Source organism: Hypomesus transpacificus, unplaced genomic scaffold (genome assembly GCF_021917145.1).
Source record: "Hypomesus transpacificus isolate Combined female unplaced genomic scaffold, fHypTra1 scaffold_269, whole genome shotgun sequence".
NCBI classification, from domain to species: domain Eukaryota; kingdom Metazoa; phylum Chordata; class Actinopteri; order Osmeriformes; family Osmeridae; genus Hypomesus; species Hypomesus transpacificus.
The window spans coordinates 1-69,471 of record NW_025813795.1 but is presented as its reverse complement, the minus strand read 5'-3'; the positions used below and the strand labels follow the sequence as shown (position 1 = coordinate 69,471).

Here is a 69,471-nt window from a genome sequence, read left to right as displayed (position 1 = left end):
TGAATGCGGAGGACGTCAGGGACAGTTTGTCGATTGAGGCCTAGATAGGAAGAGGGGCCAGATGCGTAGTGAAACGCATCAATGACGGTATGTTTTGCCCACGACAGGAAGTGCTGTCTCCCTCCCAGAAGTCTCGTCATCGGCACAGAGTGGCTCGGTGATGTCCTGCCCCGGGGTAGGCATGGCACCGGGGGGAGCGTGGCCTCGTTCACACCCATGGATCCAGAGAAGGCCGTCTGGGGGCGGGGTAAGGACACGTCCACGGCCGGTCCAGTAGACACAGGAAAGAAAAGAGGGTTAGGGTTAGGGGTTAGGGGTTAGGGTTAGGGGTTAGGGTTTAGGGTTAGGGTTAGGGTTAGGTGTGGTAGTAATAACGAGGAAACAGGGTTAGGGTTAGGGTTAGGTGTGGTAGTAATAACGAGGAAACACCCTGTGGGACCCCGACGGGACCACAGTACTGGTGAGACCCCATTTAGGCACGCGCACCTGAAACCCAACTCACTCCGTCCCCCTGGAATGAATAAATGAGCAAGAGTCTGTTTTATAGGCTCCTCCTTCTCTACTGCCAGTCACATTGGCCAATAGAAGTAGTATAAACATCCCACAGGGATACAGTTGTCCGAAGACTTTCCAAAATGTAATAAAAAAATGTAATTAAAACCGTTCTCAGACTCAGAATCCCCGTAAAGGTTAAGACCAACGTCATCCAGAAGCCCAGGGCCAGCAGTCTCACAGAGAAATCATGTAACACAAGCACATCCCTACTCTGAACAATAATACAACCCAGACCACCAAAGCCTGCAAAGTGGTTGAGGTCACATCCGATCTTCCCCAGCACCAACAATGCCGACCGTGATGCCCAATCAATGCCCTGACAGATGACCGCCGGCTAGCCTGACACCAGGATCACATCCGATATACCCGATGCCCACCGCCACTCCAGGCAGTCACCCGAGACCACGTCCCATGACAAGGCCCAAGATCGGGATCACTGTAGAGCGCTGAGAGCCCAGCAGTGAGTCCAGGTGGTTCAGAGATTATGGTTTTAGCCCATGAGACAAAACAAACTCAAGAGACACCGGCCCAGGCCTCAATGGACCGAAGGTCATGATTCAATGAGTACAGAGTCGGCCCAAATCCGGATCCCGTTGGTCTTCATCCAACATCCCGTCTCCAGGTCCTCTTCAACTGCTGTTGTTTCCTTGTTGTCAAACCTGACCTTTTTAATAAATGGGAGCCCATCAGTCTTCATCCAACCTCCTGTGTCCAAGTCTTCTCCAACTGCTGTTGTTTCCTTGTTGTCAAACCTGACCTTTTTAATAAATGGGAGCCCATCAGTCTTCATCCAACATCCTGTGTCCAAGTCTTCTTCAATTGTTGTTTCCTTGTTGTCAAACCTGACCTTTTTAGCAAATAGGAGCCCATCGGCATAAACATCCCTCTGGATGATATACCACTCTAACACTGCCTATTGCTAAAATAAATATAGCTGTCACAGCGTCTGTCAGTCAAGAAGAAGTGAGAATTAAAGCCAAATGTGAGTCTAAATTGTGGAATCACATCATCAGTAGTATACCCAGGATCATTGGGTGTTTCGGCCTTCGAAACACTAGACACCCTCACCATAGGCAGGCCCACCAGGGTTGATCAAATCCCCAGTGTGTGATTCCAGTCCAATTGGTACGTCAACACCTGAATTTTGTAAAAAAGTCCAGTCCACAGAGAAACCGTCCCACCCAATGCTGTTCTGAGAAGAAATGGGAAAAACTAACAGAATGCCCAGACGCCTCAACTCAAAGCGACTTTCCAATAAATTAGCGACTTTAACATTAAAAAGCAATTTTACTAATAAAAACCTAGCAAACAATCAAATATTCATGTCAATAATAATACCTACCTGAGCTGCTTCACAATAAGACAATATGAATGTCAATAATAATAATAATAATACTTACCTGTCCTAGGAATAAAAGAGGGTTAGGATAGAAAGCAGGGTTAGGTTTAGGAGAGAAAGAGAGACCCACCAGGGGTCTAGGGTTGGGGTTAGGATAGGGTGCAGGTGGGGTTAGGGTAGGGAGAGAGGGGGGGTTTGGAGAGAGGGGGGGTTGGGTTTAGGCAAGAGAAGGAGAAGGAAAATAGAGCAGTGACTCGTACAGTGCAGACACCCACAGGGCGAATGACACTGCTGCCCACAGGGCTCGAGTCGAAATCTCCCGCCCTCCCCAAAGGAATCAATCCCAAGGGGCGGAAGGCAGAGACAGACTAGGAAGAGTAGAAAACAGTGAGCAAAACACATTCCCCCTCCCAAAATAACCTCTTGAGTGAACAAATCCTGCAGAAAGCTTGATTGATTGAGGAAGTCTTGTGCCGTCCCGTTCAGAGTGATGTGAAAAATCTAAACTTAGAAGAGCAAAGCCACAGGCCTTCTCACAAAAATTGTCTTCATCTTCTTGAGGCAATATAAGAATTAATATAAGAATTAAGAGTGGAGAGGGGACGATAGGAGCAAGTCGGGCCAAGGCCCCGGCAAGGTTAGGTGTGGTAGTAATAACGAGGAAACACCCTGTGGGACCCCGACGGGACCACAGTACTGGTGAGACCCCATTTAGGCACGCGCACCTGAAACCCAACTCACTCCGTCCCCCTGGAATGAATAAATGAGCAAGAGTCTGTTTTATAGGCTCCTCCTTCTCTACTGCCAGTCACATTGGCCAATAGAAGTAGTATAAACATCCCACAGGGATACAGTTGTCCGAAGACTTTCCAAAATGTAATAAAAAAATGTAATTAAAACCGTTCTCAGACTCAGAATCCCCGTAAAGGTTAAGACCAACGTCATCCAGAAGCCCAGGGCCAGCAGTCTCACAGAGAAATCATGTAACACAAGCACATCCCTACTCTGAACAATAATACAACCCAGACCACCAAAGCCTGCAAAGTGGTTGAGGTCACATCCGATCTTCCCCAGCACCAACAATGCCGACCGTGATGCCCAATCAATGCCCTGACAGATGACCGCCGGCTAGCCTGACACCAGGATCACATCCGATATACCCGATGCCCACCGCCACTCCAGGCAGTCACCCGAGACCACGTCCCATGACAAGGCCCAAGATCGGGATCACTGTAGAGCGCTGAGAGCCCAGCAGTGAGTCCAGGTGGTTCAGAGATTATGGTTTTAGCCCATGAGACAAAACAAACTCAAGAGACACCGGCCCAGGCCTCAATGGACCGAAGGTCATGATTCAATGAGTACAGAGTCGGCCCAAATCCGGATCCCGTTGGTCTTCATCCAACATCCCGTCTCCAGGTCCTCTTCAACTGCTGTTGTTTCCTTGTTGTCAAACCTGACCTTTTTAATAAATGGGAGCCCATCAGTCTTCATCCAACCTCCTGTGTCCAAGTCTTCTCCAACTGCTGTTGTTTCCTTGTTGTCAAACCTGACCTTTTTAATAAATGGGAGCCCATCAGTCTTCATCCAACATCCTGTGTCCAAGTCTTCTTCAATTGTTGTTTCCTTGTTGTCAAACCTGACCTTTTTAGCAAATAGGAGCCCATCGGCATAAACATCCCTCTGGATGATATACCACTCTAACACTGCCTATTGCTAAAATAAATATAGCTGTCACAGCGTCTGTCAGTCAAGAAGAAGTGAGAATTAAAGCCAAATGTGAGTCTAAATTGTGGAATCACATCATCAGTAGTATACCCAGGATCATTGGGTGTTTCGGCCTTCGAAACACTAGACACCCTCACCATAGGCAGGCCCACCAGGGTTGATCAAATCCCCAGTGTGTGATTCCAGTCCAATTGGTACGTCAACACCTGAATTTTGTAAAAAAGTCCAGTCCACAGAGAAACCGTCCCACCCAATGCTGTTCTGAGAAGAAATGGGAAAAACTAACAGAATGCCCAGACGCCTCAACTCAAAGCGACTTTCCAATAAATTAGCGACTTTAACATTAAAAAGCAATTTTACTAATAAAAACCTAGCAAACAATCAAATATTCATGTCAATAATAATACCTACCTGAGCTGCTTCACAATAAGACAATATGAATGTCAATAATAATAATAATAATACTTACCTGTCCTAGGAATAAAAGAGGGTTAGGATAGAAAGCAGGGTTAGGTTTAGGAGAGAAAGAGAGACCCACCAGGGGTCTAGGGTTGGGGTTAGGATAGGGTGCAGGTGGGGTTAGGGTAGGGAGAGAGGGGGGGTTTGGAGAGAGGGGGGGTTGGGTTTAGGCAAGAGAAGGAGAAGGAAAATAGAGCAGTGACTCGTACAGTGCAGACACCCACAGGGCGAATGACACTGCTGCCCACAGGGCTCGAGTCGAAATCTCCCGCCCTCCCCAAAGGAATCAATCCCAAGGGGCGGAAGGCAGAGACAGACTAGGAAGAGTAGAAAACAGTGAGCAAAACACATTCCCCCTCCCAAAATAACCTCTTGAGTGAACAAATCCTGCAGAAAGCTTGATTGATTGAGGAAGTCTTGTGCCGTCCCGTTCAGAGTGATGTGAAAAATCTAAACTTAGAAGAGCAAAGCCACAGGCCTTCTCACAAAAATTGTCTTCATCTTCTTGAGGCAATATAAGAATTAATATAAGAATTAAGAGTGGAGAGGGGACGATAGGAGCAAGTCGGGCCAAGGCCCCGGCAAGGTTAGGTGTGGTAGTAATAACGAGGAAACACCCTGTGGGACCCCGACGGGACCACAGTACTGGTGAGACCCCATTTAGGCACGCGCACCTGAAACCCAACTCACTCCGTCCCCCTGGAATGAATAAATGAGCAAGAGTCTGTTTTATAGGCTCCTCCTTCTCTACTGCCAGTCACATTGGCCAATAGAAGTAGTATAAACATCCCACAGGGATACAGTTGTCCGAAGACTTTCCAAAATGTAATAAAAAAATGTAATTAAAACCGTTCTCAGACTCAGAATCCCCGTAAAGGTTAAGACCAACGTCATCCAGAAGCCCAGGGCCAGCAGTCTCACAGAGAAATCATGTAACACAAGCACATCCCTACTCTGAACAATAATACAACCCAGACCACCAAAGCCTGCAAAGTGGTTGAGGTCACATCCGATCTTCCCCAGCACCAACAATGCCGACCGTGATGCCCAATCAATGCCCTGACAGATGACCGCCGGCTAGCCTGACACCAGGATCACATCCGATATACCCGATGCCCACCGCCACTCCAGGCAGTCACCCGAGACCACGTCCCATGACAAGGCCCAAGATCGGGATCACTGTAGAGCGCTGAGAGCCCAGCAGTGAGTCCAGGTGGTTCAGAGATTATGGTTTTAGCCCATGAGACAAAACAAACTCAAGAGACACCGGCCCAGGCCTCAATGGACCGAAGGTCATGATTCAATGAGTACAGAGTCGGCCCAAATCCGGATCCCGTTGGTCTTCATCCAACATCCCGTCTCCAGGTCCTCTTCAACTGCTGTTGTTTCCTTGTTGTCAAACCTGACCTTTTTAATAAATGGGAGCCCATCAGTCTTCATCCAACCTCCTGTGTCCAAGTCTTCTCCAACTGCTGTTGTTTCCTTGTTGTCAAACCTGACCTTTTTAATAAATGGGAGCCCATCAGTCTTCATCCAACATCCTGTGTCCAAGTCTTCTTCAATTGTTGTTTCCTTGTTGTCAAACCTGACCTTTTTAGCAAATAGGAGCCCATCGGCATAAACATCCCTCTGGATGATATACCACTCTAACACTGCCTATTGCTAAAATAAATATAGCTGTCACAGCGTCTGTCAGTCAAGAAGAAGTGAGAATTAAAGCCAAATGTGAGTCTAAATTGTGGAATCACATCATCAGTAGTATACCCAGGATCATTGGGTGTTTCGGCCTTCGAAACACTAGACACCCTCACCATAGGCAGGCCCACCAGGGTTGATCAAATCCCCAGTGTGTGATTCCAGTCCAATTGGTACGTCAACACCTGAATTTTGTAAAAAAGTCCAGTCCACAGAGAAACCGTCCCACCCAATGCTGTTCTGAGAAGAAATGGGAAAAACTAACAGAATGCCCAGACGCCTCAACTCAAAGCGACTTTCCAATAAATTAGCGACTTTAACATTAAAAAGCAATTTTACTAATAAAAACCTAGCAAACAATCAAATATTCATGTCAATAATAATACCTACCTGAGCTGCTTCACAATAAGACAATATGAATGTCAATAATAATAATAATAATACTTACCTGTCCTAGGAATAAAAGAGGGTTAGGATAGAAAGCAGGGTTAGGTTTAGGAGAGAAAGAGAGACCCACCAGGGGTCTAGGGTTGGGGTTAGGATAGGGTGCAGGTGGGGTTAGGGTAGGGAGAGAGGGGGGGTTTGGAGAGAGGGGGGGTTGGGTTTAGGCAAGAGAAGGAGAAGGAAAATAGAGCAGTGACTCGTACAGTGCAGACACCCACAGGGCGAATGACACTGCTGCCCACAGGGCTCGAGTCGAAATCTCCCGCCCTCCCCAAAGGAATCAATCCCAAGGGGCGGAAGGCAGAGACAGACTAGGAAGAGTAGAAAACAGTGAGCAAAACACATTCCCCCTCCCAAAATAACCTCTTGAGTGAACAAATCCTGCAGAAAGCTTGATTGATTGAGGAAGTCTTGTGCCGTCCCGTTCAGAGTGATGTGAAAAATCTAAACTTAGAAGAGCAAAGCCACAGGCCTTCTCACAAAAATTGTCTTCATCTTCTTGAGGCAATATAAGAATTAATATAAGAATTAAGAGTGGAGAGGGGACGATAGGAGCAAGTCGGGCCAAGGCCCCGGCAAGGTTAGGTGTGGTAGTAATAACGAGGAAACACCCTGTGGGACCCCGACGGGACCACAGTACTGGTGAGACCCCATTTAGGCACGCGCACCTGAAACCCAACTCACTCCGTCCCCCTGGAATGAATAAATGAGCAAGAGTCTGTTTTATAGGCTCCTCCTTCTCTACTGCCAGTCACATTGGCCAATAGAAGTAGTATAAACATCCCACAGGGATACAGTTGTCCGAAGACTTTCCAAAATGTAATAAAAAAATGTAATTAAAACCGTTCTCAGACTCAGAATCCCCGTAAAGGTTAAGACCAACGTCATCCAGAAGCCCAGGGCCAGCAGTCTCACAGAGAAATCATGTAACACAAGCACATCCCTACTCTGAACAATAATACAACCCAGACCACCAAAGCCTGCAAAGTGGTTGAGGTCACATCCGATCTTCCCCAGCACCAACAATGCCGACCGTGATGCCCAATCAATGCCCTGACAGATGACCGCCGGCTAGCCTGACACCAGGATCACATCCGATATACCCGATGCCCACCGCCACTCCAGGCAGTCACCCGAGACCACGTCCCATGACAAGGCCCAAGATCGGGATCACTGTAGAGCGCTGAGAGCCCAGCAGTGAGTCCAGGTGGTTCAGAGATTATGGTTTTAGCCCATGAGACAAAACAAACTCAAGAGACACCGGCCCAGGCCTCAATGGACCGAAGGTCATGATTCAATGAGTACAGAGTCGGCCCAAATCCGGATCCCGTTGGTCTTCATCCAACATCCCGTCTCCAGGTCCTCTTCAACTGCTGTTGTTTCCTTGTTGTCAAACCTGACCTTTTTAATAAATGGGAGCCCATCAGTCTTCATCCAACCTCCTGTGTCCAAGTCTTCTCCAACTGCTGTTGTTTCCTTGTTGTCAAACCTGACCTTTTTAATAAATGGGAGCCCATCAGTCTTCATCCAACATCCTGTGTCCAAGTCTTCTTCAATTGTTGTTTCCTTGTTGTCAAACCTGACCTTTTTAGCAAATAGGAGCCCATCGGCATAAACATCCCTCTGGATGATATACCACTCTAACACTGCCTATTGCTAAAATAAATATAGCTGTCACAGCGTCTGTCAGTCAAGAAGAAGTGAGAATTAAAGCCAAATGTGAGTCTAAATTGTGGAATCACATCATCAGTAGTATACCCAGGATCATTGGGTGTTTCGGCCTTCGAAACACTAGACACCCTCACCATAGGCAGGCCCACCAGGGTTGATCAAATCCCCAGTGTGTGATTCCAGTCCAATTGGTACGTCAACACCTGAATTTTGTAAAAAAGTCCAGTCCACAGAGAAACCGTCCCACCCAATGCTGTTCTGAGAAGAAATGGGAAAAACTAACAGAATGCCCAGACGCCTCAACTCAAAGCGACTTTCCAATAAATTAGCGACTTTAACATTAAAAAGCAATTTTACTAATAAAAACCTAGCAAACAATCAAATATTCATGTCAATAATAATACCTACCTGAGCTGCTTCACAATAAGACAATATGAATGTCAATAATAATAATAATAATACTTACCTGTCCTAGGAATAAAAGAGGGTTAGGATAGAAAGCAGGGTTAGGTTTAGGAGAGAAAGAGAGACCCACCAGGGGTCTAGGGTTGGGGTTAGGATAGGGTGCAGGTGGGGTTAGGGTAGGGAGAGAGGGGGGGTTTGGAGAGAGGGGGGGTTGGGTTTAGGCAAGAGAAGGAGAAGGAAAATAGAGCAGTGACTCGTACAGTGCAGACACCCACAGGGCGAATGACACTGCTGCCCACAGGGCTCGAGTCGAAATCTCCCGCCCTCCCCAAAGGAATCAATCCCAAGGGGCGGAAGGCAGAGACAGACTAGGAAGAGTAGAAAACAGTGAGCAAAACACATTCCCCCTCCCAAAATAACCTCTTGAGTGAACAAATCCTGCAGAAAGCTTGATTGATTGAGGAAGTCTTGTGCCGTCCCGTTCAGAGTGATGTGAAAAATCTAAACTTAGAAGAGCAAAGCCACAGGCCTTCTCACAAAAATTGTCTTCATCTTCTTGAGGCAATATAAGAATTAATATAAGAATTAAGAGTGGAGAGGGGACGATAGGAGCAAGTCGGGCCAAGGCCCCGGCAAGGTTAGGTGTGGTAGTAATAACGAGGAAACACCCTGTGGGACCCCGACGGGACCACAGTACTGGTGAGACCCCATTTAGGCACGCGCACCTGAAACCCAACTCACTCCGTCCCCCTGGAATGAATAAATGAGCAAGAGTCTGTTTTATAGGCTCCTCCTTCTCTACTGCCAGTCACATTGGCCAATAGAAGTAGTATAAACATCCCACAGGGATACAGTTGTCCGAAGACTTTCCAAAATGTAATAAAAAAATGTAATTAAAACCGTTCTCAGACTCAGAATCCCCGTAAAGGTTAAGACCAACGTCATCCAGAAGCCCAGGGCCAGCAGTCTCACAGAGAAATCATGTAACACAAGCACATCCCTACTCTGAACAATAATACAACCCAGACCACCAAAGCCTGCAAAGTGGTTGAGGTCACATCCGATCTTCCCCAGCACCAACAATGCCGACCGTGATGCCCAATCAATGCCCTGACAGATGACCGCCGGCTAGCCTGACACCAGGATCACATCCGATATACCCGATGCCCACCGCCACTCCAGGCAGTCACCCGAGACCACGTCCCATGACAAGGCCCAAGATCGGGATCACTGTAGAGCGCTGAGAGCCCAGCAGTGAGTCCAGGTGGTTCAGAGATTATGGTTTTAGCCCATGAGACAAAACAAACTCAAGAGACACCGGCCCAGGCCTCAATGGACCGAAGGTCATGATTCAATGAGTACAGAGTCGGCCCAAATCCGGATCCCGTTGGTCTTCATCCAACATCCCGTCTCCAGGTCCTCTTCAACTGCTGTTGTTTCCTTGTTGTCAAACCTGACCTTTTTAATAAATGGGAGCCCATCAGTCTTCATCCAACCTCCTGTGTCCAAGTCTTCTCCAACTGCTGTTGTTTCCTTGTTGTCAAACCTGACCTTTTTAATAAATGGGAGCCCATCAGTCTTCATCCAACATCCTGTGTCCAAGTCTTCTTCAATTGTTGTTTCCTTGTTGTCAAACCTGACCTTTTTAGCAAATAGGAGCCCATCGGCATAAACATCCCTCTGGATGATATACCACTCTAACACTGCCTATTGCTAAAATAAATATAGCTGTCACAGCGTCTGTCAGTCAAGAAGAAGTGAGAATTAAAGCCAAATGTGAGTCTAAATTGTGGAATCACATCATCAGTAGTATACCCAGGATCATTGGGTGTTTCGGCCTTCGAAACACTAGACACCCTCACCATAGGCAGGCCCACCAGGGTTGATCAAATCCCCAGTGTGTGATTCCAGTCCAATTGGTACGTCAACACCTGAATTTTGTAAAAAAGTCCAGTCCACAGAGAAACCGTCCCACCCAATGCTGTTCTGAGAAGAAATGGGAAAAACTAACAGAATGCCCAGACGCCTCAACTCAAAGCGACTTTCCAATAAATTAGCGACTTTAACATTAAAAAGCAATTTTACTAATAAAAACCTAGCAAACAATCAAATATTCATGTCAATAATAATACCTACCTGAGCTGCTTCACAATAAGACAATATGAATGTCAATAATAATAATAATAATACTTACCTGTCCTAGGAATAAAAGAGGGTTAGGATAGAAAGCAGGGTTAGGTTTAGGAGAGAAAGAGAGACCCACCAGGGGTCTAGGGTTGGGGTTAGGATAGGGTGCAGGTGGGGTTAGGGTTAGGGTTAGGGTTAGGGTTAGGTTTGGGAAGGTCTTAGCCCAATCAAGGGCTAGAGTTGCACTGGCACAAGTCTTATGCTTATATTTTATGGTTTTTTTCATCCCCAGGAAAAAGGTGAAGAGGAGGATTATATTCCCATCAAGGTAGGTATCCTAGTAGGTAAGTATCCCAGGTAAGTAAAAGACTAAATACCCTATACTGTAGATCTGTGTTGATCTTCTTTCTTTTTTTTGTCCTACAGGAACCTTTCTGCCCCCCACTGGTCACCACAGGTAAGTATCCCAGGTAAGAAGGTATGTGCATATATACACTTTTTTCTGATTCCTGATATTGTTAAATCACTTTTTCTCCTTCCACAGGAATCCCTCACCTCCCACCTGGAAGACAGCAGGGGGTATACAACCTTTAGATGTTCATATTAATAAATCACCAATCCATAATTTTAACATTGTCTCTGCGGTTTCAGTGGTCCAGAGAACCGGATCCCGTCCCGTTACCTGGAATTGGCGTTGATCCATCTCAGGTAACGTTATAAAAGGAGATTCATTATCAATGTATGCATTAAAAGCAATGTATGCGTTAAAAGCTTCAAATAATTTTTGCTGGTCCTTAGCCAACCTGTCTGAAAAATTAATGAGTGGCACGTAGATCACGGCTTTGGGAAATTTCCTTTGACAGGTTTTCCCAAGCTGCTGCAGCTGTTTCACTGTGGTCCTGGGTTTCTGTCTATCCAGACAGTTCACCATCCCCACTGACAGAATCACATGTTCTGTGTTTGGGTTCGGCGTCAGCTTCTCCAGTATCCCCCTTAAATGATGGCAGTTTGCCCCTGGGAAACTGTCAACCTGGATATGTTCATCCTTAAAAGTAGGGATAGCCGAAAGATTCTTGTCCCCCAGTACCACTATGGGTTTCACTACGTCTAGATTCCAATCATGTATTTTCCTCCAACAGGTCGGATGGATAACGGGCTCCTCTCTGAGGAGGACCTTTGGCTGTGACTGGCTGAGAGCGTGACGGTAAGTAGGGTCAAGGGGAAGGGAAAGGGGGAGGGGGGAGGAGGGAGGGTTGGGGTGAGGTATGGGGAAGGAGGGGTTGGGGTTAGGATAAGGGGTCAGGGAGGGGTTAAGTCCCCTTTCCTCCGCCATGGGGTTTGGGGAGGGGGGAGGGTTAAGTATAGGGAAGGGAGGGTTGGGGTTAGGGTTCAGGGTCAGGGTGGGATTAGGACCCCTTAGATCCAGGGTTAGGGTTAGGGTTAGGGTTAGGGTTTAGGGTTAGGGTTAGGGTTAGGGGTTAGGGTTAGGGTTAGGGTCAGGGTCAGGGTCAGGGTCAGGGGTAGGGTTAGGGTTAGGGTTAGGGTTAGGTAAGGGGAATAACTAGGTAAAAAAATAATAATTTCACCCAGGGTGCACGGGCACAGGGACTAAACCAATGTAGAAACCCATAGTGAAAAATTAGAAAATTAAGGAAGAAAAAAAAGGGGGGAGGGAAAAGAGAAAACATACAAGAAGATAAGGGTAGGGGAAAAAAATAAAATTCACAGTAGAAAAAAGTGCTCCAGATAAGAATATTAAAAAGTGCTTAATTAATGAGGGGTACCAGGTGGGGAAAGGTTATGGTTAGGGTTGGGGGGATGGGGAAGAGCAGAAAGAAGGAGGGGTCAAGGGAGGGAGGGGGAGGGGGAGAGAAGGGGAGGGGGAAGAAAGGCAGGAAAGGAAAAGGGAAGGGGAGGTTGAGTTTAGGCAAAGAAAAGGGGAAAAAGGGGGGTAGGTTGGGTTGTGGTTAGGGTCAGGGAAGTGGGGAAGGAAATACTAACAAAAGGGGGAGGGGAAAAGGGGGAAGTGGAAGGTTGGGTTTAGGCAGGAGGGAGAAGAAGGGAAAGGAGAGAGAGAGAAAAACCAAAGAGAGAAGGAAAGCAGGTATGGTTAAGGGGGAGGAATAAGAGGGAGGGTGGGAGGTGTGTGGGGTGTGTTGGTGTGTTGGTGTAAGAGGAATACAGGCCCTGCAGGGATAAATCCTGGGACAAGGAAGGAACAGAGAAGGCCCGACTGTAAGTCTTTCGTATGCCTCACTCATAAATAACAAAGTTAATACATCAATAAATAAATAAATATAAATACAAACCAAATCATAAGATAAATGAGAAATAAGACCTAGTGAAGTGCCACAAAAACATTTTTTCACACAAGAAACACACAAAAAATTATATATATAAAAAAAAGTGCTTGATAGGTCTGTTTCCCAATATCAGTTATTGTAAATAAATTCATAAAAGTGAATGCATAATTTCTAAGACAAACTTTAAGTCATTCCGTTCCCTCTTTTTTTTCCTTTTTCATTACAGGATTTCATGAAGGCCCAGGAGGAGTAACTCGTATTACCCCATCCCTACCGGTACCCAGGAACCCAGGTAAGTAGAAAACATTTTCAATTTAATATAATATATTAGAATACCTTTTGTTATTGATAATTGTTTTCATGTTCTTACTTGTTTTGTATGTCCCTTTTTTCCTTTTTAGACACCCCACCCCCCTGGAGGATCCTATTCAAGAGGTAAGAAGTGCATTTTTTTACATTCATGTTTTCCATATACACACACATACACATGTAAACACGCCCATAAATATATATATATATGTATATACACATATATATATACCTACACATACCCATACACACAAATACAGTCATTTCTTAATGGCATTTTAACTTCAACCAAAGGAGGCACACTTAAAGGTCTGAGGTTGTCTGAACCATCCCCAATTCCAATATGAAGAGTGACTACAATAAAGATTCATGTATGAACAATTTAAAGGTACACATCTAAGAGAGATAGTATGTCAAAAAACCTTAAACCTATCTCTAGACATAAGTAAATTACATCACACACAAAAAAAGTACCACACACATTCCTACAATAGTTTTTAATTTTCACTCCATGCAGTCTATTTTCTCTTTGGAATAGGGAGTTCCACAGAGAACCCTGTTGGTAATGACCTTGTTTGGCCACCAGATGGAGACTAACAGCCAGACAGAGAAGAGAGAAAAGAAGGGACATTTACCTCTCATTAAGACCTAATGGAGTCATGGAATTCAAGGTTTGAATCCATTTCTTTTCAATTCTCATTCGCTGAGGTCTGGTCCATTGGTTATTAGTTTCCAGGCCAATAATCTGTAAGCTATCTGTTGAGTGCGTCTGAAAGTGTATATATAGTAGAGTGGTTCTGCTGCCTCTTCCAATATGGTAAAGGTGTTGTTTTAACCGAGCCCCCAATGAGTTTTTAGTTTCTCCCACATATATTCTCTGACACACTGTACATCTAATAGCATAGACCACATTAATGCTCTCCGGTCCCACTCTCTGCCAAATAGGAGCTCCTAAGCCTGAAGAGGTGTTAGAGATATGCTTAAGGTAAGAAAAATGCTGGTTATTAGGAGACACAGATTGTTTATTTTTCTTACTACTGTTGGAGTGAACCAGTATGTCTTTAAGGTTCTTATTCCTCCTAAACGCTGATATCACTCTAAAGTCTCCCAGTTCTGGGTTCCCTGCCTGTGCTACGACAAAGTTAGACCTCAGCTTAGAGTTCAGGCTCAGCAGTGTCCGGGAGTAGGTGGAGACAAAGGGTATTGCATGGCGGTTGTCAGTGGCCTTGACCCATTTGTCTCCCATCAGGAATCTATTCTTAACCTCCGTTTTAATTTCTCTTAGGAAGCGTTTCGAATAGCCCCGAGGGCCCAGAGCCTGGAAAAGGACCCGGGTAGCCACCTCCACATCCTCCGCAAAGGTGCATATTCTATGAAATCTAATCAGTTGAGATTTTATCAATCCCCCATATGTATGTTTAGGATGAAAGCTAGCCTTATGGAGGAGGGCATGTCTATCAGTGTCCTTGAAAAAGACTCTAGTCCCTAGTTTCTTAGTCTCTCCCTCTCCCCCAATAAAAAACACTTGTGTATCCAGAAATTCCAGTCTCTCACACTGTATGTTATGGGTTATTGTAATAGCAGGGTGATGAGTATTCAAGAGGTCCAAGAATGCCTGAAATTCTAATTGGGAGCCACTCCAAATGCCAAAAATATCATCCAAATACCTAAGGTACAACAGTGGTGTGGTTTCACTTTTAGCAAGAGCAGTTTCCTCCCACATTCTCATATAGAGATTAGCAAATGCTGGAGCAAATTTCTTTCCCATTGCAGTCCCATGGATCTGGAGGTAAAATTTGTCATTAAATTCAAAGTCATTTCTCAGCAGGCTCAGTTCCAATAATTGAAGAATGGCTGCATCTGGACGGGCTGAATTTGGATACATCTCAAAGGTTTCCCTAACTGCCTGTAAACCCAATTGTGTATCTATATTAGTGTACAGGGAATTAATATCCACCGAGAATAAAAAGGCATCCTTAGGGGCCTGGATGGTTTTTAATTTACTTACAAAATCATAGGTATCCCTTACATAACTAGAATGTCTCTGTGATAAAGGATTAATATAAAAGTCTATGTATTCTGCTATCCCATAGGATTCCGAACTACAGTCACTAACTATGGGTCGACCGCTAGGGACCTGGAAAGGAATAGACCATTTCTCTGGAGGTTTATGTATCTTAGGTAGTAAGTAGAATTGCCTGGGTCTAGGTGTATCAGGACCAGACAGGTAATCTAACTGTTTCTTTGTAATATACTTCCCTTGATATAGGTCTCTTAAGATCTCCCGTAGTAATACTTGTGTTTCTCCCTGAATAGAATGAGTTAAAGGAACATAATGCATGGTATTGGAGAGTTGTTTTTCCGCCTCCAAGATATATTGTACTCTATCCAGGATAACCACCTGTGAGCCCTTATCGGCTGGTTTAATAACAATACTGTCATTATTTTTCAGGTCCTTCAGAGCTCTAAGCTGTTCCTTGGTAAGATTAGTCTGATTGGATGGTTTTGGTCTAAACCCAGCCAATGCTCTTACATCCTTCCGGATAAGGTTCTGTATACTTGGGGAGATGGTTTCCATTGCCGGGACCCATGTAGAGGCTTTAGTGAACGGTATGTGGGGAAAGTCCTTCTCATACTGAAAGTAATCCAATAATTTCAGTCTTCTATGATATGTAAATAAATCTCTGCGTATCTCATCCCTATCTAATTTACCCGGGGTGGGGATAAAAGACAAGCCTTTTTCTAAAACCTCTCTTTCCTCCACAGAAAGCCTGTAAGAGGAGGAGAGGTTGGTGATGTTGGAATGGAGGGGAGTTGTATCTGGACCCTGCTCCCCCCTTACATGTTTAACTGATCCAACCAATGGTCCAGGATCTCTGAAGCGGTCTCCTTGGTCCAGTGGACTGGATCCCTTGGGTCGGTCTTGAAACGGAGTCTACTGATATCAGGTAAGTATGAACATTTATTCATTATGGTAAGGTTTAGAGTTTTCAAAAGATGCTGTTGTTCCCTATCCAGACGATCTGAATAGCTAATGATAGGTACAAACACCTCTGCATTGGGGAATACTACTTCACAGGTCTTTAACAACTGTTGTAGCTGTTTCCAGGTGGTAGAAGTAACCTGTTTCCTAAGGCAGTTGTTAAGGCCAAAGGATAACACTAACTTCTCTGTAGTGGGGTTGGGTTCCATTACTTTTAGGACCTCCCGAATATGATGGAAAGTAGCTCCAGGGAAGCTGTCAACCTGAACTCGGGGATCTCGAAAGGTAGGTATGCGTGACAGATTTGAATCCCCCAACACCGCTATTGGTTTGTCTACTCTGAGGGTCCAATCTATCGTCTTCCTATTTGTATTAGGATGCCTAGTAGGTTCCGGGCGTGTGTCAGGAGCAGACTCTACAGGTAAGTTTAAAGTTTTAAAATGTGGGGACTCAGATTGGGTGTCACTCTGATTAGAGAAATCTTTTGGAGTGTGACCCATCATCATATTTGTGTCTCCACCTTTCGTTGTTAATTTTGGCAGAGTCTGCTCTTCCACTGCGGGTTAGGGTTAGGGTTAGGGTTAGGGTTAGGGTTAGGGTTAGGTTTTTGTGTCTGAAAATCCCCCGGGTCCAGCAGTTCAGTACTTCGACCCGCTTAGACCCAGGACTTTGGCGCTCGCTATGCCAATGCTGAGTCATCCAACACATCCGAATAGGGGCTAGGCCCCTCCAGGAACCCCGAAGGGAACCCAGGCCGGGTTACCCCTGAAAAGCTCGCCACTCGACACAAGGTGAGTGATGAGCACTCAGAGGGATAATGATAATATAAATATATAAATAAGACACAAAACATAACATATAAGTATAGGTCGAGCACATGGATAGCCGTCTCCGAATCCACCAGACAAGTTCATTGAGCAGGGTCAGAGCTGGAACGACTTCAACTTAAACTGTGTTAACCCCGGCGCTGACCCGAGGGTCGTGCAGCCAGATAGCCATGGTGGGGAAACCGAGATGCAAGGGAGTCACCCTTGTTGTATAGCGATCTTCACATCTGGACATCCCAAAAGATCCCACGATAACCTAAAATTAGACTAAACCGTTGTACGAGGGGGGCGTGTGTATCAGTTAAGTGACACCATGATCGGAGCGTCTTTTCTTATTAATCACATTCTTCTTTGACCTCAGGTAAGAACTCTAATAGGTTGAGATTAGAGCAGGTAACTCAGTGAGGTGGCCCAATAACAAGAGCCACATCCAGTAGGGGAAGGCGAGGGTTGTGTTCAGGCATGATCTCCCACTGGTTGAGGTTAGAATAGGTGACTCAGTGAGGTGGCCCAGTGACCAGAGCCACATCCAGTAGGGGAAGGCGAGGGTTACGTTGAGGCGTAGACTCTCACTGGTTGAGGTTAGAATAGGTGACTCAATGTGGTGGCCTAATAACAAGAGCTAAACCCACAGGAGGGAAGCGACGGTTGTGTTCAGGCATGATCTCCCACTGGTTGAGGTTAGAATAGGTGACTCAGTGAGGTGGCCCAGTAACCAGAGCCACATCCAGTAGGGGAAGGCGAGGGTTACGTAAAGGCGTAGACTCTCACTGGTTAAGGTTAGAATAGGTGACTCAATGTGGTGGCCTAATAACAAGAGCTAAACCCACAGGAGGGAAGCGACGGTTGTGTTCAGGCATGATCTCCCACTGGTTGAGGTTAGAATAGGTGACTCAGTGAGGTGGCCCAGTAACCAGAGCCACATCCAGTAGGGGAAGGCAAGGGTTATGTTAAGGCATAGACTCTCACTGGTTGAGGTTAGAATAGGTGACTCAATGAGGTGGCCTGATAACCAGAGCTAAACCCACAAGAGGGAAGCGACGGTTGTGTTCAGGCATGATCTCCCACTGGTTGAGGTTAGAATAGGTGACTCAGTGAGGTGGCCCAGTAACCAGAGCCACATCCAGTAGGGGAAGGCAAGGGTTATGTTAAGGCATAGACTCTCACTGGTTGAGGTTAGAATAGGTGACTCAATGAGGTGGCCTGATAACCAGAGCTAAACCCACAAGAGGGAAGCGACGGTTGTGTTCAGGCATAATCTCCCACTGGTTGAGGTTAGAATAGGTGACTCAGTGAGGTGGCCCAATAACCAGAGCAAAGTAGACTGGAGGGCAGCCACGGTTAGGTTTTAGGCTTTAACTCTCACTTGGTTGTGGTTAGGGTAGGTGACCAGAAGGCTGTCCTATCCCAATGAACCACGGTAGGTAAGCCTATTAATAACGGTTGGGTTTAGGTAAGCGGAGCCCGAGGAACGCAGGAGAGATAGAAAAGAACAGGCCTGTGTGGACATGTATGGTGCAACTGAGTGTGTGAGTGCGTGTCATACCTGGATCGGGCAGCTAACTTAATCTGGAAAGCTAAAAAGGGCCTGCCTGTAAAGTTAAGAAGCTATACCAATCCCGAGTGCAGATGTAGGGAGGGGCCCCAGGGAAATGCAGGGCTGTGGAAGGAAGGGGTTAACAGACAAGACACATGAGTGTCATAGCCCTATCCTCATCGCACGTGAGTGCAGTGAAAATAAAGCCATACAGATAATTATGATGGGAGACAGGTGATGCACGTGTGAGAGAGTGGGGTGAGAGAGAGACACAGAGAGGCGCTTCCGTAGAAGCAAATGAAAGTTGTAGTCAAAAACGCAGGACTCCATTCCCCGGGCGGTGCCTCCTGCTGGCCCATGCCAAAAGTTAAACAGGGATATACGGGGTCCTAACTGGCCACGACCGGTTTCGTCCTCTCGCAGGACTCGTCAGGTGACGATGTTAAGAGATGAGCAGGAACCAGGGCCCTCCTAGGCTACGAACTCTCAGAGGACCTCGAGGCTGCACCAAAGAAGGAGGATGGTGGTCACCCCGGTGCCCGACTGACAGCCCACCAGAAGCGGTATTTAGAATTATTGTCTAGGGAAAAGATGACAGCAAGAGAGAGAGAGATAGGGAGGGCGTGCGTGCGTGTGTGTGTGTGTGTGTGTGTGTGTGTGTGTGAGGCCTGTGTGTGCACCAAGAGTGAGCAAAATCTGTGAAAGAAGAAGTGTGGGTTAGGATTAGTGAAAGGGGGTCCAGAAAAACCTGTGGAAGGAGGGGGGCGGGGGGAGGGAATGTGTGTGTGTTGAATGCACAGAGAAGCCTAAAATCTGTATGTGCACAGAGTAGGAGAGAGAGAGAAATAGACCAGTAGAGAATGGTAGAGAGAGGGAGACACTGTGTGTGTGCGCGCGCGTGTATGTGTGAGAGAGTGTGCGTGTGTTAATGCACGGAGGTATACAAAATGTGTGTGTGCGTGTGGAGGATGAAGGACGGTTGTGCCTGAAATTATGTGTGTGTGCTTGTGCACAATAAGGATTGTGTATGTGTCAGCATGGAATGGAAGGGGAAGATGGGAGAGATCAAAAGAGGGAGACAGTACATCATATGCATGCATACTTATGAATACCAAGACATGCAGTATCGTCATGCATACACACTATCAGCAGTTCATGCAAACACGTGGGGTATGAGCATGAGGTGGTAGGCCTGAGTTAATAATAGACGTGCCCTATTTAATCAATATATTAAACTAAACTCAAAGAGAAAAACTTACATATGGCCCCAGAAGATGGAGGAGTGAAGATGAGATGGGAAATCCTAAGATGGATGCTGGCAGCGCGTGGTAGCAGCAGGTGCAGACATGTGCAAAAGGCTAGCAGGCTAGTTAGCAACAGGTCAGCTAGCACACATGTGTCCCAAGCATGGTACTAAATATGACCAAGAAACAGGTTATTAGTTAGATAAAAAACTAGATAAACCGTTTATAAGCAGCAACAACAGGTTGGAAAAATTATTATTATTATTATTATTATTGAAGGGTTGGAAATGGTCTTACGGTCACGCAGCTCCGGTCGGCAGTCACAGTAGCACACGAACACCCAGGCTTATTACTGAAGCAGTAGTGACGGTGAAGAAAAAAGTTTTAGGAGAGAGGACATGGGGAGAGATCTCCAAGCCTCGTCACTAGCCATTAAAGTGTAAGGTCTGTGATTGACGTGGTGTACCGGGACGTGCAGCCAAGTCAGATGTAAACAAACCTTGCAAAACTAGCAGCGCCGTTCAGTAGAGGAAAACGGAGACTTTAAGATGGGAAAAATCCAAAACGGAGGCAGGTAGTGAAGTATAGTCCTCAGGGTGTAAGGGAAAAAACAATCACGTTTTGAAAAAGTATCTAATTAGTCCGCACAGTCATGTGCAAAAAAGATTAGCTGGCGCAGACAAACGAGCTGCTGCAGAAGGGCGAGCTGCTGTAGTGACGTCACTGAGGGGAATTCCAGAAAGGCCCTGCGCGTCCGTGATCACCACAACAGAGTGTAGGCACAGGCGCATAAATTATATTAGGCAGTGAACTTTAAAGGGCCAGACCACTTGGTGAAACAGGCAAAGGGAGTTTATGGGGGAGGCCAAGTGTGAAATCAGAGAGATATCACCACAAAAATAGGTTATGTATAAATTATAGAGAATAATATAAGGCCTTGAATGAGAAGAGAGGATACATTCTTAATGTAGGAATATAAATATTAAGGTTAATAAAACTATTCTATTATAAATTACTGGAGTGGAATGTGAATATAAACAGTAAAGTAATATTATCCCTATTGATAAGAAATATTAAATATTAATAATTGATAATCTAATCCTTTAGGGTTGATAAACTGGTCCAAACGTTCAGAGGAAAAATGGAACTCCAAGATGTCCAGGGATGGCACAAAATTCTTCTGAGCGGTGATCAAAACGTAATTAAAACCGTTCTCAGACTCCGAATCACCATAAAGGTCAAGACCAACATAATCCAGAAGCCCCGAGCCAGCAGTCCCACCGAGAAATCATGTCACATAAGCATATCCCTGCTCTGAACCATAACATTATTATTATTAACACCCAGACCACTACAGCCTGCAGTGGTTGAGGTCACATCCGATATTCCCCAGTACCAAGTGCCAAGCAGTGAGTCCAGGCGGTTCAGAGATTGTGGTTTTAGCCAGTAAACAAAATAAACTCAGAGACACCGGTCTAGGCCTCAATGGACAGAACGGTCATGATTCTAAGAGTACAGAGTAGGTTAAAATCCATATACGTGTGACAGGCTGTGGTCCAGGCTGTATGATGGTCTTCAGTATAATTCCTCCAGAAAGATGAACACATAAAGTGTTGTGTATACATAAAACAGGCGCCAGAGCGCCACTCCACAGGTAACTCAATGGCAAAGCCATCGGTAAAACTATCTGTGGGGAGATGTCACCTGGTCGCAACTCAACAGTTGTACAGGGATGTGTATTGTGAGAGTGTAGGCCGTAGCTTCACTTCATTCTGCTACACATGTGGTGAGGGGGTTAACACGGTGGGGGCTCAGTCTTCACGTGTGGAAGTAAGGGAACGTAACAAAAGAACACCTCTGGATGGCCAGCACACTGTAAGAGCCCCTGTCACCGGTCCAGGCCTCATTGTCCATGGATGTGAATGCAGAGAAGGAGCTTGAGGACCAAATAAGGAGTAGCAGCTAAAACGATCTACATATAAGTCAGGAATAAGTTGAGTTGTTCCGCTGTCTAGGTTGACCACTTGCTGATAGAATCATGTCCTCTGACAATGTTGCGGAGATGTCAGGAAGCTCCCGGTCCATAAACCGACAGACGAGGTCGGTAATAAGCGGGAGCCTTTTTTGAGCGCTATGCAACACATCCTGGGTCCATTAATGGTAGTGAAGATAAGGATAAGAGGCAGGTGAGGGATAAATAGCTGAAAAGATGGCCACTGGTGGTGGCGGACTAGATATAAGGGTCTACCATTTCATAGACAGTCTGATGGGGGCCCAACCGGTCCCATACTGAATTCACACCACCCTAAGCGGTCCCCCCAAATGTTTCCTGGTAAGGCCCATTAGTCGATGCCCCAGTAGACAAATTCACAGTCTTCTTGGAGAGAATGTCGTAAATGCGGGGGACATTAGGAACAGTTAGACATCATGAACCCAGATCTGGGGGAGAAGTACCCGACGCGCGCACGCGATCAAGGTAGGCTAGTTAGTCCAAAACAACAGTGTTGTCTCTTCTCCCAGAGAGCTCCACATCAAACTTATTTGTGTCTAAAAGGCGATGCAGTCCAAGTCAGGCGCAGAAGGGAAGTCCCAATCAGAGCACCCATATCCATCAGGGGAGGCACACCCTGACAGGGGTGACAAAGACCAGGTCCTAAAGAACCAACTGAACACAGGGAGAGGGATCCCACTCCATGATGTGAGAGAGCCCAAAGTCCCAACTAGTGTGCGGGTCCCCCTAATCCTGGTTGCAGTGCGGGACGCCAGAGAGACGGAGATGATATGGCCTGAGGTCGAAGGTAACTAACCAGAGTGCCCACCAGGATGGGAGCGCCCCAACGAGGGGGGCTCGGCTAACCTAGGGGCTCATATAAGTGGAACCAGGTTGTAGTGCCTCAAAAACGCAAGCTGGGTGCTAGTCAAATAAGAATGGCTAGGAATCTAATATAAACGTGACAATACGCGAGCTGGGCTAATAATGCTAAGCTGGGCTAAGCTAACAAAACAGTCTACGCAAGTTGGAAACCAATAGACAATATGAAACGCCACGCAGAGCGAAGCTAACCATGCTGGGCTAAGCTAACAATGCTAAGCTAGGCTAAGCTAACAACACAGTCTACGCAAGTTGGAAACCAATGGACAATATGAAACGCCACGCAGAGCGAAGCTAACCATGCTGGGCTAAGCTAACAATGCTAAGCTAGGCTAAGCTAACAACACAGTCTACGCAAGTTGGAAACCAATGGACAATGTAAAACGCCACGCAGAGCGAAGCTAACCATGCTAAGCTAGGCTAACAATGCTAGGCTAAGCTAAGCTAACAAAGCCGTCTGCGCAAGTTAAAAACCAGTGGACAATATGGAACGGGTGAAACGCCAGGTAGAGCGAAGCTAACCATGCTAGGCTAAGCTAAGCTAAAAAAGTCTAAATAAGGCTAAAATGACCCAAATTTCATCGCCCTAATATATAACCTAGGTTCCAGATCAAAAAACCGGAGGCCCGCCCGGTGGGTCCCTAGTCAAACCGCAAGAATCAGGTAAGAGTGGTTTTTTACATGGCTGTGAGTTGTCACATGCGGGCAAAATCCTTCCCAGAACCCGTGCCCTCGCAACATCAACCTATTATGCGGCCAATATCATCCCAATAATGTCCAAACGGAAGTCTCAGCACACATAGTTCCATGTCTCTGACTGGAGTTGCGCCATGCACAAATGAAGAAGGGCATATCCCAGTGCCCTGCCAGGAAGTGTTGCATGAAGGGGTAATAGATCGCTCGTGGAGGGAGACGGTGCAAACAATTCAGTGGTTCCAATCTAACAAGCGGGTAAATTGTTGACATCCTGATGTGTATTCAGATCACAGCCTTGTATGCTCTGGCGGGTTAGGTTTTTGTGTCTGAAAATCCCCCGGGTCCAGCAGTTCAGTACTTCGACCCGCTTAGACCCAGGACTTTGGCGCTCGCTATGCCAATGCTGAGTCATCCAACACATCCGAATAGGGGCTAGGCCCCTCCAGGAACCCCGAAGGGAACCCAGGCCGGGTTACCCCTGAAAAGCTCGCCACTCGACACAAGGTGAGTGATGAGCACTCAGAGGGATAATGATAATATAAATATATAAATAAGACACAAAACATAACATATAAGTATAGGTCGAGCACATGGATAGCCGTCTCCGAATCCACCAGACAAGTTCATTGAGCAGGGTCAGAGCTGGAACGACTTCAACTTAAACTGTGTTAACCCCGGCGCTGACCCGAGGGTCGTGCAGCCAGATAGCCATGGTGGGGAAACCGAGATGCAAGGGAGTCACCCTTGTTGTATAGCGATCTTCACATCTGGACATCCCAAAAGATCCCACGATAACCTAAAATTAGACTAAACCGTTGTACGAGGGGGGCGTGTGTATCAGTTAAGTGACACCATGATCGGAGCGTCTTTTCTTATTAATCACATTCTTCTTTGACCTCAGGTAAGAACTCTAATAGGTTGAGATTAGAGCAGGTAACTCAGTGAGGTGGCCCAATAACAAGAGCCACATCCAGTAGGGGAAGGCGAGGGTTGTGTTCAGGCATGATCTCCCACTGGTTGAGGTTAGAATAGGTGACTCAGTGAGGTGGCCCAGTGACCAGAGCCACATCCAGTAGGGGAAGGCGAGGGTTACGTTGAGGCGTAGACTCTCACTGGTTGAGGTTAGAATAGGTGACTCAATGTGGTGGCCTAATAACAAGAGCTAAACCCACAGGAGGGAAGCGACGGTTGTGTTCAGGCATGATCTCCCACTGGTTGAGGTTAGAATAGGTGACTCAGTGAGGTGGCCCAGTAACCAGAGCCACATCCAGTAGGGGAAGGCGAGGGTTACGTAAAGGCGTAGACTCTCACTGGTTAAGGTTAGAATAGGTGACTCAATGTGGTGGCCTAATAACAAGAGCTAAACCCACAGGAGGGAAGCGACGGTTGTGTTCAGGCATGATCTCCCACTGGTTGAGGTTAGAATAGGTGACTCAGTGAGGTGGCCCAGTAACCAGAGCCACATCCAGTAGGGGAAGGCAAGGGTTATGTTAAGGCATAGACTCTCACTGGTTGAGGTTAGAATAGGTGACTCAATGAGGTGGCCTGATAACCAGAGCTAAACCCACAAGAGGGAAGCGACGGTTGTGTTCAGGCATGATCTCCCACTGGTTGAGGTTAGAATAGGTGACTCAGTGAGGTGGCCCAGTAACCAGAGCCACATCCAGTAGGGGAAGGCAAGGGTTATGTTAAGGCATAGACTCTCACTGGTTGAGGTTAGAATAGGTGACTCAATGAGGTGGCCTGATAACCAGAGCTAAACCCACAAGAGGGAAGCGACGGTTGTGTTCAGGCATAATCTCCCACTGGTTGAGGTTAGAATAGGTGACTCAGTGAGGTGGCCCAATAACCAGAGCAAAGTAGACTGGAGGGCAGCCACGGTTAGGTTTTAGGCTTTAACTCTCACTTGGTTGTGGTTAGGGTAGGTGACCAGAAGGCTGTCCTATCCCAATGAACCACGGTAGGTAAGCCTATTAATAACGGTTGGGTTTAGGTAAGCGGAGCCCGAGGAACGCAGGAGAGATAGAAAAGAACAGGCCTGTGTGGACATGTATGGTGCAACTGAGTGTGTGAGTGCGTGTCATACCTGGATCGGGCAGCTAACTTAATCTGGAAAGCTAAAAAGGGCCTGCCTGTAAAGTTAAGAAGCTATACCAATCCCGAGTGCAGATGTAGGGAGGGGCCCCAGGGAAATGCAGGGCTGTGGAAGGAAGGGGTTAACAGACAAGACACATGAGTGTCATAGCCCTATCCTCATCGCACGTGAGTGCAGTGAAAATAAAGCCATACAGATAATTATGATGGGAGACAGGTGATGCACGTGTGAGAGAGTGGGGTGAGAGAGAGACACAGAGAGGCGCTTCCGTAGAAGCAAATGAAAGTTGTAGTCAAAAACGCAGGACTCCATTCCCCGGGCGGTGCCTCCTGCTGGCCCATGCCAAAAGTTAAACAGGGATATACGGGGTCCTAACTGGCCACGACCGGTTTCGTCCTCTCGCAGGACTCGTCAGGTGACGATGTTAAGAGATGAGCAGGAACCAGGGCCCTCCTAGGCTACGAACTCTCAGAGGACCTCGAGGCTGCACCAAAGAAGGAGGATGGTGGTCACCCCGGTGCCCGACTGACAGCCCACCAGAAGCGGTATTTAGAATTATTGTCTAGGGAAAAGATGACAGCAAGAGAGAGAGAGATAGGGAGGGCGTGCGTGCGTGTGTGTGTGTGTGTGTGTGTGTGTGTGTGTGAGGCCTGTGTGTGCACCAAGAGTGAGCAAAATCTGTGAAAGAAGAAGTGTGGGTTAGGATTAGTGAAAGGGGGTCCAGAAAAACCTGTGGAAGGAGGGGGGCGGGGGGAGGGAATGTGTGTGTGTTGAATGCACAGAGAAGCCTAAAATCTGTATGTGCACAGAGTAGGAGAGAGAGAGAAATAGACCAGTAGAGAATGGTAGAGAGAGGGAGACACTGTGTGTGTGCGCGCGCGTGTATGTGTGAGAGAGTGTGCGTGTGTTAATGCACGGAGGTATACAAAATGTGTGTGTGCGTGTGGAGGATGAAGGACGGTTGTGCCTGAAATTATGTGTGTGTGCTTGTGCACAATAAGGATTGTGTATGTGTCAGCATGGAATGGAAGGGGAAGATGGGAGAGATCAAAAGAGGGAGACAGTACATCATATGCATGCATACTTATGAATACCAAGACATGCAGTATCGTCATGCATACACACTATCAGCAGTTCATGCAAACACGTGGGGTATGAGCATGAGGTGGTAGGCCTGAGTTAATAATAGACGTGCCCTATTTAATCAATATATTAAACTAAACTCAAAGAGAAAAACTTACATATGGCCCCAGAAGATGGAGGAGTGAAGATGAGATGGGAAATCCTAAGATGGATGCTGGCAGCGCGTGGTAGCAGCAGGTGCAGACATGTGCAAAAGGCTAGCAGGCTAGTTAGCAACAGGTCAGCTAGCACACATGTGTCCCAAGCATGGTACTAAATATGACCAAGAAACAGGTTATTAGTTAGATAAAAAACTAGATAAACCGTTTATAAGCAGCAACAACAGGTTGGAAAAATTATTATTATTATTATTATTATTGAAGGGTTGGAAATGGTCTTACGGTCACGCAGCTCCGGTCGGCAGTCACAGTAGCACACGAACACCCAGGCTTATTACTGAAGCAGTAGTGACGGTGAAGAAAAAAGTTTTAGGAGAGAGGACATGGGGAGAGATCTCCAAGCCTCGTCACTAGCCATTAAAGTGTAAGGTCTGTGATTGACGTGGTGTACCGGGACGTGCAGCCAAGTCAGATGTAAACAAACCTTGCAAAACTAGCAGCGCCGTTCAGTAGAGGAAAACGGAGACTTTAAGATGGGAAAAATCCAAAACGGAGGCAGGTAGTGAAGTATAGTCCTCAGGGTGTAAGGGAAAAAACAATCACGTTTTGAAAAAGTATCTAATTAGTCCGCACAGTCATGTGCAAAAAAGATTAGCTGGCGCAGACAAACGAGCTGCTGCAGAAGGGCGAGCTGCTGTAGTGACGTCACTGAGGGGAATTCCAGAAAGGCCCTGCGCGTCCGTGATCACCACAACAGAGTGTAGGCACAGGCGCATAAATTATATTAGGCAGTGAACTTTAAAGGGCCAGACCACTTGGTGAAACAGGCAAAGGGAGTTTATGGGGGAGGCCAAGTGTGAAATCAGAGAGATATCACCACAAAAATAGGTTATGTATAAATTATAGAGAATAATATAAGGCCTTGAATGAGAAGAGAGGATACATTCTTAATGTAGGAATATAAATATTAAGGTTAATAAAACTATTCTATTATAAATTACTGGAGTGGAATGTGAATATAAACAGTAAAGTAATATTATCCCTATTGATAAGAAATATTAAATATTAATAATTGATAATCTAATCCTTTAGGGTTGATAAACTGGTCCAAACGTTCAGAGGAAAAATGGAACTCCAAGATGTCCAGGGATGGCACAAAATTCTTCTGAGCGGTGATCAAAACGTAATTAAAACCGTTCTCAGACTCCGAATCACCATAAAGGTCAAGACCAACATAATCCAGAAGCCCCGAGCCAGCAGTCCCACCGAGAAATCATGTCACATAAGCATATCCCTGCTCTGAACCATAACATTATTATTATTAACACCCAGACCACTACAGCCTGCAGTGGTTGAGGTCACATCCGATATTCCCCAGTACCAAGTGCCAAGCAGTGAGTCCAGGCGGTTCAGAGATTGTGGTTTTAGCCAGTAAACAAAATAAACTCAGAGACACCGGTCTAGGCCTCAATGGACAGAACGGTCATGATTCTAAGAGTACAGAGTAGGTTAAAATCCATATACGTGTGACAGGCTGTGGTCCAGGCTGTATGATGGTCTTCAGTATAATTCCTCCAGAAAGATGAACACATAAAGTGTTGTGTATACATAAAACAGGCGCCAGAGCGCCACTCCACAGGTAACTCAATGGCAAAGCCATCGGTAAAACTATCTGTGGGGAGATGTCACCTGGTCGCAACTCAACAGTTGTACAGGGATGTGTATTGTGAGAGTGTAGGCCGTAGCTTCACTTCATTCTGCTACACATGTGGTGAGGGGGTTAACACGGTGGGGGCTCAGTCTTCACGTGTGGAAGTAAGGGAACGTAACAAAAGAACACCTCTGGATGGCCAGCACACTGTAAGAGCCCCTGTCACCGGTCCAGGCCTCATTGTCCATGGATGTGAATGCAGAGAAGGAGCTTGAGGACCAAATAAGGAGTAGCAGCTAAAACGATCTACATATAAGTCAGGAATAAGTTGAGTTGTTCCGCTGTCTAGGTTGACCACTTGCTGATAGAATCATGTCCTCTGACAATGTTGCGGAGATGTCAGGAAGCTCCCGGTCCATAAACCGACAGACGAGGTCGGTAATAAGCGGGAGCCTTTTTTGAGCGCTATGCAACACATCCTGGGTCCATTAATGGTAGTGAAGATAAGGATAAGAGGCAGGTGAGGGATAAATAGCTGAAAAGATGGCCACTGGTGGTGGCGGACTAGATATAAGGGTCTACCATTTCATAGACAGTCTGATGGGGGCCCAACCGGTCCCATACTGAATTCACACCACCCTAAGCGGTCCCCCCAAATGTTTCCTGGTAAGGCCCATTAGTCGATGCCCCAGTAGACAAATTCACAGTCTTCTTGGAGAGAATGTCGTAAATGCGGGGGACATTAGGAACAGTTAGACATCATGAACCCAGATCTGGGGGAGAAGTACCCGACGCGCGCACGCGATCAAGGTAGGCTAGTTAGTCCAAAACAACAGTGTTGTCTCTTCTCCCAGAGAGCTCCACATCAAACTTATTTGTGTCTAAAAGGCGATGCAGTCCAAGTCAGGCGCAGAAGGGAAGTCCCAATCAGAGCACCCATATCCATCAGGGGAGGCACACCCTGACAGGGGTGACAAAGACCAGGTCCTAAAGAACCAACTGAACACAGGGAGAGGGATCCCACTCCATGATGTGAGAGAGCCCAAAGTCCCAACTAGTGTGCGGGTCCCCCTAATCCTGGTTGCAGTGCGGGACGCCAGAGAGACGGAGATGATATGGCCTGAGGTCGAAGGTAACTAACCAGAGTGCCCACCAGGATGGGAGCGCCCCAACGAGGGGGGCTCGGCTAACCTAGGGGCTCATATAAGTGGAACCAGGTTGTAGTGCCTCAAAAACGCAAGCTGGGTGCTAGTCAAATAAGAATGGCTAGGAATCTAATATAAACGTGACAATACGCGAGCTGGGCTAATAATGCTAAGCTGGGCTAAGCTAACAAAACAGTCTACGCAAGTTGGAAACCAATAGACAATATGAAACGCCACGCAGAGCGAAGCTAACCATGCTGGGCTAAGCTAACAATGCTAAGCTAGGCTAAGCTAACAACACAGTCTACGCAAGTTGGAAACCAATGGACAATATGAAACGCCACGCAGAGCGAAGCTAACCATGCTGGGCTAAGCTAACAATGCTAAGCTAGGCTAAGCTAACAACACAGTCTACGCAAGTTGGAAACCAATGGACAATGTAAAACGCCACGCAGAGCGAAGCTAACCATGCTAAGCTAGGCTAACAATGCTAGGCTAAGCTAAGCTAACAAAGCCGTCTGCGCAAGTTAAAAACCAGTGGACAATATGGAACGGGTGAAACGCCAGGTAGAGCGAAGCTAACCATGCTAGGCTAAGCTAAGCTAAAAAAGTCTAAATAAGGCTAAAATGACCCAAATTTCATCGCCCTAATATATAACCTAGGTTCCAGATCAAAAAACCGGAGGCCCGCCCGGTGGGTCCCTAGTCAAACCGCAAGAATCAGGTAAGAGTGGTTTTTTACATGGCTGTGAGTTGTCACATGCGGGCAAAATCCTTCCCAGAACCCGTGCCCTCGCAACATCAACCTATTATGCGGCCAATATCATCCCAATAATGTCCAAACGGAAGTCTCAGCACACATAGTTCCATGTCTCTGACTGGAGTTGCGCCATGCACAAATGAAGAAGGGCATATCCCAGTGCCCTGCCAGGAAGTGTTGCATGAAGGGGTAATAGATCGCTCGTGGAGGGAGACGGTGCAAACAATTCAGTGGTTCCAATCTAACAAGCGGGTAAATTGTTGACATCCTGATGTGTATTCAGATCACAGCCTTGTATGCTCTGGCGGGTTAGGTTTTTGTGTCTGAAAATCCCCCGGGTCCAGCAGTTCAGTACTTCGACCCGCTTAGACCCAGGACTTTGGCGCTCGCTATGCCAATGCTGAGTCATCCAACACATCCGAATAGGGGCTAGGCCCCTCCAGGAACCCCGAAGGGAACCCAGGCCGGGTTACCCCTGAAAAGCTCGCCACTCGACACAAGGTGAGTGATGAGCACTCAGAGGGATAATGATAATATAAATATATAAATAAGACACAAAACATAACATATAAGTATAGGTCGAGCACATGGATAGCCGTCTCCGAATCCACCAGACAAGTTCATTGAGCAGGGTCAGAGCTGGAACGACTTCAACTTAAACTGTGTTAACCCCGGCGCTGACCCGAGGGTCGTGCAGCCAGATAGCCATGGTGGGGAAACCGAGATGCAAGGGAGTCACCCTTGTTGTATAGCGATCTTCACATCTGGACATCCCAAAAGATCCCACGATAACCTAAAATTAGACTAAACCGTTGTACGAGGGGGGCGTGTGTATCAGTTAAGTGACACCATGATCGGAGCGTCTTTTCTTATTAATCACATTCTTCTTTGACCTCAGGTAAGAACTCTAATAGGTTGAGATTAGAGCAGGTAACTCAGTGAGGTGGCCCAATAACAAGAGCCACATCCAGTAGGGGAAGGCGAGGGTTGTGTTCAGGCATGATCTCCCACTGGTTGAGGTTAGAATAGGTGACTCAGTGAGGTGGCCCAGTGACCAGAGCCACATCCAGTAGGGGAAGGCGAGGGTTACGTTGAGGCGTAGACTCTCACTGGTTGAGGTTAGAATAGGTGACTCAATGTGGTGGCCTAATAACAAGAGCTAAACCCACAGGAGGGAAGCGACGGTTGTGTTCAGGCATGATCTCCCACTGGTTGAGGTTAGAATAGGTGACTCAGTGAGGTGGCCCAGTAACCAGAGCCACATCCAGTAGGGGAAGGCGAGGGTTACGTAAAGGCGTAGACTCTCACTGGTTAAGGTTAGAATAGGTGACTCAATGTGGTGGCCTAATAACAAGAGCTAAACCCACAGGAGGGAAGCGACGGTTGTGTTCAGGCATGATCTCCCACTGGTTGAGGTTAGAATAGGTGACTCAGTGAGGTGGCCCAGTAACCAGAGCCACATCCAGTAGGGGAAGGCAAGGGTTATGTTAAGGCATAGACTCTCACTGGTTGAGGTTAGAATAGGTGACTCAATGAGGTGGCCTGATAACCAGAGCTAAACCCACAAGAGGGAAGCGACGGTTGTGTTCAGGCATGATCTCCCACTGGTTGAGGTTAGAATAGGTGACTCAGTGAGGTGGCCCAGTAACCAGAGCCACATCCAGTAGGGGAAGGCAAGGGTTATGTTAAGGCATAGACTCTCACTGGTTGAGGTTAGAATAGGTGACTCAATGAGGTGGCCTGATAACCAGAGCTAAACCCACAAGAGGGAAGCGACGGTTGTGTTCAGGCATAATCTCCCACTGGTTGAGGTTAGAATAGGTGACTCAGTGAGGTGGCCCAATAACCAGAGCAAAGTAGACTGGAGGGCAGCCACGGTTAGGTTTTAGGCTTTAACTCTCACTTGGTTGTGGTTAGGGTAGGTGACCAGAAGGCTGTCCTATCCCAATGAACCACGGTAGGTAAGCCTATTAATAACGGTTGGGTTTAGGTAAGCGGAGCCCGAGGAACGCAGGAGAGATAGAAAAGAACAGGCCTGTGTGGACATGTATGGTGCAACTGAGTGTGTGAGTGCGTGTCATACCTGGATCGGGCAGCTAACTTAATCTGGAAAGCTAAAAAGGGCCTGCCTGTAAAGTTAAGAAGCTATACCAATCCCGAGTGCAGATGTAGGGAGGGGCCCCAGGGAAATGCAGGGCTGTGGAAGGAAGGGGTTAACAGACAAGACACATGAGTGTCATAGCCCTATCCTCATCGCACGTGAGTGCAGTGAAAATAAAGCCATACAGATAATTATGATGGGAGACAGGTGATGCACGTGTGAGAGAGTGGGGTGAGAGAGAGACACAGAGAGGCGCTTCCGTAGAAGCAAATGAAAGTTGTAGTCAAAAACGCAGGACTCCATTCCCCGGGCGGTGCCTCCTGCTGGCCCATGCCAAAAGTTAAACAGGGATATACGGGGTCCTAACTGGCCACGACCGGTTTCGTCCTCTCGCAGGACTCGTCAGGTGACGATGTTAAGAGATGAGCAGGAACCAGGGCCCTCCTAGGCTACGAACTCTCAGAGGACCTCGAGGCTGCACCAAAGAAGGAGGATGGTGGTCACCCCGGTGCCCGACTGACAGCCCACCAGAAGCGGTATTTAGAATTATTGTCTAGGGAAAAGATGACAGCAAGAGAGAGAGAGATAGGGAGGGCGTGCGTGCGTGTGTGTGTGTGTGTGTGTGTGTGTGTGTGTGAGGCCTGTGTGTGCACCAAGAGTGAGCAAAATCTGTGAAAGAAGAAGTGTGGGTTAGGATTAGTGAAAGGGGGTCCAGAAAAACCTGTGGAAGGAGGGGGGCGGGGGGAGGGAATGTGTGTGTGTTGAATGCACAGAGAAGCCTAAAATCTGTATGTGCACAGAGTAGGAGAGAGAGAGAAATAGACCAGTAGAGAATGGTAGAGAGAGGGAGACACTGTGTGTGTGCGCGCGCGTGTATGTGTGAGAGAGTGTGCGTGTGTTAATGCACGGAGGTATACAAAATGTGTGTGTGCGTGTGGAGGATGAAGGACGGTTGTGCCTGAAATTATGTGTGTGTGCTTGTGCACAATAAGGATTGTGTATGTGTCAGCATGGAATGGAAGGGGAAGATGGGAGAGATCAAAAGAGGGAGACAGTACATCATATGCATGCATACTTATGAATACCAAGACATGCAGTATCGTCATGCATACACACTATCAGCAGTTCATGCAAACACGTGGGGTATGAGCATGAGGTGGTAGGCCTGAGTTAATAATAGACGTGCCCTATTTAATCAATATATTAAACTAAACTCAAAGAGAAAAACTTACATATGGCCCCAGAAGATGGAGGAGTGAAGATGAGATGGGAAATCCTAAGATGGATGCTGGCAGCGCGTGGTAGCAGCAGGTGCAGACATGTGCAAAAGGCTAGCAGGCTAGTTAGCAACAGGTCAGCTAGCACACATGTGTCCCAAGCATGGTACTAAATATGACCAAGAAACAGGTTATTAGTTAGATAAAAAACTAGATAAACCGTTTATAAGCAGCAACAACAGGTTGGAAAAATTATTATTATTATTATTATTATTGAAGGGTTGGAAATGGTCTTACGGTCACGCAGCTCCGGTCGGCAGTCACAGTAGCACACGAACACCCAGGCTTATTACTGAAGCAGTAGTGACGGTGAAGAAAAAAGTTTTAGGAGAGAGGACATGGGGAGAGATCTCCAAGCCTCGTCACTAGCCATTAAAGTGTAAGGTCTGTGATTGACGTGGTGTACCGGGACGTGCAGCCAAGTCAGATGTAAACAAACCTTGCAAAACTAGCAGCGCCGTTCAGTAGAGGAAAACGGAGACTTTAAGATGGGAAAAATCCAAAACGGAGGCAGGTAGTGAAGTATAGTCCTCAGGGTGTAAGGGAAAAAACAATCACGTTTTGAAAAAGTATCTAATTAGTCCGCACAGTCATGTGCAAAAAAGATTAGCTGGCGCAGACAAACGAGCTGCTGCAGAAGGGCGAGCTGCTGTAGTGACGTCACTGAGGGGAATTCCAGAAAGGCCCTGCGCGTCCGTGATCACCACAACAGAGTGTAGGCACAGGCGCATAAATTATATTAGGCAGTGAACTTTAAAGGGCCAGACCACTTGGTGAAACAGGCAAAGGGAGTTTATGGGGGAGGCCAAGTGTGAAATCAGAGAGATATCACCACAAAAATAGGTTATGTATAAATTATAGAGAATAATATAAGGCCTTGAATGAGAAGAGAGGATACATTCTTAATGTAGGAATATAAATATTAAGGTTAATAAAACTATTCTATTATAAATTACTGGAGTGGAATGTGAATATAAACAGTAAAGTAATATTATCCCTATTGATAAGAAATATTAAATATTAATAATTGATAATCTAATCCTTTAGGGTTGATAAACTGGTCCAAACGTTCAGAGGAAAAATGGAACTCCAAGATGTCCAGGGATGGCACAAAATTCTTCTGAGCGGTGATCAAAACGTAATTAAAACCGTTCTCAGACTCCGAATCACCATAAAGGTCAAGACCAACATAATCCAGAAGCCCCGAGCCAGCAGTCCCACCGAGAAATCATGTCACATAAGCATATCCCTGCTCTGAACCATAACATTATTATTATTAACACCCAGACCACTACAGCCTGCAGTGGTTGAGGTCACATCCGATATTCCCCAGTACCAAGTGCCAAGCAGTGAGTCCAGGCGGTTCAGAGATTGTGGTTTTAGCCAGTAAACAAAATAAACTCAGAGACACCGGTCTAGGCCTCAATGGACAGAACGGTCATGATTCTAAGAGTACAGAGTAGGTTAAAATCCATATACGTGTGACAGGCTGTGGTCCAGGCTGTATGATGGTCTTCAGTATAATTCCTCCAGAAAGATGAACACATAAAGTGTTGTGTATACATAAAACAGGCGCCAGAGCGCCACTCCACAGGTAACTCAATGGCAAAGCCATCGGTAAAACTATCTGTGGGGAGATGTCACCTGGTCGCAACTCAACAGTTGTACAGGGATGTGTATTGTGAGAGTGTAGGCCGTAGCTTCACTTCATTCTGCTACACATGTGGTGAGGGGGTTAACACGGTGGGGGCTCAGTCTTCACGTGTGGAAGTAAGGGAACGTAACAAAAGAACACCTCTGGATGGCCAGCACACTGTAAGAGCCCCTGTCACCGGTCCAGGCCTCATTGTCCATGGATGTGAATGCAGAGAAGGAGCTTGAGGACCAAATAAGGAGTAGCAGCTAAAACGATCTACATATAAGTCAGGAATAAGTTGAGTTGTTCCGCTGTCTAGGTTGACCACTTGCTGATAGAATCATGTCCTCTGACAATGTTGCGGAGATGTCAGGAAGCTCCCGGTCCATAAACCGACAGACGAGGTCGGTAATAAGCGGGAGCCTTTTTTGAGCGCTATGCAACACATCCTGGGTCCATTAATGGTAGTGAAGATAAGGATAAGAGGCAGGTGAGGGATAAATAGCTGAAAAGATGGCCACTGGTGGTGGCGGACTAGATATAAGGGTCTACCATTTCATAGACAGTCTGATGGGGGCCCAACCGGTCCCATACTGAATTCACACCACCCTAAGCGGTCCCCCCAAATGTTTCCTGGTAAGGCCCATTAGTCGATGCCCCAGTAGACAAATTCACAGTCTTCTTGGAGAGAATGTCGTAAATGCGGGGGACATTAGGAACAGTTAGACATCATGAACCCAGATCTGGGGGAGAAGTACCCGACGCGCGCACGCGATCAAGGTAGGCTAGTTAGTCCAAAACAACAGTGTTGTCTCTTCTCCCAGAGAGCTCCACATCAAACTTATTTGTGTCTAAAAGGCGATGCAGTCCAAGTCAGGCGCAGAAGGGAAGTCCCAATCAGAGCACCCATATCCATCAGGGGAGGCACACCCTGACAGGGGTGACAAAGACCAGGTCCTAAAGAACCAACTGAACACAGGGAGAGGGATCCCACTCCATGATGTGAGAGAGCCCAAAGTCCCAACTAGTGTGCGGGTCCCCCTAATCCTGGTTGCAGTGCGGGACGCCAGAGAGACGGAGATGATATGGCCTGAGGTCGAAGGTAACTAACCAGAGTGCCCACCAGGATGGGAGCGCCCCAACGAGGGGGGCTCGGCTAACCTAGGGGCTCATATAAGTGGAACCAGGTTGTAGTGCCTCAAAAACGCAAGCTGGGTGCTAGTCAAATAAGAATGGCTAGGAATCTAATATAAACGTGACAATACGCGAGCTGGGCTAATAATGCTAAGCTGGGCTAAGCTAACAAAACAGTCTACGCAAGTTGGAAACCAATAGACAATATGAAACGCCACGCAGAGCGAAGCTAACCATGCTGGGCTAAGCTAACAATGCTAAGCTAGGCTAAGCTAACAACACAGTCTACGCAAGTTGGAAACCAATGGACAATATGAAACGCCACGCAGAGCGAAGCTAACCATGCTGGGCTAAGCTAACAATGCTAAGCTAGGCTAAGCTAACAACACAGTCTACGCAAGTTGGAAACCAATGGACAATGTAAAACGCCACGCAGAGCGAAGCTAACCATGCTAAGCTAGGCTAACAATGCTAGGCTAAGCTAAGCTAACAAAGCCGTCTGCGCAAGTTAAAAACCAGTGGACAATATGGAACGGGTGAAACGCCAGGTAGAGCGAAGCTAACCATGCTAGGCTAAGCTAAGCTAAAAAAGTCTAAATAAGGCTAAAATGACCCAAATTTCATCGCCCTAATATATAACCTAGGTTCCAGATCAAAAAACCGGAGGCCCGCCCGGTGGGTCCCTAGTCAAACCGCAAGAATCAGGTAAGAGTGGTTTTTTACATGGCTGTGAGTTGTCACATGCGGGCAAAATCCTTCCCAGAACCCGTGCCCTCGCAACATCAACCTATTATGCGGCCAATATCATCCCAATAATGTCCAAACGGAAGTCTCAGCACACATAGTTCCATGTCTCTGACTGGAGTTGCGCCATGCACAAATGAAGAAGGGCATATCCCAGTGCCCTGCCAGGAAGTGTTGCATGAAGGGGTAATAGATCGCTCGTGGAGGGAGACGGTGCAAACAATTCAGTGGTTCCAATCTAACAAGCGGGTAAATTGTTGACATCCTGATGTGTATTCAGATCACAGCCTTGTATGCTCTGGCGGGTTAGGTTTTTGTGTCTGAAAATCCCCCGGGTCCAGCAGTTCAGTACTTCGACCCGCTTAGACCCAGGACTTTGGCGCTCGCTATGCCAATGCTGAGTCATCCAACACATCCGAATAGGGGCTAGGCCCCTCCAGGAACCCCGAAGGGAACCCAGGCCGGGTTACCCCTGAAAAGCTCGCCACTCGACACAAGGTGAGTGATGAGCACTCAGAGGGATAATGATAATATAAATATATAAATAAGACACAAAACATAACATATAAGTATAGGTCGAGCACATGGATAGCCGTCTCCGAATCCACCAGACAAGTTCATTGAGCAGGGTCAGAGCTGGAACGACTTCAACTTAAACTGTGTTAACCCCGGCGCTGACCCGAGGGTCGTGCAGCCAGATAGCCATGGTGGGGAAACCGAGATGCAAGGGAGTCACCCTTGTTGTATAGCGATCTTCACATCTGGACATCCCAAAAGATCCCACGATAACCTAAAATTAGACTAAACCGTTGTACGAGGGGGGCGTGTGTATCAGTTAAGTGACACCATGATCGGAGCGTCTTTTCTTATTAATCACATTCTTCTTTGACCTCAGGTAAGAACTCTAATAGGTTGAGATTAGAGCAGGTAACTCAGTGAGGTGGCCCAATAACAAGAGCCACATCCAGTAGGGGAAGGCGAGGGTTGTGTTCAGGCATGATCTCCCACTGGTTGAGGTTAGAATAGGTGACTCAGTGAGGTGGCCCAGTGACCAGAGCCACATCCAGTAGGGGAAGGCGAGGGTTACGTTGAGGCGTAGACTCTCACTGGTTGAGGTTAGAATAGGTGACTCAATGTGGTGGCCTAATAACAAGAGCTAAACCCACAGGAGGGAAGCGACGGTTGTGTTCAGGCATGATCTCCCACTGGTTGAGGTTAGAATAGGTGACTCAGTGAGGTGGCCCAGTAACCAGAGCCACATCCAGTAGGGGAAGGCGAGGGTTACGTAAAGGCGTAGACTCTCACTGGTTAAGGTTAGAATAGGTGACTCAATGTGGTGGCCTAATAACAAGAGCTAAACCCACAGGAGGGAAGCGACGGTTGTGTTCAGGCATGATCTCCCACTGGTTGAGGTTAGAATAGGTGACTCAGTGAGGTGGCCCAGTAACCAGAGCCACATCCAGTAGGGGAAGGCAAGGGTTATGTTAAGGCATAGACTCTCACTGGTTGAGGTTAGAATAGGTGACTCAATGAGGTGGCCTGATAACCAGAGCTAAACCCACAAGAGGGAAGCGACGGTTGTGTTCAGGCATGATCTCCCACTGGTTGAGGTTAGAATAGGTGACTCAGTGAGGTGGCCCAGTAACCAGAGCCACATCCAGTAGGGGAAGGCAAGGGTTATGTTAAGGCATAGACTCTCACTGGTTGAGGTTAGAATAGGTGACTCAATGAGGTGGCCTGATAACCAGAGCTAAACCCACAAGAGGGAAGCGACGGTTGTGTTCAGGCATAATCTCCCACTGGTTGAGGTTAGAATAGGTGACTCAGTGAGGTGGCCCAATAACCAGAGCAAAGTAGACTGGAGGGCAGCCACGGTTAGGTTTTAGGCTTTAACTCTCACTTGGTTGTGGTTAGGGTAGGTGACCAGAAGGCTGTCCTATCCCAATGAACCACGGTAGGTAAGCCTATTAATAACGGTTGGGTTTAGGTAAGCGGAGCCCGAGGAACGCAGGAGAGATAGAAAAGAACAGGCCTGTGTGGACATGTATGGTGCAACTGAGTGTGTGAGTGCGTGTCATACCTGGATCGGGCAGCTAACTTAATCTGGAAAGCTAAAAAGGGCCTGCCTGTAAAGTTAAGAAGCTATACCAATCCCGAGTGCAGATGTAGGGAGGGGCCCCAGGGAAATGCAGGGCTGTGGAAGGAAGGGGTTAACAGACAAGACACATGAGTGTCATAGCCCTATCCTCATCGCACGTGAGTGCAGTGAAAATAAAGCCATACAGATAATTATGATGGGAGACAGGTGATGCACGTGTGAGAGAGTGGGGTGAGAGAGAGACACAGAGAGGCGCTTCCGTAGAAGCAAATGAAAGTTGTAGTCAAAAACGCAGGACTCCATTCCCCGGGCGGTGCCTCCTGCTGGCCCATGCCAAAAGTTAAACAGGGATATACGGGGTCCTAACTGGCCACGACCGGTTTCGTCCTCTCGCAGGACTCGTCAGGTGACGATGTTAAGAGATGAGCAGGAACCAGGGCCCTCCTAGGCTACGAACTCTCAGAGGACCTCGAGGCTGCACCAAAGAAGGAGGATGGTGGTCACCCCGGTGCCCGACTGACAGCCCACCAGAAGCGGTATTTAGAATTATTGTCTAGGGAAAAGATGACAGCAAGAGAGAGAGAGATAGGGAGGGCGTGCGTGCGTGTGTGTGTGTGTGTGTGTGTGTGTGTGTGTGAGGCCTGTGTGTGCACCAAGAGTGAGCAAAATCTGTGAAAGAAGAAGTGTGGGTTAGGATTAGTGAAAGGGGGTCCAGAAAAACCTGTGGAAGGAGGGGGGCGGGGGGAGGGAATGTGTGTGTGTTGAATGCACAGAGAAGCCTAAAATCTGTATGTGCACAGAGTAGGAGAGAGAGAGAAATAGACCAGTAGAGAATGGTAGAGAGAGGGAGACACTGTGTGTGTGCGCGCGCGTGTATGTGTGAGAGAGTGTGCGTGTGTTAATGCACGGAGGTATACAAAATGTGTGTGTGCGTGTGGAGGATGAAGGACGGTTGTGCCTGAAATTATGTGTGTGTGCTTGTGCACAATAAGGATTGTGTATGTGTCAGCATGGAATGGAAGGGGAAGATGGGAGAGATCAAAAGAGGGAGACAGTACATCATATGCATGCATACTTATGAATACCAAGACATGCAGTATCGTCATGCATACACACTATCAGCAGTTCATGCAAACACGTGGGGTATGAGCATGAGGTGGTAGGCCTGAGTTAATAATAGACGTGCCCTATTTAATCAATATATTAAACTAAACTCAAAGAGAAAAACTTACATATGGCCCCAGAAGATGGAGGAGTGAAGATGAGATGGGAAATCCTAAGATGGATGCTGGCAGCGCGTGGTAGCAGCAGGTGCAGACATGTGCAAAAGGCTAGCAGGCTAGTTAGCAACAGGTCAGCTAGCACACATGTGTCCCAAGCATGGTACTAAATATGACCAAGAAACAGGTTATTAGTTAGATAAAAAACTAGATAAACCGTTTATAAGCAGCAACAACAGGTTGGAAAAATTATTATTATTATTATTATTATTGAAGGGTTGGAAATGGTCTTACGGTCACGCAGCTCCGGTCGGCAGTCACAGTAGCACACGAACACCCAGGCTTATTACTGAAGCAGTAGTGACGGTGAAGAAAAAAGTTTTAGGAGAGAGGACATGGGGAGAGATCTCCAAGCCTCGTCACTAGCCATTAAAGTGTAAGGTCTGTGATTGACGTGGTGTACCGGGACGTGCAGCCAAGTCAGATGTAAACAAACCTTGCAAAACTAGCAGCGCCGTTCAGTAGAGGAAAACGGAGACTTTAAGATGGGAAAAATCCAAAACGGAGGCAGGTAGTGAAGTATAGTCCTCAGGGTGTAAGGGAAAAAACAATCACGTTTTGAAAAAGTATCTAATTAGTCCGCACAGTCATGTGCAAAAAAGATTAGCTGGCGCAGACAAACGAGCTGCTGCAGAAGGGCGAGCTGCTGTAGTGACGTCACTGAGGGGAATTCCAGAAAGGCCCTGCGCGTCCGTGATCACCACAACAGAGTGTAGGCACAGGCGCATAAATTATATTAGGCAGTGAACTTTAAAGGGCCAGACCACTTGGTGAAACAGGCAAAGGGAGTTTATGGGGGAGGCCAAGTGTGAAATCAGAGAGATATCACCACAAAAATAGGTTATGTATAAATTATAGAGAATAATATAAGGCCTTGAATGAGAAGAGAGGATACATTCTTAATGTAGGAATATAAATATTAAGGTTAATAAAACTATTCTATTATAAATTACTGGAGTGGAATGTGAATATAAACAGTAAAGTAATATTATCCCTATTGATAAGAAATATTAAATATTAATAATTGATAATCTAATCCTTTAGGGTTGATAAACTGGTCCAAACGTTCAGAGGAAAAATGGAACTCCAAGATGTCCAGGGATGGCACAAAATTCTTCTGAGCGGTGATCAAAACGTAATTAAAACCGTTCTCAGACTCCGAATCACCATAAAGGTCAAGACCAACATAATCCAGAAGCCCCGAGCCAGCAGTCCCACCGAGAAATCATGTCACATAAGCATATCCCTGCTCTGAACCATAACATTATTATTATTAACACCCATGCAGTGGTTGAGGTCACATCCGATATTCCCCAGTACCAAGTGCCAAGCAGTGAGTCCAGGCGGTTCAGAGATTGTGGTTTTAGCCAGTAAACAAGGGTTAGGGTTAGGGTTAGGTGTGGTAGTAATAACGAGGAAACACCCTGTGGGACCCCGACGGGACCACAGTACTGGTGAGACCCCATTTAGGCACGCGCACCTGAAACCCAACTCACTCCGTCCCCCTGGAATGAATAAATGAGCAAGAGTCTGTTTTATAGGCTCCTCCTTCTCTACTGCCAGTCACATTGGCCAATAGAAGTAGTATTAACATCCCACAGGGATACAGTTGTCCGAAGACTTTCCAAAATGTAATTAAAAAATGTAATTAAAACCGTTCTCAGACTCAGAATCCCCGTAAAGGTTAAGACCAACGTCATCCAGAAGCCCAGGGCCAGCAGTCTCACAGAGAAATCATGTAACACAAGCACATCCCTACTCTGAACAATAATACAACCCAGACCACCAAAGCCTGCAAAGTGGTTGAGGTCACATCCGATCTTCCCCAGCACCAACAATGCCGACCGTGATGCCCAATCAATGCCCTGACAGATGACCGCCGGCTAGCCTGACACCAGGATCACATCCGATATACCCGATGCCCACCGCCACTCCAGGCAGTCACCCGAGACCACGTCCCATGACAAGGCCCAAGATCGGGATCACTGTAGAGCGCTGAGAGCCCAGCAGTGAGTCCAGGTGGTTCAGAGATTACGGTTTTAGCCCATGAGACAAAATAAACTCAAGAGACACCGGCCTAGGCCTCAATGGACCGAAGGTCATGATTCAATGAGTACAGAGTCGGCCCAAATCCGGATCCCGTTGGTCTTCATCCAACATCCCGTCTCCAGGTCCTCTTCAACTGCTGTTGTTTCCTTGTTGTCAAACTTGACCTTTTTAATAAATGGGAGCCCATCAGTCTTCATCCAACCTCCTGTGTCCAAGTCTTCTTCAACTGCTGTTGTTTCCTTGTTGTCAAACCTGACCTTTTTAATAAATGGGAGCCCATCAGTCTTCATCCAACATCCTGTGTCCAAGTCTTCTTCAATTGTTGTTTCCTTGTTGTCAAACCTGACCTTTTTAGCAAATAGGAGCCCATCGGCATAAACATCCCTCTGGATGATATACCACTCTAACACTGCCTATTGCTAAAATAAATATAGCTGTCACAGCGTCTGTCAGTCAAGAAGAAGTGAGAATTAAAGCCAAATGTGAGTCTAAATTGTGGAATCACATCATCAGTAGTATACCCAGGATCATTGGGTGTTTCGGCCTTCGAAACACTAGACACCCTCACCATAGGCAGGCCCACCAGGGTTGATCAAATCCCCAGTGTGTGATTCCAGTCCAATTGGTACGTCAACACCTGAATTTTGTAAAAAAGTCCAGTCCACAGAGAAACCGTCCCACCCAATGCTGTTCTGAGAAGAAATGGGAAAAACTAACAGAATGCCCAGACGCCTCAACTCAAAGCGACTTTCCAATAAATTAGCGACTTTAACATTAAAAAGCAATTTTACTAATAAAAACCTAGCAAACAATCAAATATTCATGTCAATAATAATACCTACCTGAGCTGCTTCACAATAAGACAACATGAATGTCAATAATAATAATACTTACCTGTCCTAGGAATAAAAGAGGGTTAGGATAGAAAGCAGGGTTAGGTTTAGGAGAGAAAGAGAGACCCACCAGGGGTCTAGGGTTGGGGTTAGGATAGGGTGTAGGTGGGGTTAGGGTAGGGAGAGAGGGGGGGGGGGGGGGGGGGGGGTTGGGTTTAGGCAAGAGTTGGAGAAAGAAAATAGAGCAGTGACCCATAGTGTAGACACCCACGGAAGGCAGAGAAAGACTAGGAAAAGTAGAAAAGAGTGAGTAACATACACTCCCCATCCCAAGATTGTTCTAAAATGGAGAAATCCTGTAGAGAGCTTGAGTGAAGAATTCCTGTGTCGTCCTGTCCAGAGTGTTGGCAAAAAACATCTTCCGAGTGATTATCAAAACTTAATTAAAATCGTTCTCAGACTCCGAATCACCATAGAGGTTAAGACCAACATAATCCAGAAGCCCAGAGCCAGCAGTCTCACAGAGAAATCATGTTACACAAGCACATCCCTACTCTGAACAATAATACAACCCAGACCACCAAAGTCCGCAAAGTGGTTGAGGTCACATCCGATCTTCCCCAGCACCAACAATGCAGACCGTGATGTCCAATCAATGCCCTGGGTTAGGGTTAGGGTTAGGGTTAGGGTTAGGGTTAGGGTTAGGGTAGGGTTAGGGTTAGGGTTAGGGTTAGGGTTAGGGTTAGGGTTAGGTTTGGGAAGGTCTTAGCCCAATCAAGGGCTAGAGTTGCACTGGCACAAGTCTTATGCTTATATTTTATGGTTTTTTTCATCCCCAGGAAAAAGGTGAAGAGGAGGATTATATTCCCATCAAGGTAGGTATCCTAGTAGGTAAGTATCCCAGGTAAGTAAAAGACTAAATACCCTATACTGTAGATCTGTGTTGATCTTCTTTCTTTTTTTGTCCTACAGGAACCTTTCTGCCCCCCACTGGTCACCACAGGTAAGTATCCCAGGTAAGAAGGTATGTGCATATATACACTTTTTTCTGATTCCTGATATTGTTAAATCACTTTTTCTCCTTCCACAGGAATCCCTCACCTCCCACCTGGAAGACAGCAGGGGGTATACAACCTTTAGATGTTCATATTAATAAATCACCAATCCATAATTTTAACATTGTCTCTGCGGTTTCAGTGGTCCAGAGAACCGGATCCCGTCCCGTTACCTGGAATTGGCGTTGATCCATCTCAGGTAACGTTATAAAAGGAGATTCATTATCAATGTATGCATTAAAAGCAATGTATGCGTTAAAAGCTTCAAATAATTTTTGCTGGTCCTTAGCCAACCTGTCTGAAAAATTAATGAGTGGCACGTAGATCACGGCTTTGGGAAATTTCCTTTGACAGGTTTTCCCAAGCTGCTGCAGCTGTTTCACTGTGGTCCTGGGTTTCTGTCTATCCAGACAGTTCACCATCCCCACTGACAGAATCACATGTTCTGTGTTTGGGTTCGGCGTCAGCTTCTCCAGTATCCCCCTTAAATGATGGCAGTTTGCCCCTGGGAAACTGTCAACCTGGATATGTTCATCCTTAAAAGTAGGGATAGCCGAAAGATTCTTGTCCCCCAGTACCACTATGGGTTTCACTACGTCTAGATTCCAATCATGTATTTTCCTCCAACAGGTCGGATGGATAACGGGCTCCTCTCTGAGGAGGACCTTTGGCTGTGACTGGCTGAGAGCGTGACGGTAAGTAGGGTCAAGGGGAAGGGAAAGGGGGAGGGGGGAGGAGGGAGGGTTGGGGTGAGGTATGGGGAAGGAGGGGTTGGGGTTAGGATAAGGGGTCAGGGAGGGGTTAAGTCCCCTTTCCTCCGCCATGGGGTTTGGGGAGGGGGGAGGGTTAAGTATAGGGAAGGGAGGGTTGGGGTTAGGGTTCAGGGTCAGGGTGGGATTAGGACCCCTTAGATCCACCTCGGTGTCACTCAGCCGCGTCAACAGCACTTTGGGAGAGAAACTGGTCTCCAATCCTGCGGGTGGGCTGGCAATAGCCAAGCCAATTGCCACCTCACTGCCACTACTGGGGGCAACTTGGACCCTCTCCCTCACAATTTCAGAGGCCCCAGATGTGTTGTTCAGGGCCTCCTTAAAGGTAAGTAAGGTAGTTCCAATTGTGCTTAACCCATGTGACCCTTTGATGTTCTTTGTTTTACCCACAGGAGATGTTCCAGAGGCCTCTAAAGTTTCCCTCATCCCTACCAAAGGTAAGTATCCATGCCCCTGGGCGACAACACTGATGGGGGGCCCCAGCCTGGTTGGGGCTGTGCCCCCTCTCCCTGTGGATGCAGGCAATGGTGGAAAGGCCTCCGGATCTGGTTGGAGGGTTTGAGAAGATGGACTTTCTCCCGGGGAGGTAAGTATATCCCGCAATGTTTTCACTGATGTTGTTGTGAATTTGCGTTTATATCTCAACCTGCCCCAGCCCACCGCCAATCGGAAAGCCTCCTCATCCATCACAGGTAAGTCGCTCAGTAAAAAGACCAGCAAATCATCATAATGACGTTTTAAAATTTCCAGGTTCCCCTCTAACCATTTGTTGGTGTTGATTTTCACCTTACTGGTGGTTTCAGACGAGGGGGACGCAGGCTTAATAAAAGTTGTTAATTTATTAACCTGCCTCTGCATCCCTCTTGGACAGGACCCCTTGGAGATGGAATCATCCAGGATCTCTGTGTGATGCAGAGCTTGGAGAAGTTTAAAATAGATTTTGGCCAGTGGGACATTCAGGCATTTGGGATGGTTTCTCCCGTTTCCTGTTTCTGTTGGTCCCACTTCCATACTCCTTATAAAAAGTAAAACCGCTAAAACTGCTAAAAGTATTTCTAAAATGTCTCAATAAAATTGTTTAGACATAAATAAAGTGCATCTATTGCCTATGGTATTTTCATATTTAGTCCTTTTATTGCACATAGAAAATGATGGCCTTTAGAAAAGCCTTTCTAAAGAGAGCCCTTACTACAAGGGTTGTCTTTTTTTGCCCCAATGACACCTGTGCAGGGTGAAGATGGCCCCTTCCTTGGTCAGTCCCTATAGAACTGCACACTGTGCTTTATGAACAAAAGGTTCCAACCAGGAATAAGGTAAGTGCACCACACACCCACACCCACACACTCACCCCACACAAAGAGGGAACTGAGCCAACCAGGGTTCTCTCCCCTGCTCATAAAGTGCCAAGTACTGGGTGCAAATATATGCAACTGTTTGTTTAAAACAAAAGACTAAAAAGGGTTCAAAGATGGACTGGGTCCACTCTGAATAAAACCATAGTTTAAAATGCACTCTAAAAGTTTTTGCCCCCCATAAAAGAATAAAAGAGTAAAAGAATAAAAGTGGAAGCTCCTAACGTTTCACCTTCATAAGGCTTCCTCAGAGGAGAACTGAGTTGGATAAGGCAGACAGGAAGTTAAGTACTGGAGAAGGGGAGGGGGCTTGGCCACTTCCTGTGGTTTCTGATTGGCCAATCTGCCATACCCCCCTCACACCCTCTTGTGTTCAATTAAGACTTAATTAGGCCCAACACTTTCTTTATAAAAGTTACCAATGACTTAATTCCTATCTAAAACCTCTTAAAAAAATAGAGCAAGGGGGAAATTTAAAATTATTTTCCAAAAGATAAAACACTAGACTAGGCTCTGGCTGGGTTAGGTTTGGGAAGGTCTTAGCCCAATCAAGGGCTAGAGTTGCACTGGCACAAGTCTTATGCTTATATTTTATGGTTTTTTTCATCCCCAGGAAAAAGGTGAAGAGGAGGATTATATTCCCATCAAGGTAGGTATCCTAGTAGGTAAGTATCCCAGGTAAGTAAAAGACTAAATACCCTATACTGTAGATCTGTGTTGATCTTCTTTCTTTTTTTGTCCTACAGGAACCTTTCTGCCCCCCACTGGTCACCACAGGTAAGTATCCCAGGTAAGAAGGTATGTGCATATATACACTTTTTTCTGATTCCTGATATTGTTAAATCACTTTTTCTCCTTCCACAGGAATCCCTCACCTCCCACCTGGAAGACAGCAGGGGGTATACAACCTTTAGATGTTCATATTAATAAATCACCAATCCATAATTTTAACATTGTCTCTGCGGTTTCAGTGGTCCAGAGAACCGGATCCCGTCCCGTTACCTGGAATTGGCGTTGATCCATCTCAGGTAACGTTATAAAAGGAGATTCATTATCAATGTATGCATTAAAAGCAATGTATGCGTTAAAAGCTTCAAATAATTTTTGCTGGTCCTTAGCCAACCTGTCTGAAAAATTAATGAGTGGCACGTAGATCACGGCTTTGGGAAATTTCCTTTGACAGGTTTTCCCAAGCTGCTGCAGCTGTTTCACTGTGGTCCTGGGTTTCTGTCTATCCAGACAGTTCACCATCCCCACTGACAGAATCACATGTTCTGTGTTTGGGTTCGGCGTCAGCTTCTCCAGTATCCCCCTTAAATGATGGCAGTTTGCCCCTGGGAAACTGTCAACCTGGATATGTTCATCCTTAAAAGTAGGGATAGCCGAAAGATTCTTGTCCCCCAGTACCACTATGGGTTTCACTACGTCTAGATTCCAATCATGTATTTTCCTCCAACAGGTCGGATGGATAACGGGCTCCTCTCTGAGGAGGACCTTTGGCTGTGACTGGCTGAGAGCGTGACGGTAAGTAGGGTCAAGGGGAAGGGAAAGGGGGAGGGGGGAGGAGGGAGGGTTGGGGTGAGGTATGGGGAAGGAGGGGTTGGGGTTAGGATAAGGGGTCAGGGAGGGGTTAAGTCCCCTTTCCTCCGCCATGGGGTTTGGGGAGGGGGGAGGGTTAAGTATAGGGAAGGGAGGGTTGGGGTTAGGGTTCAGGGTCAGGGTGGGATTAGGACCCCTTAGATCCACCTCGGTGTCACTCAGCCGCGTCAACAGCACTTTGGGAGAGAAACTGGTCTCCAATCCTGCGGGTGGGCTGGCAATAGCCAAGCCAATTGCCACCTCACTGCCACTACTGGGGGCAACTTGGACCCTCTCCCTCACAATTTCAGAGGCCCCAGATGTGTTGTTCAGGGCCTCCTTAAAGGTAAGTAAGGTAGTTCCAATTGTGCTTAACCCATGTGACCCTTTGATGTTCTTTGTTTTACCCACAGGAGATGTTCCAGAGGCCTCTAAAGTTTCCCTCATCCCTACCAAAGGTAAGTATCCATGCCCCTGGGCGACAACACTGATGGGGGGCCCCAGCCTGGTTGGGGCTGTGCCCCCTCTCCCTGTGGATGCAGGCAATGGTGGAAAGGCCTCCGGATCTGGTTGGAGGGTTTGAGAAGATGGACTTTCTCCCGGGGAGGTAAGTATATCCCGCAATGTTTTCACTGATGTTGTTGTGAATTTGCGTTTATATCTCAACCTGCCCCAGCCCACCGCCAATCGGAAAGCCTCCTCATCCATCACAGGTAAGTCGCTCAGTAAAAAGACCAGCAAATCATCATAATGACGTTTTAAAATTTCCAGGTTCCCCTCTAACCATTTGTTGGTGTTGATTTTCACCTTACTGGTGGTTTCAGACGAGGGGGACGCAGGCTTAATAAAAGTTGTTAATTTATTAACCTGCCTCTGCATCCCTCTTGGACAGGACCCCTTGGAGATGGAATCATCCAGGATCTCTGTGTGATGCAGAGCTTGGAGAAGTTTAAAATAGATTTTGGCCAGTGGGACATTCAGGCATTTGGGATGGTTTCTCCCGTTTCCTGTTTCTGTTGGTCCCACTTCCATACTCCTTATAAAAAGTAAAACCGCTAAAACTGCTAAAAGTATTTCTAAAATGTCTCAATAAAATTGTTTAGACATAAATAAAGTGCATCTATTGCCTATGGTATTTTCATATTTAGTCCTTTTATTGCACATAGAAAATGATGGCCTTTAGAAAAGCCTTTCTAAAGAGAGCCCTTACTACAAGGGTTGTCTTTTTTTGCCCCAATGACACCTGTGCAGGGTGAAGATGGCCCCTTCCTTGGTCAGTCCCTATAGAACTGCACACTGTGCTTTATGAACAAAAGGTTCCAACCAGGAATAAGGTAAGTGCACCACACACCCACACCCACACACTCACCCCACACAAAGAGGGAACTGAGCCAACCAGGGTTCTCTCCCCTGCTCATAAAGTGCCAAGTACTGGGTGCAAATATATGCAACTGTTTGTTTAAAACAAAAGACTAAAAAGGGTTCAAAGATGGACTGGGTCCACTCTGAATAAAACCATAGTTTAAAATGCACTCTAAAAGTTTTTGCCCCCCATAAAAGAATAAAAGAGTAAAAGAATAAAAGTGGAAGCTCCTAACGTTTCACCTTCATAAGGCTTCCTCAGAGGAGAACTGAGTTGGATAAGGCAGACAGGAAGTTAAGTACTGGAGAAGGGGAGGGGGCTTGGCCACTTCCTGTGGTTTCTGATTGGCCAATCTGCCATACCCCCCTCACACCCTCTTGTGTTCAATTAAGACTTAATTAGGCCCAACACTTTCTTTATAAAAGTTACCAATGACTTAATTCCTATCTAAAACCTCTTAAAAAAATAGAGCAAGGGGGAAATTTAAAATTATTTTCCAAAAGATAAAACACTAGACTAGGCTCTGGCTGGGTTAGGTTTGGGAAGGTCTTAGCCCAATCAAGGGCTAGAGTTGCACTGGCACAAGTCTTATGCTTATATTTTATGGTTTTTTTCATCCCCAGGAAAAAGGTGAAGAGGAGGATTATATTCCCATCAAGGTAGGTATCCTAGTAGGTAAGTATCCCAGGTAAGTAAAAGACTAAATACCCTATACTGTAGATCTGTGTTGATCTTCTTTCTTTTTTTGTCCTACAGGAACCTTTCTGCCCCCCACTGGTCACCACAGGTAAGTATCCCAGGTAAGAAGGTATGTGCATATATACACTTTTTTCTGATTCCTGATATTGTTAAATCACTTTTTCTCCTTCCACAGGAATCCCTCACCTCCCACCTGGAAGACAGCAGGGGGTATACAACCTTTAGATGTTCATATTAATAAATCACCAATCCATAATTTTAACATTGTCTCTGCGGTTTCAGTGGTCCAGAGAACCGGATCCCGTCCCGTTACCTGGAATTGGCGTTGATCCATCTCAGGTAACGTTATAAAAGGAGATTCATTATCAATGTATGCATTAAAAGCAATGTATGCGTTAAAAGCTTCAAATAATTTTTGCTGGTCCTTAGCCAACCTGTCTGAAAAATTAATGAGTGGCACGTAGATCACGGCTTTGGGAAATTTCCTTTGACAGGTTTTCCCAAGCTGCTGCAGCTGTTTCACTGTGGTCCTGGGTTTCTGTCTATCCAGACAGTTCACCATCCCCACTGACAGAATCACATGTTCTGTGTTTGGGTTCGGCGTCAGCTTCTCCAGTATCCCCCTTAAATGATGGCAGTTTGCCCCTGGGAAACTGTCAACCTGGATATGTTCATCCTTAAAAGTAGGGATAGCCGAAAGATTCTTGTCCCCCAGTACCACTATGGGTTTCACTACGTCTAGATTCCAATCATGTATTTTCCTCCAACAGGTCGGATGGATAACGGGCTCCTCTCTGAGGAGGACCTTTGGCTGTGACTGGCTGAGAGCGTGACGGTAAGTAGGGTCAAGGGGAAGGGAAAGGGGGAGGGGGGAGGAGGGAGGGTTGGGGTGAGGTATGGGGAAGGAGGGGTTGGGGTTAGGATAAGGGGTCAGGGAGGGGTTAAGTCCCCTTTCCTCCGCCATGGGGTTTGGGGAGGGGGGAGGGTTAAGTATAGGGAAGGGAGGGTTGGGGTTAGGGTTCAGGGTCAGGGTGGGATTAGGACCCCTTAGATCCACCTCGGTGTCACTCAGCCGCGTCAACAGCACTTTGGGAGAGAAACTGGTCTCCAATCCTGCGGGTGGGCTGGCAATAGCCAAGCCAATTGCCACCTCACTGCCACTACTGGGGGCAACTTGGACCCTCTCCCTCACAATTTCAGAGGCCCCAGATGTGTTGTTCAGGGCCTCCTTAAAGGTAAGTAAGGTAGTTCCAATTGTGCTTAACCCATGTGACCCTTTGATGTTCTTTGTTTTACCCACAGGAGATGTTCCAGAGGCCTCTAAAGTTTCCCTCATCCCTACCAAAGGTAAGTATCCATGCCCCTGGGCGACAACACTGATGGGGGGCCCCAGCCTGGTTGGGGCTGTGCCCCCTCTCCCTGTGGATGCAGGCAATGGTGGAAAGGCCTCCGGATCTGGTTGGAGGGTTTGAGAAGATGGACTTTCTCCCGGGGAGGTAAGTATATCCCGCAATGTTTTCACTGATGTTGTTGTGAATTTGCGTTTATATCTCAACCTGCCCCAGCCCACCGCCAATCGGAAAGCCTCCTCATCCATCACAGGTAAGTCGCTCAGTAAAAAGACCAGCAAATCATCATAATGACGTTTTAAAATTTCCAGGTTCCCCTCTAACCATTTGTTGGTGTTGATTTTCACCTTACTGGTGGTTTCAGACGAGGGGGACGCAGGCTTAATAAAAGTTGTTAATTTATTAACCTGCCTCTGCATCCCTCTTGGACAGGACCCCTTGGAGATGGAATCATCCAGGATCTCTGTGTGATGCAGAGCTTGGAGAAGTTTAAAATAGATTTTGGCCAGTGGGACATTCAGGCATTTGGGATGGTTTCTCCCGTTTCCTGTTTCTGTTGGTCCCACTTCCATACTCCTTATAAAAAGTAAAACCGCTAAAACTGCTAAAAGTATTTCTAAAATGTCTCAATAAAATTGTTTAGACATAAATAAAGTGCATCTATTGCCTATGGTATTTTCATATTTAGTCCTTTTATTGCACATAGAAAATGATGGCCTTTAGAAAAGCCTTTCTAAAGAGAGCCCTTACTACAAGGGTTGTCTTTTTTTGCCCCAATGACACCTGTGCAGGGTGAAGATGGCCCCTTCCTTGGTCAGTCCCTATAGAACTGCACACTGTGCTTTATGAACAAAAGGTTCCAACCAGGAATAAGGTAAGTGCACCACACACCCACACCCACACACTCACCCCACACAAAGAGGGAACTGAGCCAACCAGGGTTCTCTCCCCTGCTCATAAAGTGCCAAGTACTGGGTGCAAATATATGCAACTGTTTGTTTAAAACAAAAGACTAAAAAGGGTTCAAAGATGGACTGGGTCCACTCTGAATAAAACCATAGTTTAAAATGCACTCTAAAAGTTTTTGCCCCCCATAAAAGAATAAAAGAGTAAAAGAATAAAAGTGGAAGCTCCTAACGTTTCACCTTCATAAGGCTTCCTCAGAGGAGAACTGAGTTGGATAAGGCAGACAGGAAGTTAAGTACTGGAGAAGGGGAGGGGGCTTGGCCACTTCCTGTGGTTTCTGATTGGCCAATCTGCCATACCCCCCTCACACCCTCTTGTGTTCAATTAAGACTTAATTAGGCCCAACACTTTCTTTATAAAAGTTACCAATGACTTAATTCCTATCTAAAACCTCTTAAAAAAATAGAGCAAGGGGGAAATTTAAAATTATTTTCCAAAAGATAAAACACTAGACTAGGCTCTGGCTGGGTTAGGTTTGGGAAGGTCTTAGCCCAATCAAGGGCTAGAGTTGCACTGGCACAAGTCTTATGCTTATATTTTATGGTTTTTTTCATCCCCAGGAAAAAGGTGAAGAGGAGGATTATATTCCCATCAAGGTAGGTATCCTAGTAGGTAAGTATCCCAGGTAAGTAAAAGACTAAATACCCTATACTGTAGATCTGTGTTGATCTTCTTTCTTTTTTTGTCCTACAGGAACCTTTCTGCCCCCCACTGGTCACCACAGGTAAGTATCCCAGGTAAGAAGGTATGTGCATATATACACTTTTTTCTGATTCCTGATATTGTTAAATCACTTTTTCTCCTTCCACAGGAATCCCTCACCTCCCACCTGGAAGACAGCAGGGGGTATACAACCTTTAGATGTTCATATTAATAAATCACCAATCCATAATTTTAACATTGTCTCTGCGGTTTCAGTGGTCCAGAGAACCGGATCCCGTCCCGTTACCTGGAATTGGCGTTGATCCATCTCAGGTAACGTTATAAAAGGAGATTCATTATCAATGTATGCATTAAAAGCAATGTATGCGTTAAAAGCTTCAAATAATTTTTGCTGGTCCTTAGCCAACCTGTCTGAAAAATTAATGAGTGGCACGTAGATCACGGCTTTGGGAAATTTCCTTTGACAGGTTTTCCCAAGCTGCTGCAGCTGTTTCACTGTGGTCCTGGGTTTCTGTCTATCCAGACAGTTCACCATCCCCACTGACAGAATCACATGTTCTGTGTTTGGGTTCGGCGTCAGCTTCTCCAGTATCCCCCTTAAATGATGGCAGTTTGCCCCTGGGAAACTGTCAACCTGGATATGTTCATCCTTAAAAGTAGGGATAGCCGAAAGATTCTTGTCCCCCAGTACCACTATGGGTTTCACTACGTCTAGATTCCAATCATGTATTTTCCTCCAACAGGTCGGATGGATAACGGGCTCCTCTCTGAGGAGGACCTTTGGCTGTGACTGGCTGAGAGCGTGACGGTAAGTAGGGTCAAGGGGAAGGGAAAGGGGGAGGGGGGAGGAGGGAGGGTTGGGGTGAGGTATGGGGAAGGAGGGGTTGGGGTTAGGATAAGGGGTCAGGGAGGGGTTAAGTCCCCTTTCCTCCGCCATGGGGTTTGGGGAGGGGGGAGGGTTAAGTATAGGGAAGGGAGGGTTGGGGTTAGGGTTCAGGGTCAGGGTGGGATTAGGACCCCTTAGATCCACCTCGGTGTCACTCAGCCGCGTCAACAGCACTTTGGGAGAGAAACTGGTCTCCAATCCTGCGGGTGGGCTGGCAATAGCCAAGCCAATTGCCACCTCACTGCCACTACTGGGGGCAACTTGGACCCTCTCCCTCACAATTTCAGAGGCCCCAGATGTGTTGTTCAGGGCCTCCTTAAAGGTAAGTAAGGTAGTTCCAATTGTGCTTAACCCATGTGACCCTTTGATGTTCTTTGTTTTACCCACAGGAGATGTTCCAGAGGCCTCTAAAGTTTCCCTCATCCCTACCAAAGGTAAGTATCCATGCCCCTGGGCGACAACACTGATGGGGGGCCCCAGCCTGGTTGGGGCTGTGCCCCCTCTCCCTGTGGATGCAGGCAATGGTGGAAAGGCCTCCGGATCTGGTTGGAGGGTTTGAGAAGATGGACTTTCTCCCGGGGAGGTAAGTATATCCCGCAATGTTTTCACTGATGTTGTTGTGAATTTGCGTTTATATCTCAACCTGCCCCAGCCCACCGCCAATCGGAAAGCCTCCTCATCCATCACAGGTAAGTCGCTCAGTAAAAAGACCAGCAAATCATCATAATGACGTTTTAAAATTTCCAGGTTCCCCTCTAACCATTTGTTGGTGTTGATTTTCACCTTACTGGTGGTTTCAGACGAGGGGGACGCAGGCTTAATAAAAGTTGTTAATTTATTAACCTGCCTCTGCATCCCTCTTGGACAGGACCCCTTGGAGATGGAATCATCCAGGATCTCTGTGTGATGCAGAGCTTGGAGAAGTTTAAAATAGATTTTGGCCAGTGGGACATTCAGGCATTTGGGATGGTTTCTCCCGTTTCCTGTTTCTGTTGGTCCCACTTCCATACTCCTTATAAAAAGTAAAACCGCTAAAACTGCTAAAAGTATTTCTAAAATGTCTCAATAAAATTGTTTAGACATAAATAAAGTGCATCTATTGCCTATGGTATTTTCATATTTAGTCCTTTTATTGCACATAGAAAATGATGGCCTTTAGAAAAGCCTTTCTAAAGAGAGCCCTTACTACAAGGGTTGTCTTTTTTTGCCCCAATGACACCTGTGCAGGGTGAAGATGGCCCCTTCCTTGGTCAGTCCCTATAGAACTGCACACTGTGCTTTATGAACAAAAGGTTCCAACCAGGAATAAGGTAAGTGCACCACACACCCACACCCACACACTCACCCCACACAAAGAGGGAACTGAGCCAACCAGGGTTCTCTCCCCTGCTCATAAAGTGCCAAGTACTGGGTGCAAATATATGCAACTGTTTGTTTAAAACAAAAGACTAAAAAGGGTTCAAAGATGGACTGGGTCCACTCTGAATAAAACCATAGTTTAAAATGCACTCTAAAAGTTTTTGCCCCCCATAAAAGAATAAAAGAGTAAAAGAATAAAAGTGGAAGCTCCTAACGTTTCACCTTCATAAGGCTTCCTCAGAGGAGAACTGAGTTGGATAAGGCAGACAGGAAGTTAAGTACTGGAGAAGGGGAGGGGGCTTGGCCACTTCCTGTGGTTTCTGATTGGCCAATCTGCCATACCCCCCTCACACCCTCTTGTGTTCAATTAAGACTTAATTAGGCCCAACACTTTCTTTATAAAAGTTACCAATGACTTAATTCCTATCTAAAACCTCTTAAAAAAATAGAGCAAGGGGGAAATTTAAAATTATTTTCCAAAAGATAAAACACTAGACTAGGCTCTGGCTGGGTTAGGTTTGGGAAGGTCTTAGCCCAATCAAGGGCTAGAGTTGCACTGGCACAAGTCTTATGCTTATATTTTATGGTTTTTTTCATCCCCAGGAAAAAGGTGAAGAGGAGGATTATATTCCCATCAAGGTAGGTATCCTAGTAGGTAAGTATCCCAGGTAAGTAAAAGACTAAATACCCTATACTGTAGATCTGTGTTGATCTTCTTTCTTTTTTTGTCCTACAGGAACCTTTCTGCCCCCCACTGGTCACCACAGGTAAGTATCCCAGGTAAGAAGGTATGTGCATATATACACTTTTTTCTGATTCCTGATATTGTTAAATCACTTTTTCTCCTTCCACAGGAATCCCTCACCTCCCACCTGGAAGACAGCAGGGGGTATACAACCTTTAGATGTTCATATTAATAAATCACCAATCCATAATTTTAACATTGTCTCTGCGGTTTCAGTGGTCCAGAGAACCGGATCCCGTCCCGTTACCTGGAATTGGCGTTGATCCATCTCAGGTAACGTTATAAAAGGAGATTCATTATCAATGTATGCATTAAAAGCAATGTATGCGTTAAAAGCTTCAAATAATTTTTGCTGGTCCTTAGCCAACCTGTCTGAAAAATTAATGAGTGGCACGTAGATCACGGCTTTGGGAAATTTCCTTTGACAGGTTTTCCCAAGCTGCTGCAGCTGTTTCACTGTGGTCCTGGGTTTCTGTCTATCCAGACAGTTCACCATCCCCACTGACAGAATCACATGTTCTGTGTTTGGGTTCGGCGTCAGCTTCTCCAGTATCCCCCTTAAATGATGGCAGTTTGCCCCTGGGAAACTGTCAACCTGGATATGTTCATCCTTAAAAGTAGGGATAGCCGAAAGATTCTTGTCCCCCAGTACCACTATGGGTTTCACTACGTCTAGATTCCAATCATGTATTTTCCTCCAACAGGTCGGATGGATAACGGGCTCCTCTCTGAGGAGGACCTTTGGCTGTGACTGGCTGAGAGCGTGACGGTAAGTAGGGTCAAGGGGAAGGGAAAGGGGGAGGGGGGAGGAGGGAGGGTTGGGGTGAGGTATGGGGAAGGAGGGGTTGGGGTTAGGATAAGGGGTCAGGGAGGGGTTAAGTCCCCTTTCCTCCGCCATGGGGTTTGGGGAGGGGGGAGGGTTAAGTATAGGGAAGGGAGGGTTGGGGTTAGGGTTCAGGGTCAGGGTGGGATTAGGACCCCTTAGATCCACCTCGGTGTCACTCAGCCGCGTCAACAGCACTTTGGGAGAGAAACTGGTCTCCAATCCTGCGGGTGGGCTGGCAATAGCCAAGCCAATTGCCACCTCACTGCCACTACTGGGGGCAACTTGGACCCTCTCCCTCACAATTTCAGAGGCCCCAGATGTGTTGTTCAGGGCCTCCTTAAAGGTAAGTAAGGTAGTTCCAATTGTGCTTAACCCATGTGACCCTTTGATGTTCTTTGTTTTACCCACAGGAGATGTTCCAGAGGCCTCTAAAGTTTCCCTCATCCCTACCAAAGGTAAGTATCCATGCCCCTGGGCGACAACACTGATGGGGGGCCCCAGCCTGGTTGGGGCTGTGCCCCCTCTCCCTGTGGATGCAGGCAATGGTGGAAAGGCCTCCGGATCTGGTTGGAGGGTTTGAGAAGATGGACTTTCTCCCGGGGAGGTAAGTATATCCCGCAATGTTTTCACTGATGTTGTTGTGAATTTGCGTTTATATCTCAACCTGCCCCAGCCCACCGCCAATCGGAAAGCCTCCTCATCCATCACAGGTAAGTCGCTCAGTAAAAAGACCAGCAAATCATCATAATGACGTTTTAAAATTTCCAGGTTCCCCTCTAACCATTTGTTGGTGTTGATTTTCACCTTACTGGTGGTTTCAGACGAGGGGGACGCAGGCTTAATAAAAGTTGTTAATTTATTAACCTGCCTCTGCATCCCTCTTGGACAGGACCCCTTGGAGATGGAATCATCCAGGATCTCTGTGTGATGCAGAGCTTGGAGAAGTTTAAAATAGATTTTGGCCAGTGGGACATTCAGGCATTTGGGATGGTTTCTCCCGTTTCCTGTTTCTGTTGGTCCCACTTCCATACTCCTTATAAAAAGTAAAACCGCTAAAACTGCTAAAAGTATTTCTAAAATGTCTCAATAAAATTGTTTAGACATAAATAAAGTGCATCTATTGCCTATGGTATTTTCATATTTAGTCCTTTTATTGCACATAGAAAATGATGGCCTTTAGAAAAGCCTTTCTAAAGAGAGCCCTTACTACAAGGGTTGTCTTTTTTTGCCCCAATGACACCTGTGCAGGGTGAAGATGGCCCCTTCCTTGGTCAGTCCCTATAGAACTGCACACTGTGCTTTATGAACAAAAGGTTCCAACCAGGAATAAGGTAAGTGCACCACACACCCACACCCACACACTCACCCCACACAAAGAGGGAACTGAGCCAACCAGGGTTCTCTCCCCTGCTCATAAAGTGCCAAGTACTGGGTGCAAATATATGCAACTGTTTGTTTAAAACAAAAGACTAAAAAGGGTTCAAAGATGGACTGGGTCCACTCTGAATAAAACCATAGTTTAAAATGCACTCTAAAAGTTTTTGCCCCCCATAAAAGAATAAAAGAGTAAAAGAATAAAAGTGGAAGCTCCTAACGTTTCACCTTCATAAGGCTTCCTCAGAGGAGAACTGAGTTGGATAAGGCAGACAGGAAGTTAAGTACTGGAGAAGGGGAGGGGGCTTGGCCACTTCCTGTGGTTTCTGATTGGCCAATCTGCCATACCCCCCTCACACCCTCTTGTGTTCAATTAAGACTTAATTAGGCCCAACACTTTCTTTATAAAAGTTACCAATGACTTAATTCCTATCTAAAACCTCTTAAAAAAATAGAGCAAGGGGGAAATTTAAAATTATTTTCCAAAAGATAAAACACTAGACTAGGCTCTGGCTGGGTTAGGTTTGGGAAGGTCTTAGCCCAATCAAGGGCTAGAGTTGCACTGGCACAAGTCTTATGCTTATATTTTATGGTTTTTTTCATCCCCAGGAAAAAGGTGAAGAGGAGGATTATATTCCCATCAAGGTAGGTATCCTAGTAGGTAAGTATCCCAGGTAAGTAAAAGACTAAATACCCTATACTGTAGATCTGTGTTGATCTTCTTTCTTTTTTTGTCCTACAGGAACCTTTCTGCCCCCCACTGGTCACCACAGGTAAGTATCCCAGGTAAGAAGGTATGTGCATATATACACTTTTTTCTGATTCCTGATATTGTTAAATCACTTTTTCTCCTTCCACAGGAATCCCTCACCTCCCACCTGGAAGACAGCAGGGGGTATACAACCTTTAGATGTTCATATTAATAAATCACCAATCCATAATTTTAACATTGTCTCTGCGGTTTCAGTGGTCCAGAGAACCGGATCCCGTCCCGTTACCTGGAATTGGCGTTGATCCATCTCAGGTAACGTTATAAAAGGAGATTCATTATCAATGTATGCATTAAAAGCAATGTATGCGTTAAAAGCTTCAAATAATTTTTGCTGGTCCTTAGCCAACCTGTCTGAAAAATTAATGAGTGGCACGTAGATCACGGCTTTGGGAAATTTCCTTTGACAGGTTTTCCCAAGCTGCTGCAGCTGTTTCACTGTGGTCCTGGGTTTCTGTCTATCCAGACAGTTCACCATCCCCACTGACAGAATCACATGTTCTGTGTTTGGGTTCGGCGTCAGCTTCTCCAGTATCCCCCTTAAATGATGGCAGTTTGCCCCTGGGAAACTGTCAACCTGGATATGTTCATCCTTAAAAGTAGGGATAGCCGAAAGATTCTTGTCCCCCAGTACCACTATGGGTTTCACTACGTCTAGATTCCAATCATGTATTTTCCTCCAACAGGTCGGATGGATAACGGGCTCCTCTCTGAGGAGGACCTTTGGCTGTGACTGGCTGAGAGCGTGACGGTAAGTAGGGTCAAGGGGAAGGGAAAGGGGGAGGGGGGAGGAGGGAGGGTTGGGGTGAGGTATGGGGAAGGAGGGGTTGGGGTTAGGATAAGGGGTCAGGGAGGGGTTAAGTCCCCTTTCCTCCGCCATGGGGTTTGGGGAGGGGGGAGGGTTAAGTATAGGGAAGGGAGGGTTGGGGTTAGGGTTCAGGGTCAGGGTGGGATTAGGACCCCTTAGATCCACCTCGGTGTCACTCAGCCGCGTCAACAGCACTTTGGGAGAGAAACTGGTCTCCAATCCTGCGGGTGGGCTGGCAATAGCCAAGCCAATTGCCACCTCACTGCCACTACTGGGGGCAACTTGGACCCTCTCCCTCACAATTTCAGAGGCCCCAGATGTGTTGTTCAGGGCCTCCTTAAAGGTAAGTAAGGTAGTTCCAATTGTGCTTAACCCATGTGACCCTTTGATGTTCTTTGTTTTACCCACAGGAGATGTTCCAGAGGCCTCTAAAGTTTCCCTCATCCCTACCAAAGGTAAGTATCCATGCCCCTGGGCGACAACACTGATGGGGGGCCCCAGCCTGGTTGGGGCTGTGCCCCCTCTCCCTGTGGATGCAGGCAATGGTGGAAAGGCCTCCGGATCTGGTTGGAGGGTTTGAGAAGATGGACTTTCTCCCGGGGAGGTAAGTATATCCCGCAATGTTTTCACTGATGTTGTTGTGAATTTGCGTTTATATCTCAACCTGCCCCAGCCCACCGCCAATCGGAAAGCCTCCTCATCCATCACAGGTAAGTCGCTCAGTAAAAAGACCAGCAAATCATCATAATGACGTTTTAAAATTTCCAGGTTCCCCTCTAACCATTTGTTGGTGTTGATTTTCACCTTACTGGTGGTTTCAGACGAGGGGGACGCAGGCTTAATAAAAGTTGTTAATTTATTAACCTGCCTCTGCATCCCTCTTGGACAGGACCCCTTGGAGATGGAATCATCCAGGATCTCTGTGTGATGCAGAGCTTGGAGAAGTTTAAAATAGATTTTGGCCAGTGGGACATTCAGGCATTTGGGATGGTTTCTCCCGTTTCCTGTTTCTGTTGGTCCCACTTCCATACTCCTTATAAAAAGTAAAACCGCTAAAACTGCTAAAAGTATTTCTAAAATGTCTCAATAAAATTGTTTAGACATAAATAAAGTGCATCTATTGCCTATGGTATTTTCATATTTAGTCCTTTTATTGCACATAGAAAATGATGGCCTTTAGAAAAGCCTTTCTAAAGAGAGCCCTTACTACAAGGGTTGTCTTTTTTTGCCCCAATGACACCTGTGCAGGGTGAAGATGGCCCCTTCCTTGGTCAGTCCCTATAGAACTGCACACTGTGCTTTATGAACAAAAGGTTCCAACCAGGAATAAGGTAAGTGCACCACACACCCACACCCACACACTCACCCCACACAAAGAGGGAACTGAGCCAACCAGGGTTCTCTCCCCTGCTCATAAAGTGCCAAGTACTGGGTGCAAATATATGCAACTGTTTGTTTAAAACAAAAGACTAAAAAGGGTTCAAAGATGGACTGGGTCCACTCTGAATAAAACCATAGTTTAAAATGCACTCTAAAAGTTTTTGCCCCCCATAAAAGAATAAAAGAGTAAAAGAATAAAAGTGGAAGCTCCTAACGTTTCACCTTCATAAGGCTTCCTCAGAGGAGAACTGAGTTGGATAAGGCAGACAGGAAGTTAAGTACTGGAGAAGGGGAGGGGGCTTGGCCACTTCCTGTGGTTTCTGATTGGCCAATCTGCCATACCCCCCTCACACCCTCTTGTGTTCAATTAAGACTTAATTAGGCCCAACACTTTCTTTATAAAAGTTACCAATGACTTAATTCCTATCTAAAACCTCTTAAAAAAATAGAGCAAGGGGGAAATTTAAAATTATTTTCCAAAAGATAAAACACTAGACTAGGCTCTGGCTGGGTTAGGTTTGGGAAGGTCTTAGCCCAATCAAGGGCTAGAGTTGCACTGGCACAAGTCTTATGCTTATATTTTATGGTTTTTTTCATCCCCAGGAAAAAGGTGAAGAGGAGGATTATATTCCCATCAAGGTAGGTATCCTAGTAGGTAAGTATCCCAGGTAAGTAAAAGACTAAATACCCTATACTGTAGATCTGTGTTGATCTTCTTTCTTTTTTTGTCCTACAGGAACCTTTCTGCCCCCCACTGGTCACCACAGGTAAGTATCCCAGGTAAGAAGGTATGTGCATATATACACTTTTTTCTGATTCCTGATATTGTTAAATCACTTTTTCTCCTTCCACAGGAATCCCTCACCTCCCACCTGGAAGACAGCAGGGGGTATACAACCTTTAGATGTTCATATTAATAAATCACCAATCCATAATTTTAACATTGTCTCTGCGGTTTCAGTGGTCCAGAGAACCGGATCCCGTCCCGTTACCTGGAATTGGCGTTGATCCATCTCAGGTAACGTTATAAAAGGAGATTCATTATCAATGTATGCATTAAAAGCAATGTATGCGTTAAAAGCTTCAAATAATTTTTGCTGGTCCTTAGCCAACCTGTCTGAAAAATTAATGAGTGGCACGTAGATCACGGCTTTGGGAAATTTCCTTTGACAGGTTTTCCCAAGCTGCTGCAGCTGTTTCACTGTGGTCCTGGGTTTCTGTCTATCCAGACAGTTCACCATCCCCACTGACAGAATCACATGTTCTGTGTTTGGGTTCGGCGTCAGCTTCTCCAGTATCCCCCTTAAATGATGGCAGTTTGCCCCTGGGAAACTGTCAACCTGGATATGTTCATCCTTAAAAGTAGGGATAGCCGAAAGATTCTTGTCCCCCAGTACCACTATGGGTTTCACTACGTCTAGATTCCAATCATGTATTTTCCTCCAACAGGTCGGATGGATAACGGGCTCCTCTCTGAGGAGGACCTTTGGCTGTGACTGGCTGAGAGCGTGACGGTAAGTAGGGTCAAGGGGAAGGGAAAGGGGGAGGGGGGAGGAGGGAGGGTTGGGGTGAGGTATGGGGAAGGAGGGGTTGGGGTTAGGATAAGGGGTCAGGGAGGGGTTAAGTCCCCTTTCCTCCGCCATGGGGTTTGGGGAGGGGGGAGGGTTAAGTATAGGGAAGGGAGGGTTGGGGTTAGGGTTCAGGGTCAGGGTGGGATTAGGACCCCTTAGATCCACCTCGGTGTCACTCAGCCGCGTCAACAGCACTTTGGGAGAGAAACTGGTCTCCAATCCTGCGGGTGGGCTGGCAATAGCCAAGCCAATTGCCACCTCACTGCCACTACTGGGGGCAACTTGGACCCTCTCCCTCACAATTTCAGAGGCCCCAGATGTGTTGTTCAGGGCCTCCTTAAAGGTAAGTAAGGTAGTTCCAATTGTGCTTAACCCATGTGACCCTTTGATGTTCTTTGTTTTACCCACAGGAGATGTTCCAGAGGCCTCTAAAGTTTCCCTCATCCCTACCAAAGGTAAGTATCCATGCCCCTGGGCGACAACACTGATGGGGGGCCCCAGCCTGGTTGGGGCTGTGCCCCCTCTCCCTGTGGATGCAGGCAATGGTGGAAAGGCCTCCGGATCTGGTTGGAGGGTTTGAGAAGATGGACTTTCTCCCGGGGAGGTAAGTATATCCCGCAATGTTTTCACTGATGTTGTTGTGAATTTGCGTTTATATCTCAACCTGCCCCAGCCCACCGCCAATCGGAAAGCCTCCTCATCCATCACAGGTAAGTCGCTCAGTAAAAAGACCAGCAAATCATCATAATGACGTTTTAAAATTTCCAGGTTCCCCTCTAACCATTTGTTGGTGTTGATTTTCACCTTACTGGTGGTTTCAGACGAGGGGGACGCAGGCTTAATAAAAGTTGTTAATTTATTAACCTGCCTCTGCATCCCTCTTGGACAGGACCCCTTGGAGATGGAATCATCCAGGATCTCTGTGTGATGCAGAGCTTGGAGAAGTTTAAAATAGATTTTGGCCAGTGGGACATTCAGGCATTTGGGATGGTTTCTCCCGTTTCCTGTTTCTGTTGGTCCCACTTCCATACTCCTTATAAAAAGTAAAACCGCTAAAACTGCTAAAAGTATTTCTAAAATGTCTCAATAAAATTGTTTAGACATAAATAAAGTGCATCTATTGCCTATGGTATTTTCATATTTAGTCCTTTTATTGCACATAGAAAATGATGGCCTTTAGAAAAGCCTTTCTAAAGAGAGCCCTTACTACAAGGGTTGTCTTTTTTTGCCCCAATGACACCTGTGCAGGGTGAAGATGGCCCCTTCCTTGGTCAGTCCCTATAGAACTGCACACTGTGCTTTATGAACAAAAGGTTCCAACCAGGAATAAGGTAAGTGCACCACACACCCACACCCACACACTCACCCCACACAAAGAGGGAACTGAGCCAACCAGGGTTCTCTCCCCTGCTCATAAAGTGCCAAGTACTGGGTGCAAATATATGCAACTGTTTGTTTAAAACAAAAGACTAAAAAGGGTTCAAAGATGGACTGGGTCCACTCTGAATAAAACCATAGTTTAAAATGCACTCTAAAAGTTTTTGCCCCCCATAAAAGAATAAAAGAGTAAAAGAATAAAAGTGGAAGCTCCTAACGTTTCACCTTCATAAGGCTTCCTCAGAGGAGAACTGAGTTGGATAAGGCAGACAGGAAGTTAAGTACTGGAGAAGGGGAGGGGGCTTGGCCACTTCCTGTGGTTTCTGATTGGCCAATCTGCCATACCCCCCTCACACCCTCTTGTGTTCAATTAAGACTTAATTAGGCCCAACACTTTCTTTATAAAAGTTACCAATGACTTAATTCCTATCTAAAACCTCTTAAAAAAATAGAGCAAGGGGGAAATTTAAAATTATTTTCCAAAAGATAAAACACTAGACTAGGCTCTGGCTGGGTTAGGTTTGGGAAGGTCTTAGCCCAATCAAGGGCTAGAGTTGCACTGGCACAAGTCTTATGCTTATATTTTATGGTTTTTTTCATCCCCAGGAAAAAGGTGAAGAGGAGGATTATATTCCCATCAAGGTAGGTATCCTAGTAGGTAAGTATCCCAGGTAAGTAAAAGACTAAATACCCTATACTGTAGATCTGTGTTGATCTTCTTTCTTTTTTTGTCCTACAGGAACCTTTCTGCCCCCCACTGGTCACCACAGGTAAGTATCCCAGGTAAGAAGGTATGTGCATATATACACTTTTTTCTGATTCCTGATATTGTTAAATCACTTTTTCTCCTTCCACAGGAATCCCTCACCTCCCACCTGGAAGACAGCAGGGGGTATACAACCTTTAGATGTTCATATTAATAAATCACCAATCCATAATTTTAACATTGTCTCTGCGGTTTCAGTGGTCCAGAGAACCGGATCCCGTCCCGTTACCTGGAATTGGCGTTGATCCATCTCAGGTAACGTTATAAAAGGAGATTCATTATCAATGTATGCATTAAAAGCAATGTATGCGTTAAAAGCTTCAAATAATTTTTGCTGGTCCTTAGCCAACCTGTCTGAAAAATTAATGAGTGGCACGTAGATCACGGCTTTGGGAAATTTCCTTTGACAGGTTTTCCCAAGCTGCTGCAGCTGTTTCACTGTGGTCCTGGGTTTCTGTCTATCCAGACAGTTCACCATCCCCACTGACAGAATCACATGTTCTGTGTTTGGGTTCGGCGTCAGCTTCTCCAGTATCCCCCTTAAATGATGGCAGTTTGCCCCTGGGAAACTGTCAACCTGGATATGTTCATCCTTAAAAGTAGGGATAGCCGAAAGATTCTTGTCCCCCAGTACCACTATGGGTTTCACTACGTCTAGATTCCAATCATGTATTTTCCTCCAACAGGTCGGATGGATAACGGGCTCCTCTCTGAGGAGGACCTTTGGCTGTGACTGGCTGAGAGCGTGACGGTAAGTAGGGTCAAGGGGAAGGGAAAGGGGGAGGGGGGAGGAGGGAGGGTTGGGGTGAGGTATGGGGAAGGAGGGGTTGGGGTTAGGATAAGGGGTCAGGGAGGGGTTAAGTCCCCTTTCCTCCGCCATGGGGTTTGGGGAGGGGGGAGGGTTAAGTATAGGGAAGGGAGGGTTGGGGTTAGGGTTCAGGGTCAGGGTGGGATTAGGACCCCTTAGATCCACCTCGGTGTCACTCAGCCGCGTCAACAGCACTTTGGGAGAGAAACTGGTCTCCAATCCTGCGGGTGGGCTGGCAATAGCCAAGCCAATTGCCACCTCACTGCCACTACTGGGGGCAACTTGGACCCTCTCCCTCACAATTTCAGAGGCCCCAGATGTGTTGTTCAGGGCCTCCTTAAAGGTAAGTAAGGTAGTTCCAATTGTGCTTAACCCATGTGACCCTTTGATGTTCTTTGTTTTACCCACAGGAGATGTTCCAGAGGCCTCTAAAGTTTCCCTCATCCCTACCAAAGGTAAGTATCCATGCCCCTGGGCGACAACACTGATGGGGGGCCCCAGCCTGGTTGGGGCTGTGCCCCCTCTCCCTGTGGATGCAGGCAATGGTGGAAAGGCCTCCGGATCTGGTTGGAGGGTTTGAGAAGATGGACTTTCTCCCGGGGAGGTAAGTATATCCCGCAATGTTTTCACTGATGTTGTTGTGAATTTGCGTTTATATCTCAACCTGCCCCAGCCCACCGCCAATCGGAAAGCCTCCTCATCCATCACAGGTAAGTCGCTCAGTAAAAAGACCAGCAAATCATCATAATGACGTTTTAAAATTTCCAGGTTCCCCTCTAACCATTTGTTGGTGTTGATTTTCACCTTACTGGTGGTTTCAGACGAGGGGGACGCAGGCTTAATAAAAGTTGTTAATTTATTAACCTGCCTCTGCATCCCTCTTGGACAGGACCCCTTGGAGATGGAATCATCCAGGATCTCTGTGTGATGCAGAGCTTGGAGAAGTTTAAAATAGATTTTGGCCAGTGGGACATTCAGGCATTTGGGATGGTTTCTCCCGTTTCCTGTTTCTGTTGGTCCCACTTCCATACTCCTTATAAAAAGTAAAACCGCTAAAACTGCTAAAAGTATTTCTAAAATGTCTCAATAAAATTGTTTAGACATAAATAAAGTGCATCTATTGCCTATGGTATTTTCATATTTAGTCCTTTTATTGCACATAGAAAATGATGGCCTTTAGAAAAGCCTTTCTAAAGAGAGCCCTTACTACAAGGGTTGTCTTTTTTTGCCCCAATGACACCTGTGCAGGGTGAAGATGGCCCCTTCCTTGGTCAGTCCCTATAGAACTGCACACTGTGCTTTATGAACAAAAGGTTCCAACCAGGAATAAGGTAAGTGCACCACACACCCACACCCACACACTCACCCCACACAAAGAGGGAACTGAGCCAACCAGGGTTCTCTCCCCTGCTCATAAAGTGCCAAGTACTGGGTGCAAATATATGCAACTGTTTGTTTAAAACAAAAGACTAAAAAGGGTTCAAAGATGGACTGGGTCCACTCTGAATAAAACCATAGTTTAAAATGCACTCTAAAAGTTTTTGCCCCCCATAAAAGAATAAAAGAGTAAAAGAATAAAAGTGGAAGCTCCTAACGTTTCACCTTCATAAGGCTTCCTCAGAGGAGAACTGAGTTGGATAAGGCAGACAGGAAGTTAAGTACTGGAGAAGGGGAGGGGGCTTGGCCACTTCCTGTGGTTTCTGATTGGCCAATCTGCCATACCCCCCTCACACCCTCTTGTGTTCAATTAAGACTTAATTAGGCCCAACACTTTCTTTATAAAAGTTACCAATGACTTAATTCCTATCTAAAACCTCTTAAAAAAATAGAGCAAGGGGGAAATTTAAAATTATTTTCCAAAAGATAAAACACTAGACTAGGCTCTGGCTGGGTTAGGTTTGGGAAGGTCTTAGCCCAATCAAGGGCTAGAGTTGCACTGGCACAAGTCTTATGCTTATATTTTATGGTTTTTTTCATCCCCAGGAAAAAGGTGAAGAGGAGGATTATATTCCCATCAAGGTAGGTATCCTAGTAGGTAAGTATCCCAGGTAAGTAAAAGACTAAATACCCTATACTGTAGATCTGTGTTGATCTTCTTTCTTTTTTTGTCCTACAGGAACCTTTCTGCCCCCCACTGGTCACCACAGGTAAGTATCCCAGGTAAGAAGGTATGTGCATATATACACTTTTTTCTGATTCCTGATATTGTTAAATCACTTTTTCTCCTTCCACAGGAATCCCTCACCTCCCACCTGGAAGACAGCAGGGGGTATACAACCTTTAGATGTTCATATTAATAAATCACCAATCCATAATTTTAACATTGTCTCTGCGGTTTCAGTGGTCCAGAGAACCGGATCCCGTCCCGTTACCTGGAATTGGCGTTGATCCATCTCAGGTAACGTTATAAAAGGAGATTCATTATCAATGTATGCATTAAAAGCAATGTATGCGTTAAAAGCTTCAAATAATTTTTGCTGGTCCTTAGCCAACCTGTCTGAAAAATTAATGAGTGGCACGTAGATCACGGCTTTGGGAAATTTCCTTTGACAGGTTTTCCCAAGCTGCTGCAGCTGTTTCACTGTGGTCCTGGGTTTCTGTCTATCCAGACAGTTCACCATCCCCACTGACAGAATCACATGTTCTGTGTTTGGGTTCGGCGTCAGCTTCTCCAGTATCCCCCTTAAATGATGGCAGTTTGCCCCTGGGAAACTGTCAACCTGGATATGTTCATCCTTAAAAGTAGGGATAGCCGAAAGATTCTTGTCCCCCAGTACCACTATGGGTTTCACTACGTCTAGATTCCAATCATGTATTTTCCTCCAACAGGTCGGATGGATAACGGGCTCCTCTCTGAGGAGGACCTTTGGCTGTGACTGGCTGAGAGCGTGACGGTAAGTAGGGTCAAGGGGAAGGGAAAGGGGGAGGGGGGAGGAGGGAGGGTTGGGGTGAGGTATGGGGAAGGAGGGGTTGGGGTTAGGATAAGGGGTCAGGGAGGGGTTAAGTCCCCTTTCCTCCGCCATGGGGTTTGGGGAGGGGGGAGGGTTAAGTATAGGGAAGGGAGGGTTGGGGTTAGGGTTCAGGGTCAGGGTGGGATTAGGACCCCTTAGATCCACCTCGGTGTCACTCAGCCGCGTCAACAGCACTTTGGGAGAGAAACTGGTCTCCAATCCTGCGGGTGGGCTGGCAATAGCCAAGCCAATTGCCACCTCACTGCCACTACTGGGGGCAACTTGGACCCTCTCCCTCACAATTTCAGAGGCCCCAGATGTGTTGTTCAGGGCCTCCTTAAAGGTAAGTAAGGTAGTTCCAATTGTGCTTAACCCATGTGACCCTTTGATGTTCTTTGTTTTACCCACAGGAGATGTTCCAGAGGCCTCTAAAGTTTCCCTCATCCCTACCAAAGGTAAGTATCCATGCCCCTGGGCGACAACACTGATGGGGGGCCCCAGCCTGGTTGGGGCTGTGCCCCCTCTCCCTGTGGATGCAGGCAATGGTGGAAAGGCCTCCGGATCTGGTTGGAGGGTTTGAGAAGATGGACTTTCTCCCGGGGAGGTAAGTATATCCCGCAATGTTTTCACTGATGTTGTTGTGAATTTGCGTTTATATCTCAACCTGCCCCAGCCCACCGCCAATCGGAAAGCCTCCTCATCCATCACAGGTAAGTCGCTCAGTAAAAAGACCAGCAAATCATCATAATGACGTTTTAAAATTTCCAGGTTCCCCTCTAACCATTTGTTGGTGTTGATTTTCACCTTACTGGTGGTTTCAG

General features: G+C 46.4%; 11 long non-coding RNA genes across 26 annotated transcripts; all 11 read left to right on the top strand.

Annotated features, from left to right (window-relative positions):
- The first annotated feature begins 10,809 nt into the window (after positions 1-10,809).
- On the top strand, positions 10,810-11,639 carry LOC124463018. Its single transcript, XR_006955525.1, has 3 exons — positions 10,810-11,128; positions 11,284-11,472; positions 11,560-11,639. It is a non-coding gene; the product is annotated as an uncharacterized LOC124463018 (long non-coding RNA).
- Positions 11,640-12,568: 929 nt separating this feature from the next.
- On the top strand, positions 12,569-16,575 carry LOC124463008. 8 transcript variants are annotated; one of them, XR_006955502.1, is made up of 11 exons: positions 12,569-12,655; positions 12,950-13,015; positions 13,619-13,703; positions 13,978-14,017; positions 14,318-14,393; positions 14,614-14,704; positions 14,858-14,940; positions 15,126-15,642; positions 15,799-16,300; positions 16,392-16,436; positions 16,558-16,575. It is a non-coding gene; the product is annotated as an uncharacterized LOC124463008 (long non-coding RNA). The 8 variants fall into 8 exon arrangements; XR_006955504.1 differs by lacking the exon at positions 14,614-14,704 and having other exon boundaries at positions 14,861-14,924; XR_006955501.1 differs by lacking the exon at positions 14,614-14,704 and having other exon boundaries at positions 14,858-14,924.
- Positions 16,576-43,991: 27,416 nt separating this feature from the next.
- LOC124463016 lies at positions 43,992-46,299 on the top strand. Of its 2 annotated transcripts, XR_006955523.1 has the most exons (5): positions 43,992-44,489; positions 44,645-44,833; positions 44,921-44,985; positions 45,453-45,752; positions 45,932-46,299. It is a non-coding gene; the product is annotated as an uncharacterized LOC124463016 (long non-coding RNA). The 2 variants fall into 2 exon arrangements; XR_006955522.1 differs by having other exon boundaries at positions 45,453-46,299.
- Positions 46,300-46,712: 413 nt separating this feature from the next.
- Positions 46,713-49,250, top strand: LOC124463012. Of its 2 annotated transcripts, XR_006955515.1 has the most exons (5): positions 46,713-47,440; positions 47,596-47,784; positions 47,872-47,936; positions 48,404-48,703; positions 48,883-49,250. It is a non-coding gene; the product is annotated as an uncharacterized LOC124463012 (long non-coding RNA). The 2 variants fall into 2 exon arrangements; XR_006955514.1 differs by having other exon boundaries at positions 48,404-49,250.
- Positions 49,251-49,663: 413 nt separating this feature from the next.
- Positions 49,664-52,201, top strand: LOC124463011. Of its 2 annotated transcripts, XR_006955513.1 has the most exons (5): positions 49,664-50,391; positions 50,547-50,735; positions 50,823-50,887; positions 51,355-51,654; positions 51,834-52,201. It is a non-coding gene; the product is annotated as an uncharacterized LOC124463011 (long non-coding RNA). The 2 variants fall into 2 exon arrangements; XR_006955512.1 differs by having other exon boundaries at positions 51,355-52,201.
- Positions 52,202-52,614: 413 nt separating this feature from the next.
- Positions 52,615-55,152, top strand: LOC124463014. 2 transcript variants are annotated; one of them, XR_006955519.1, is made up of 5 exons: positions 52,615-53,342; positions 53,498-53,686; positions 53,774-53,838; positions 54,306-54,605; positions 54,785-55,152. It is a non-coding gene; the product is annotated as an uncharacterized LOC124463014 (long non-coding RNA). The 2 variants fall into 2 exon arrangements; XR_006955518.1 differs by having other exon boundaries at positions 54,306-55,152.
- Positions 55,153-55,565: 413 nt separating this feature from the next.
- Positions 55,566-58,103, top strand: LOC124463009. Of its 2 annotated transcripts, XR_006955509.1 has the most exons (5): positions 55,566-56,293; positions 56,449-56,637; positions 56,725-56,789; positions 57,257-57,556; positions 57,736-58,103. It is a non-coding gene; the product is annotated as an uncharacterized LOC124463009 (long non-coding RNA). The 2 variants fall into 2 exon arrangements; XR_006955508.1 differs by having other exon boundaries at positions 57,257-58,103.
- A 413-nt stretch (positions 58,104-58,516) lies between these two features.
- LOC124463013 lies at positions 58,517-61,054 on the top strand. Of its 2 annotated transcripts, XR_006955517.1 has the most exons (5): positions 58,517-59,244; positions 59,400-59,588; positions 59,676-59,740; positions 60,208-60,507; positions 60,687-61,054. It is a non-coding gene; the product is annotated as an uncharacterized LOC124463013 (long non-coding RNA). The 2 variants fall into 2 exon arrangements; XR_006955516.1 differs by having other exon boundaries at positions 60,208-61,054.
- Positions 61,055-61,467: 413 nt separating this feature from the next.
- Positions 61,468-64,005, top strand: LOC124463010. 2 transcript variants are annotated; one of them, XR_006955511.1, is made up of 5 exons: positions 61,468-62,195; positions 62,351-62,539; positions 62,627-62,691; positions 63,159-63,458; positions 63,638-64,005. It is a non-coding gene; the product is annotated as an uncharacterized LOC124463010 (long non-coding RNA). The 2 variants fall into 2 exon arrangements; XR_006955510.1 differs by having other exon boundaries at positions 63,159-64,005.
- A 413-nt stretch (positions 64,006-64,418) lies between these two features.
- LOC124463015 lies at positions 64,419-66,956 on the top strand. Of its 2 annotated transcripts, XR_006955521.1 has the most exons (5): positions 64,419-65,146; positions 65,302-65,490; positions 65,578-65,642; positions 66,110-66,409; positions 66,589-66,956. It is a non-coding gene; the product is annotated as an uncharacterized LOC124463015 (long non-coding RNA). The 2 variants fall into 2 exon arrangements; XR_006955520.1 differs by having other exon boundaries at positions 66,110-66,956.
- A 413-nt stretch (positions 66,957-67,369) lies between these two features.
- LOC124463017 lies at positions 67,370-69,448 on the top strand. Its single transcript, XR_006955524.1, has 4 exons — positions 67,370-68,097; positions 68,253-68,441; positions 68,529-68,593; positions 69,061-69,448. It is a non-coding gene; the product is annotated as an uncharacterized LOC124463017 (long non-coding RNA).
- Positions 69,449-69,471: the final 23 nt, after the last annotated feature.